Source organism: Alnus glutinosa, chromosome 7, assembly GCF_958979055.1.
Source record: "Alnus glutinosa chromosome 7, dhAlnGlut1.1, whole genome shotgun sequence".
NCBI lineage: Eukaryota > Viridiplantae > Streptophyta > Magnoliopsida > Fagales > Betulaceae > Alnus > Alnus glutinosa.
The window spans coordinates 22,831,327-22,903,175 of NC_084892.1; the positions used below are offsets into that span (position 1 = coordinate 22,831,327).

The following is a 71,849-nucleotide window of genomic DNA, read 5'->3' on the forward strand; positions in this document are numbered from 1 at the left end:
AAGAAGGGGTAACCGTCCCGATTTCTCTACTCGACTTCTAGGTTGTTAGACTGGTATCTATTCTTCGAGAAGAGAGCGGTGTCCTGCAACACATTCATTCATTTATCTATTATTATTATTATTGTTGGTACAGTTTCCGGTATGGTGACGTGTCGCCTTCTTCCTAAACTCTTTTCTTTCTCTGTATCCTCTATTTCTTCTTTTCTTCTTTTTCAATGGCTCCTAAGAGGGCTGCTTCAACCGTTCCTGTAACGTCTCGGGCTCGGACAAAGAGGTCCGACGGCTTCGTGGATCTTTCTCCCCTTGAGAGTAGGGTGGAAACCGCCCTTTTTGTGAAGCATGAGGGTGTGCTTCGCCTGAACTACGACATTCCTCCAACAGTGAGGATGTTTTACCAAGCACCTGAGTGTCGGCTTATCAACGGCGGCGACATTACCCTGTATGAGAGGATGTTTCTTGCTGGGCTACGGTTACCATTTCCGGAGATTGCTCGGGATTTCGTCCTTTTTCTGATGGTTGCACCCAGTCAGATTATTTCCAATGCCTGGAGGTATCTGTTCGCTTCGTACATCCTTTGGAGGCTCGTGTTGAAGAAGGAGATGAAGATCCTGCAATTTTTCAACATCTACAGACCGAGGCAAACTTCAGAGGGGATGATTGAACTCTGTGTTCGTCACTCGCCTGTCTTCATCAAGCTCAAGAGTGGGCTAACAAACAACAAATTCTGGAAAATGCAATTTTTCAGAATTTCTGGGGAGTGGGAATGCCCTGAAGGTACTCTTCTGCTTGAAAACCGTAGGATGCCTCGGACCTGGCAATTGCTACGACCTGACCGAAGCGATCCCCCTTCACTCAGTGTATCCGACCAGGAGGATGTCAAGAAGATAAGTGGGTGGTCTGCAGCTAGGGTCAAGGCTGACAATTTTGAGGAAGTTGATTTTGACAGTCTTGTCACCGAGGAGAACTTAAGGCAATTTCTCGAATACGACATCCCGAGAGACAAACAGCTTATTACCAAGAGATGGGCTATTCAGAAGAGGAATGATGCCCCTCCATCTCCGAGGCCTGTTACTAAGAAGAGGCCATTCAAAAGTTTCGAAGAAGTTCCCGAAGATGTCCCTTTGCGGAAGAAACAGAACATTCCTCTAGCTGCCTTGGGTGCAAGGAGAACTCCCCCTTCGGTACCGTCATCTGGAGTGAACGTTGAAGAGGGATCTGCAAGTTTTCGGGGTTTCGTTCCAGAAATTTCTCCTACACCAGAAGCTAGTGCTGCTCCTTCCTTTGTTTTAAGGGATGAGTCTGGCTCCGAGGCATCGTATCAGGGTGAACAGGGTGCAGAAACTTCTTTTGAGGAACCTCCTCTCAGAACTTCGACAGTGATTGCCCCGGAACCAGAGAGACCTGGAGAAGGAGATGAAACTGTTCCTGAGGCCCGAGACATACAAGTCACGCGCAGGGTAAAACATCCGGCCAGAAAGCGGAAGTTCACAGCCCAGGACCGAATTGCTGAAAAGATCTTGGAGGCCGAGCGGATGTGGGGCAAGGCGGTTATAAGACCTTCTGATGCCGAGGAGGTGCGTCAAGAGCCCGCTACTTCAGGTGGTGAATCTTTTGAAGAGAGGGATGAGGAAGCTGGCACCCCCCGAGATGAGCCTTTTGTTGAGGAGTTTGAAGCCGAAGGTACTCCCCGGACTCCTTCCTCGGAACGTCCAGACACTCCACCACCTCCTGAGGAAAACCGTGAAACGGGGCATGCCACCCCCCAAGCTCCATGTTCTGCACCTGTACAACTTGAAACTCATACTGGAGCACCTGAGGTTGAAAATATCGAAGAGCCTAGAACTTTTCGGGAAGCGGTTGATCAGGATATGCCGGGCGCCGCTTCTGAAGTACAGGGTGCAAGTCAACCCGAAGTAACTCCCCATCTCGGAGTGCCTAAAGAGTCTCGGATCGACTCCGAGAACATCATTCCTGAAGCAGGTGTGCTTCCCGAGTCTTCTACTAGGAGCGGGTCTCGTGTTGAGGCCAGCCCTTCCAGATTAAGATCTGATGGGTCCGAAGCGGCTCCAAGTACAGGGGTTGTACCTCCTGTGGGTCCTAGCTCCTCTTCTAGGGTCTCAGCTGGTTTTGAAGTTTTGGGCAGAGGCCTTCTGGGTCATCCAATGGAAGCTATAAAGAACCTAATTCCCGAGGGGTATCTGGGAAATGCAGGGGTGTCTTCTCCTGAGAAGATTGCTCAAGGCATTCTTATCTCTCATTATCAGGTAAGTTTCTGAAACCAGGCCTTTTCATTCTATCCGGTTTTCGGTTCTTGATTCTGACTTTGCTTACTTTCCTCTTTATAGCTTCTTGTGAAGATGACCGCCCTCTGGCAGAAGTACGAAAATCGTCCGGCGCCCCCACCTGCTCCCGCCCCCGAAGTGCAAGCTCGCATCTCGGGCTTGGAGAACGAAGTTGCGGCACTGAAGGCCCTTCTTCAATCTAAGGACGAGGAACTCGCATCTCGGGACTCGACTATATCCGAGATGCGTTCTGCCAATGCTTGTTTGAAGAAAGAAGTACTGGAGGCCAATGAGCGGTACACACGTTCTGTTGCAAGCCTTTCTACAGAGCTGGATCGTGCAGATCAGTTGTCCCTTCGTTTGTTGGCCGTGCAAAACGAATGCTCCGAAGCGTGCAAAAATGCTATGAATGCCGAAGCCGAAAAGGACAACTGAAAGATGAGGTTGAAAGACTTGAGGCCGAGAGAAATAAAGCTGTTAAGGTGCAGGATCACTCGGAGAGCCTCTTAATTAGGCTCAGGGCTAGATATGACACGGATCGGGCAAAGCTCAAGCGTTATCTGAAGCAATTGAGCTATGTACCATACCTTCGGGATCAGAGTTGGGCTCGGGGGTGCAATTGGGGTTTCGAAAATTTTCGAACCTTGGTAACGAATCCCCAATATAAATTCGACCCCAAGACGGTTGGGCCGATGCTTGTTGGTTTTCTTGAAGAAGCCATCTTAGAGATGGAAGAGTTCGGTAAGGACTTTATGCTTGATGTTCCGAGTTGGGGTGATGACACGCCAGATCCTCGAGAAGATCCACTTGATGGTGCCGCAAGCTAAAAGCTTCTCAGGCAGATGCCTGAATTTTTCTTTTTCTTTCTTTTTCTCTTTTTTATCAACCTGTAAAGGACTTCAAATATGAAATGAAATCTTTTGGATGAAGCTTTTACCTTTTAATTCTCTCTTCTCTGATCATAGCATTCGGAGGAGCCTTTTACTTTGATATTCTTTTCTGCAGTCTCTTCAAGTCATCTGAGGAATAGACTATCTTGAATGCTCTTTTCCTTTAAATCTTCTAACTTTGTCGTGGTATCCTTTCCATAACCCTTTCGGGTCGTCCGAGGAAAGGATTTGAACCAATTCATCATCTTATCCTTCGGAAACCTCCAACCAGGAGGTTTCAACCCTTTGTATCATTTCCTTGGCCCTTTCAGGCTTTTCGAGGAAAGGATTCGGGCAGATTCTAATCGGGATATCCTTAGCCTTATCCTTCGGAAACCCCCAACCAAGGGGTTTCAACCCTTTGTATCCTTTCCCTGGCCCTTTTGGGCTGTTCGAGGAAAGGATTCGGGCGGATTCTAGTCCTCATCCTTCGGAAACCTCCAACCGGGAGGTTTCAACCCTTTGTATCCTTTCCCTGACCCTTTCGGGTTGTTCGAGGAAAGGATTCGGGCGGATTTCTTTCCCGAACATTCCCACCATAACTCTTTCGAGTCGTTCGAGGTGGGGAGTCAGATGGACGCTGATGTAGCTTGATCATCTTTGGGGAAGTTTGATGAAGAAGTGTTTCCATGCTATCCCGGACTGCTGCTCATAGATTGATCGAATCTAGGAGACTCTCTGTTCTTTCTTGTTCTCGGTGTTGGACTAACCGAGAAGCTTCGGATATCCTCAGTCTTCCCGTAACCCCTAATCGAGGGATTTCTTTCTATTGCATCATTTCCATGACCCTCTCGGGTTGTTCGAGGAAAGGATGCAAGTGAATTCTTTTCTAAGTATAACTCAGATTAATTCTCAGATTTCTGCAATTGTCAATATGTACTGGAAGTAGACATTCTTTATTGAATATGAAATTGTTTGGAAAAAGCTGGAAAAAGCAATAAATTACATAAATATTTCTTCAGGTGCTCGGCGTTCCATGATCTCGGGAGTATCTTCCCTGTCTCGGTCATTAAGCGATAAGCTCCCTTCTGATGGCATCCTACTACCTTATAGGGACCTTCCCATCCGGGTCCCATTTTGCCTTCCGCTGGATCTTTCGTCATTAAGCTCACCTTCCTGAGTACCCAATCTCCGAGCTGGAACTTTCTGGGCACCACCTGTTTGTTAAAGTACCGAGCTGTTCGATTCTGATATGCTGCCCATGTGACGTGAGCACCGTCTCTTTTCTCCTGCAAAAGATCCAGGTGTACCTTAGCTTTTTCGTCGTTGAGTCCTGGATTGTAGTGAGCTACACGGAAGCTTGGAGATCCCACTTCGACTGGTATCACCGCCTCGGTTCCATACGTAAGTGAGAATGGTGTCTCGCCTGTTTTTTGGAGTTCTTCTTGTGGTTCGGTACGACCACAGCACCTCTGGAACATATTCAACCCATGCTCCTTTCTTCTTGTCAAGCTTTTTCTTCAGAGTCTTTACCAGGGTCTTATTCGTCGCCTCTACCTGACCATTTGCCTTTGGGTATAGTACTGAAGCATAATGGTTTTGGATATGGAGCTCCGAACACCACTTCCGAAATGGTGCACAGTCAAACTGCTTCCCATTATCCGTGACGAAAGCATGAGGAATCCCAAACCGGCACACCACCGATTTCCAGAGGAAAGTTATAATATTCGCTGTGGTTATAGCTGCTAATGCTTCTGCTTCCGCCCATTTAGTAAAATAGTCTACAGCTACAATCAAGAACTTCTGTCCACCTTTCCCTACCGGCATTGGGCCAACTATATCCACCCCCCATTTCGCAAATGGCCATGGAGAAGTGAGGGGGGTGAGCTTCTCGGGACTTGCTTTCATGATTCTTGAGAACCTCTGGCACTTGTCACAGGTTTTGACGAGAAGAGCCGAATCTTTCTTGATCGTAGGCCAATAGTAGCCTGCTCGGATGGTTTTTTGTGCCAGCATCCTTCCTCCTGAGTGGTCTCCGCACACACCTTCATGGATTTCCCTAAGAACATAATTCGACTCGGCCTTGGAGAGGCATTTGAGCAGGGGTTCGGAATATCCTCTTTTGTACAGTATCTCCCCGAGAAGGCAAAACCGTGCTGCTTGTATCTTCACCCTCCGAGCCGCGACCTTGTCTTCGGGCAACAACCCATTTCTGAGGAACTGGATAATGTCCCTTGCCCATTCTGGTTCATCTGGTGCTGAGTCTGCTTCCATAACCTTGGTCCTCGGGGCTATCGACGGCTCGGTTAGAACAATAATTTGCCTCCTTGATGCTTCAATCTCTTCTTCTGTTCTCGATGCAATCTTCGAGAACTCATCGGCTCGGATGTTTTCCTCCCGAGGTATCTTTGTGATGACGAACCTTTCGAAATAGGATTGGAATCGCCGTACCTCTTCCAAATACCTGGCCATTCGGTCTTCTTGTTCTTCGAATTGTCCTTGGACTTGGCCTACGACCACCTGAGAGTCACTCCGAATTTCGAAATTAGTTGCCCCCATCTCTCGGGATAAAGCCAAACCGAGAGGTCAGGTTTTTGCAACACCTTCTTCATCGGATACTCGGTTAGAACTCTGATAGCATGAGCCTGAAAGTATGGCCTCAATCTTCTGGCTGAAATAATCAAAGCGAACGCCAACTTCTCGATCCGAGGATACCTTTCTTCCGCGCCATGCAGTGCTTTACTTGTAAAGTAAACTGGTTTCTGAACTCCTGAATCTTCTCGGACTAGCACCGAGCTTACTGCTGAGGGAGATACTGCCAGATATAGATAAAGTATCTCCCCTTTGGTTGGGCGGCTCAACAGTGGTGGGTTGGCTAGGTATTCCTTCAACTTCCTGAAAGCCTCCTCACACTCCTCACTCCACATAAATGCTTTTCGTAAAATTTTAAAGAAGGGAAGGCACTTATCTGTCGACTGTGATATGAAACGGTTCAGGGCCGCAATCCTTCCTGTCAGGAGTTGGAGTTGTTTCGTTGTTCTCGGGGCCTCCATCTCGAGGATAGCTCTGACCTTCTCTGGATTAGCTTCAATGCCCCTCTGCGACACCATGAACCCCAAAAACTTGCCTGAAGAAACTCCGAAGGCACACTTCGTGGGGTTGAGCTTCATGTTGTATTTTCTTAAAGTCCGAAAAGTCTCTCGGAGGTCTTCTATGTGTCTATTTGCCCAAACACTTTTAACCAGCAGGTCATCTACGTATACTTCATCGTTTCGGCCAATTTGACTTTGAAACATCTGGTTCACAAGTCGATGATACGTGGCTCCCGCATTCTTCAGTCCGAAGGGCATCATCTTATAGCAGTAAAGTCCTCGGTCTATGATGAAAGCAGTTTTTTCCTGGTCTGCTTCTTCCATGTAGATCTGATTGTATCCTGAGAAGGCATCCATGAAGCTTAAGAGCTCGTGTCCGGCCGTCGAATCAACCAATAAATCTATCTGAGGCAGAGGAAAGCTATCCTTCGAACATGCTTTATTCAGGTCGGTGAAATCTACGCACATCCTCCACTTGCCGTTAGACTTCTTTACCAGCACCACATTGGCCAGCCACTCGGGATAATCCACCTCTCGGATGAATCCAGCTTTCAGCAACTTCTCTACTTCTTCCGCAACAACCGTGTTTCGTTCGGCGGCAAAAGCCCTCCTTCTCTGTTTCACAGGGCGATAATTTGGGTCCACATTTAGCTTATGGACAATAACCGAGGGATCAATCCCCGACATATCTTCATGGCTCCAGGCAAATACATCTTTGTTGCGCCTCAAGAACGACACCAGATCTTCCTTCATAGGTTGAGGGAGTTGTGAGCCTATATGAACTTTCTTTCCTGAGTCACCTATCTCGAACTCCTCCAAGGCTTCCACAAGCTCCCCCAACGGTGATTGCTATTTTCCATCTTCCTTAGTTTTCTCCCCCCGACTGTGCTGCCTCGGGGTGTCTTTTAAGGACAGATTGTAGCATCGCCTAGCTTCCCTCTGGTCTCCCTTCACCTCTCCAACTCCTTCTGTTGGAAACTTCATGCTGAGATGCGGTGTTGAAGTCACAGCTTTGAAGTCGTTGAGAGTTGTCCGTCCTATAATGGCATTGTAGGCCGAGACTTTGTCAACTATCAGGAACTTCACCATAATGACTTTCTGCCTCGGATAAGTCCCTGCCGTCACAAGTAGATCAATAGAACCGAGAGGCAACACTTTTTCTCCAGCAAAACCCTGTAACTGGCATAAGACCGGGACCAGCTTTTCTCGTGGAACACCCATGTAATCGAAAGCTGATTTAAACAGAATATCAGTCGAGCTCCCTGTGTCAACGAGGATCCGCCGAGTCTGATAATTTGCTATGGTCAAGGTGACCACAAGGGCGTCTGTGTGCGGAAGCGAGACCCCAGCATAATCATCATCAGAAAACCCTATAACCAGAGGGTTATATTTCCGAGACTTTGGGGGCTTCTGGACCGAGTATACTTCAAAATCGTCCAGCTGCCTGACATACGCCTTCCGAGCCGAGTTGGACTCACCTCCTCCTCCAAATCCACCCGAGATAGTGTGGATGATAGGGAGATTACCTTGCTGCGCCACCCGAGGTCTGCTCCTACTTCTCTCCCTTCCTTCATCCCTCCGAGGTCGAGGTGTTGGTTCTCGGCTTCTTCCTCTTCTGTCTTCTTGTCTCGATTGATAATTCCTCCTTTCATTCCGATCCTCTTCCCTCCTGGGCCGCGGATAATGGTCTCGCTCCTGATGATTCCTCTCATTGACGAGAAATCGGACTAGTTTCCCATTCTCGATGAATTTCTCGATCAACTGCCTCAGTGATACACACTGCTCGATCAGATGACCGTATGAATCATGGAAGGCACAATATTTGTGAGCCAAACGCGGGGGCGGATCTCCTGGAATGGGTCTCGGTCTCTGGTAATTCGGATCTCTTTTGAGTTCCATGAGCACCTTGGTGAGGGAGGCGTTCAATGGTGTCCACTTGTAATCTCCGAAATTCTTTTTTACCTTCTTGTATTCTCCGGGACCGGTGTCCTGTACAGGCTCAGGATTCTTCTTCTTCTTGGGCTTCTCGGTGGATGGCTGTTGTTGTTGCTGGGAGTTATCGAGAAGGGCTCGGAGCGTTTCTTCCTGATTGATGTACCTGTCCATCTTTACCATAAAGGTATGAAGATCTTTCGGTGGTTTCAACGCCAGTTCTGCCATCAGAGGTCCATCCTTCTTCAAGCCTTGGAAGATTGCTCCATAGATGAAATCATCTGGCGCACTCTCTGTGTCTAGCTTTTCCTGGTTGAATCTCCATAGATAGTCTTTTAGAGACTCGTTTGGCCCCTGCTGTACAGAGAGTAGGTATCCTCGGGGTTTTCTTCTAGCTCTCCCGGATACGAACTAGGCCAGGAATTTCCTTCCAAGGGCGTCGAAACAATCAATCGACCTTGGTGGGAGATTCCTGAGCCAGTCTCGAGCCTTTCCTGACAAGGTGAGAGGAAAAGCTCGGCATGCCACAGCATCTGGTGTCTTGTGCAGGGAGACATGGGATCGGAAATTGTCCAAGTGCTCCACCGGATCTTCACTGCCTGAAAAAACAGGGATGTCAGGTACCTTGAATCTTCCGAGTAGATCGAAGTTGGATACTTCTTCGGTGAATATCGACTCCTTGTGCTGAAAGAGGTTGTCCACGAGAGTCCTTCCCATCACGCTTCTGATCAATTGTTTTCGACAGCGCATCATATTTTGCGCCCAGGTCTTGAACCATCTTCTGCAACCTTCTTTCTGATTCTGTTGGTGGAGCCGGATTGGCGGGCTCTCCATGGTCTTCGTTCTGCGGCCCGGCTTTCTCTCCTGACCCTTCGGGGTTGCCACCAAGGTTTGTCCCTTCGACTGCATCATGATTGAATGGAGGCGGAGTCTGATCAGCTAGGAGCAGAGCATTCTGAGCCAGCAAATCCTCCACATTCTTCTGTGCCTAGGCCAACTGTTGACTCAGTTGGGTTATTCTGGCCTCTGGTCCAGCAGATTCTGCTTCTCCACGAACATCATCTCGGCTGGTATGCGGCACCTCTTCGCGTGCATCGTTTTGAATCGACTTGGAACGTCTCGTAGTCACCATCACGGATTTGTTTTTCGTAAGAACAACTTGTCGTTCCCACAGACGGCGCCAAACTGTTGGTACAGTTTTCGGTATGGTGACGTGTCGCCGGGTGATTCGTTGCTGGGTTCTGATCTACTACCTCAATCCTGCAAAAAGAACAAACAACTCGTCGGGGGTGCCGACTACGCCCACTCCAATGCCTAAGTCAGTTTAAATCAATTTTCTGTAGAGTATTTTCAATCTCAATCTCAAGAGCTCAGAGAATTCGTCCTCTCATACCTGGTGTGACGGTCTTATTTATAGGCCAGACTTCTTGACGCCTAGTTGGATTAGGAGTTTGAGTCCTAGCTTGGTTGAACTTTAACCATATCTTCAGGGAATTCGAATGGGATTGTAGAGTCCAAAGTTGATTGCGTTTGTACCTCTTTAAACTTGATTCCGTATCAATAACTATCTTATCCCATTAATTATGGAATCGTGGTTTATCCCTGATCTTCTGGGATTCTATCCTTATCGCATTCTAAGACAACTACGGCACACTTCAGCCAACCTCCGAGGTGATGATACCCGAGATATGTGTCGCTCCGATTTGGAGATCTCGGGGTATCGCCGCACCATAACAGGGTTGTGTAATGCCGAGATGTTGTTACTCCGACTTGATATCACACCGAGGCGTTATTACCCCGAGGCGCTATTATCCCGAGGCGTTATTACTCCGAGACTAAAATATCCGAGATATGTTCGCTTCGATCAGACTAGGAGATCTCGGAATATTTTATATACCGTAACCTGGAGTGTTAAGACCGAGACGTCGTTATACCTTCGAGATGTCTTTATACCTAGACAATCTTTTCTTCGCTGGGCGGGGTAAATGTCCGAGACTTAACTCCGAGATGTTTCTGAATCCACGTGTCTCTAGGGTTAATTTTATCCCTAACAATTATTATTATTATTATGATCAAATATATTTTTTTCTCTCTCTCTCAACAAAATTAAATATTATTTCACATTTATATTACATTATTCCATTATTATTACTATTTAAACAAAAAAAAAAAAATCACAACGAAACTCTTTATGAAATGCCTCAAACCTCTAAAATGCCACGCCATGTTCAAGCCACTCAAGGGCTTTTTTATATAGTTCAAAGAAACAATGTAAATTCAAAAAATTACAAATAAGAAATCAAGTAATTTACCAGTGGTTGACCATCATGAAGATAGTTCCCAGTTCCCACTCAACAGTGACTCGAATTTAGAAATGAGTAAATGAAATCTCCAATAAACCACGTGATGATTGTAAAAATTGACATTTCTGTGAATCTTCCTAACCTTTCAAGAAGAAGCAGTTGAAATGGAAGAGATAGAGTCTGAAATGAGGTTAGTAATTTCTCAATCTTGCGCGATAAACAATTGCCGAAGAGCCATAACCACTACTAGAGTCACATTCCACGATAGATATTAGGCAAACCACTTGTCTTATAACATACTTTTCTTGAAATACCATCCGATGGACAAAATTCTTCTAAATTATCAATGTCTTTCCAATCATAAACATACCCTTAATAATTTTTTTAAAAAAAATAATTTATACTAAATGACAATGTCCCACAACCTTCACAACATTTGTGAAAAGTTCACGTACCCTTTAAATTATACTGAATTGAAAAGTTCACAAAATTGGAGTGTCTAAAAAGATATGAATCATCTCTTTCTCGCTTTATTAATTGTTTTTCAACATTTCACAAATCAAAATTTCCATATACTAAATGAACGAGAACATGATTGGAGTGGCAATCCAAATTATAATGCTTAAGAATTAAAGTTAACTTTTATTTAATAAAAGTAGATTCGGTGTGGCTTGAGGATATCCCTCCTCTTATTTTGCATGATGTACTTAGGTAACGCTTGTGTTCGTAGATTTTCTTTCAAGGATCAGTCTTATTTCATTAATGAAGAGATTTAGCTTTGTTCAAATAAAAGTAGAGAAAAAATGTTAAACATTCGCATTTGGAAAATGTTAAATTTACAACATCATCACAACAATCACACAACAACCCTTCATATGAGGGTGGGCCCCACACACTGGGGCCCACCCTCATGTGAGGGGTTGTTGTGATGGTGTTGTGTATGAATCAAATCCCTTCGCATTTTACTCTCACTTTATATACTCCTTGACGTGGCATTGCCCGATTGCCCCTAATTTCTTTTGCCCAATATTACATCAGGAGGGGTCACAACTAGAGACAGAACGACTCTTTGAGTTGATTTTTGAAAAGTTCCCAAAATTTAAAAAAAGTTTTTCAAAAATTTTACAAGATAAATTCTTAAAATTGATTTTTTACTCCCAATTTATTTTTTGCCCCCTCAATTAAAATTCTAATTTTGCTTCAATTCATGACCACCCCAACATGTTATTTGGTGGTCCCGACCACCATTGCGTAGTGGTTAGGGTGACACCGACCATTAGATAACAGGGCAATGTTTTTTTGTTTGTTTTTCGTTGCCTCATTTGGCTATGCCAAGTTAGGCAATAGATGAAAGGAAGTGAAATGAGAGTGTCGTAGCAATTACTCAAACTAGAGACCCTTAACCTAATCAAGATTATTATTGATATAAATTAAACGATCTTTGGATTCGGTTGGAGTAGTTTGCAATATTAATTTGACAATTTCCAAAGCGAGGAGTTGTGATAAGTTTGGATTCAAAGCATAATGGTGTTGGAAAGTTCAAACTCGTGACAGAAAGGGAAACCCGAGAGTTCCTTTTCATCACTTTTTCAGACTTTGAAGAAGATGGGCATTGGGTCATTGTTCGTGTGGGGGGTTGATTTTTAGGACTTTGTTCTAACTTTACACAAAAGCAACTGCGAATTAAGATCCTCTCAAATTTTTTTGCCCGAATTTGATAGAATTCGGGCAGGTAGTTGTGAGTGAGCATTTATAGGATCCACCTGACCAAATAAAAGTTGGGCTGCCCAACTGCTTATCCGGTCAGGTGGATCCCATAAATGCTTACTCACAACTACCTGCCTGAATTTTATCAAATTCGGGCAAAGAATTTGAGGGGATCCTGATCCCTGCTTTCTCGTCGTTTTTTGAAGGCTTTCACTTTCTCTTTTCCCGTTGGACTTGGGTGTGGAATCAAACCCGCTGTTTGGTTATATATATTTTTGACCAAATAATTGCGGCCTTTACGAATTATTTTTTTTATATATTTTATTTTAAGGGGCCTTTACGAATTATTAGGATAGCAAACAAAATAGAAACTCTTTTCTTAATGTCTAAGTATATACGAAGAAGCAGCCACTTGGCTTTGTATTTTTGTGTTGAAATGACTTTTTATATTTTTTTGTCAGCATGAAATGCCAACCTTCACGTTGATAAAATGATAACCGTTGGACTTGGGCCTACTCCGGCAGAAAACAGTGTCCGTGCAATTTCTTTTTCGTGTCATAAGAATTTAACACTTCTTTCTATCCGATTATGGGCTTGAAAAAACAAAAAAAAAAAATTGGATCGCACCTTTCAAAAATGGTTATAAATATTGTTAACAGCTTAAGTGGAGGCGGTTAATCATTATTAACCGTATACCTTTAATATATATATATATATATTAAAAATTTGTTTGTATTTGATTATTTGAATTTGTAATGTTTTAGTTTTTGATTTATTTGTATTTGGATTTGTAGTGTTTTAGATTTGTATTTAGATTTGTTAATTTTGTACCAAAATATCTAAAAATTATTATTATTATAATTATTTTTAAAATTAAAAGTCATAAAAAAGAGCCCAAAGCTCAAATTAACAAAAAAAAAAAAAACTGTTTTCAAACTGTTGGTCATATACATAATAATCATCACCCATCTAGACGGAGGTGATTGTGATTATTAAAATTCAATAACCACTAACTCTAATCGCTTGTTTACCTCTCTTAGCATTATCGAGAATAAATTTAGAAGCTGCAGTAAATAATAGCCATTAGTAAAAGTTCCCTCTCTGCCCACTTGAATTGAGGACTACACATCAAATCTTGGAATCCTCGTATTCTTCATTAAATCCGGACGCCTTCACATGATGATCTTACCTAAAATTATTTTATTTTATTTTATTTTTTTAAAAAAAATAGCTACCAGATTGTTTCAAGTGAGTCAAGTGACAGATTCTGTCACTTTATTTGAAAAATATGAAGATCCTCGGTGGATTAATTTATAGTGCAATATTTAGGTGTAACAATTGGTATATTTAGGTGTAACAATTAGTATTGGGGCAGTTCATTTTAAATAAATGTTTCAGAAAATGACAACACATAAAATAAAAATATAATAGGTGACTTGTAGTGGGTAGCCGAACCACCCATTTTGACTGCTATAAAAAGGAGCTCAATCTAAAAATAATATCTCATTTTAAAAATAAGGATAGTAAGGGTTTAGAAATTAGCAACAATGTTAAATCCTTTGTTGTTAGTAAATTCAATGTCAAAACTTATTATGTTATAAATTTGATTTTAGAGTTGAAGTCAGTCTTAAGATAATGTTCAAAAACTTGGTACAAGGTGAAGAACATAATAGCTTGTTTGCAACATTGATAGTTTATGGATAAACAAAGTTTTTCTTAAAATTTAGGGTTAAATATTTTATTGGTACCTAAATTTTTAGTTTTTTTTTTTTTTTTTTTTTTTTTTAAATTTAGTACCTGAGTTTTCATTTGTTTTTCAGTGGTATCTGAATTTAGAGGTAAAAACCACTTTGATACTTTTGTTACATTTTTTCGTCCAAATATTAACAATCTGCTACGTGTCAACCGCTGAAGTTGACATGTGGCACTAGATAAAAAAAAAAAAAACTTTAAAAATTAATTAAAAATAATAAAATAATAACATTAAATAAATAAAAAAAATAAGAAAATAAGAAAAAAGTATTCAGCCACCCCCCCTTACCCAAGATTTTTATTTTTTAATTTTTTTTATATAGCGGTTGACACATGACAGATCGTTAATATTTGGATGGAAAATGTAACAGAAGTATTAAAGTGATTTTTAACCCTAAATTCAAGTACCACATATGAAATAAATGAAAACTCAAATACCAAATTTAAAAAAGTTCAAAACTTAGATACCAATAAAGTATTTAACCCTAAAATTTATAATTTTTATACGGATTTTTTTTTTTTTTTTTTTTATCAATTAATTTCCTTTCGTAGAAGTCGAAGTTCAAACTACAGTGTTTATAATTAGTATGGAAAATAATGTGCCATCCTTTCTTTTATCCCTTTTCTCTAATTGAAAAGGGGGAAAAGGATTACAAGGAAAACTGGGAAAGTGTCATCCTTAGAATTGGAATAAGATTTTTTTTTCCTTTTCATTTCTTTCTATAAACAACAAAATGCAACAATTCTAAATTTACCAACAAATATTCATAATTTTCAAAAAAAAAAAAAAAAAACAACAAATATGCATACTTTTTTTTTTCTTCCATAAATGTTTAGTTTCATTCTCCAACATATTTCTTGTCCATTTCTTTTTTAAATCAATCATTAAATTTGTAAAACATATTTAATGATAAATTTACATATTTCTCATACGAAAATAGACAAGAAATGTGTTGAACAACCACACCATACTTTCCTTTTCTTTTCTTTTATTTTTTTTTAAAAAAAAAAAAAAAAAAAAAAAAAACTTGGTTGCTAGTCTAAATTTACATTGATATTTGTCAAGACTCAATCAGGAAAATTTAGGAGGATGAATTATGAAGAAGTCCTTTTGTTCTCGACTATTTTTAGGGTGTATTTGGCCAAACAATTAACTGGGATTTAAAAAAATTGTTTTCATTAACCAAGTTTTGAAATTTATATTTTTTAAAATCGCAAATTTTGAAATTGTAAATTTAAACGAACACTAAAAAATCTCACATTTTGAAACTGCAAATCAAATTGACACTAAGAAATTTCTATTTTTTCAAACTACAAATTTTGAAAATGATAAACCAAACAGACATTAAGAGTCCGTTTGAAATTGCGGTTTCAATAATTTCAATTTTAAATATAGTGATTTCAAAACCTTTGATTTAAAAATACAGTTGATTGTTTTGGTAAAATCTTGATTTAATCTTTAAAATCATAATTAAGCCTTTAAAATCGTGAGTTTTTAAAAAGGTACTCCATTATCTTCGATTTGAAAATACATTTTTTTTAAAAAAAAAAAAAAAAAAAACCATAATTTTTAAAAAATGCACTCCCAAACTGATACAATTTTCATGATTTTGATTAAAATTACATTTTTAGCCTACAAAATTACATGGTCAAACCAACTCTAAATTTAATAACAATCAACTAACAGCAATTGTAATCAAATAATATATTTTCAATTATTTGTTTGCTCACTTTGCTGCGTTAGAGAGTGAGATATGGAGTATCGGGAGGGAATAGAAATTGAGTGAGAGGGAGAGCGACAGAACTGTGCTGGGGGCTCTTCCTTGGAGGGAAGTAGATCCTCTAAAATTCTCTAAAATATATATATATTTTTTCTTTTATGAGATAGACCTTCTAAAATTTATTTTTTACCTTAAAAATATTATTTTTGTTTCCCCTCCACTTAAAATTCTAATTTCACACCTGACGGAAAGATGTGAGCGAGTGTTTGTGTGCTATAAGTCACTCTTGTATTTTTTTTTTTTTTTTTTCCTAATTATTTGCCAAATTTGACTTGCTTTGCACTGAACTCGCCCTAATTATAATGAAACCGTTCCAATTTGCAGCCTAGTAATTCTTCCCCTTTTCTCGTTTTAGTCTGCATTGCCTCGCCTTTGTTCCCATGTATTTCATTGTCAGATTCTGGATCACAGGTCGTGCTTCCTCCTCCTTCCATTTTTTTTTTTTTAAATGGGTGAAAATAAAATAACGACAGCAAATAAAGAAATAAAAATTACAAATAACCAAAACAAAGGAAAAAAGAAGGAAAAAAAAAAAAAAAAAAAAAAAAAAAAAAAAAAAAAAAAAAAAAAAGAGAAAAGAAAGAGCCATTGAAACAATCCATTCCACAATTTCGTAAAGGATTCTCAAGTTGGAAGGAGTAAACGGAGCTCCCAGCGGTGCTTGTGGTATTTGTGAGTGGGATACCAAGGCCAATGTATAGTGAATTGTAAAAACTAAGAGATAAATGTACAATAAGATAATGAGTTCTCACCATGGATTGTGAGATAATAGCAAGACCAATGTATTCAATGATCCAGATATGAATATGAAATTTTCTTTATAATAAAAGAGTTTCACAGAAAGGGAGTCAGAGGATCAAGAGTAAAGGACCGTCAAATCTACCGAAAGAAACCAAAAATGGCATTAGCGCGTACAGTCCATGCATGCCATGGCAGCGTGTGGCGTACACGCATCCCAGCAGAAGACGTTGATGGAGAGAGAGTTGGCCGGAGTTGATAGAGGAGGGACACATGGCTTTTGTAAGTTGAGAAATAATCCTTACACTTATTTCTCACAACAGCTTCACAACAAGCTGACGTGGCTGGTAATATTTTATTATTTTTTTTGTTTTGTTTTCATTTCTTTTTGTAAAAAAATAATAAAATATTACCAGCCACGTCAGCTTGTTGTGGGGCTGTTGTGAGAAATGAGTGTAGGGATCATTTCTCTTGTAAGTTTGTATTTTTTTTTCCAACATAAAGTTTTCGAGGGGAGAGGTGTTTATGACAAGGCGCCTTGGTCTAGCTAGGTCCGGCCTACCTAAACCTCCATTGAACTTAAATCTTAACAACTAAGCCAACACGGCCCAATCCACAACGGCGTGCAGTTCAACCCATTCAAAACAAAGAGCAAGCTACAGCATTTATTCTGATGGTCAACATCTCTATTTTTTTATTTTTTTATTTTTTATTTTTTATTTTTATGAAAGAAAGCTTTATAAAACCTAACACCAAAACAATATCCCACCAACATACCAACATCTCTATGTTGGGGACTTGGGGTCGCGTCTCATAATTATTACACCAAGACACCAAATACCAAGCTTAGCTGTTTTTGCATACCAATTATATTAGAGACACTAATCACAAGATAATATGGTGTGTTTCATTCGAATATTTTTCAATATTCGAATTAGGTTTTTATTCAAAAACCCAGAACTCGGATCCATGAGGAGTAAAACCCATCTGCCTATTGAATATTGTTCTGAATGCGGTTTGAATTTCAAGGCGATGAAATCATGAATTGACAGTGAATTTCGAGGTGCATTATTTCCAACGCAGAAATCAAAGCTGGCAAAAGAATTTTTTTTTTAAAAAAAAAAAAAAAAACAAGAAAAATAGGAGAATAGGGTGGCTCGCGTCCACCCCAGGGGTCGGGGGTGGCTGCGCGCCACCCCTCGTGGATTTTCGGGGTGGCCTGAAAGCCACCCCTAGGGCCGGGGATGGCCGCGCGGCTACTCTTAGTGGCCGAGGGTGGCCGCACGCCACCCCCTGACCCCTAGGGGTGGCTTTCGGACCATCGCAAATGGATCCACGGGTGGCCCGAAGCCACCCAAAAGCCTTAGGGGTGGCCGCGCGCCACCCCAAATGGATCCACAGGTGGCCCGAAAGACACCTATAAAGCCTTAGGGGTGGCTTTCGGGCCACCCCTGGGGCTAGGGGTGGCCGCACACCACCCCCTGAGCCCTAAGGGTGGCTTTTGGGCCACCGCAAATGGATCCAGGAGTGGCCCGAAAGCCACCTGAAAGCCTTAGGGGTGGCCGCGCGGCTACCTCTTGTGGCCGGGGGTGGCCGCACACCACCCCTTGAGCCCTAAGGGTGGCTTTTGGGCCACCCCAAATGGATCCAGGGGTGGCCCGAAAGCCACCTGAAAGCCTTAGGGGTGGCTGTCGGGCCACCCCTGGGGCTGAGGGTGGCCGCGCGGCTACCTCTTGTGGTCGGGGGTGGCCGCGCGGCTACCCCGAGTGGCCTGGGGGTGGGGGGGTGGCGCTCCGCCACCCCCCTCCCAAGGGGTGGCTGCTGGTTCTCCTTTATTATTATTTTTTGTTTTATAAATAAAAATAAAAATGTTCTTTTTTTAGTTTTTAATTTCTATTTTTTTTGTTATTTTTATTATTATTAATTTTATTATTTTTTACTATACCAATCATTATACACAACTTTTCATTAAATTCAATCATTTTATACCATTATAAAACACTTTTTTTCAATCTCATAAATTCAACACCCAAACACATATTTGAAAAGAATCTGAATTATATTTAACATCCAAACACATTTTCATTACCATAAAATTCGCAATCAGATTCAGAATATTATTCATAATCGAAATATTCAATACCCATAAACCAAAGCACGCAAACTTTCAGAATAACACCAACCTCCAGACCAAACACCCGACAGCAGCCACATTTCAGTGATTTCACCTCTCCAATTCTCTATTCAGCAGCAGCAAATCTAAACAAGTGATATAAAAGCCGGTTCTCAAATTGAGGAACAAAGTTGAACATGCATAAGGCAATTTTAGGGAAAAAAAAAAGAAAAAATAACTAGGAAAAGTAAATATACTCTCTCAAATTATTACTTCTGCTCCGTTTGTTTTGGCGTAAAATGATTTTTAGAAAATAATTTCGGCATTTTTTGGTGTTTGGTAGGGGCGAAAATAATAGTCAATCGGAAAATGATTTCTGTTTGACAAAAATGCTTTGTAAATTTCGAAAAATGATTTACGTTTTTAAAAAGCGTAAATCATTTTCCGAAGATGCCAGATGCATTCGACTCCTTTTAAACGACACAGTCGACCTTCACGTTAAAGCAGTCAACTATCATGGAAATCTTGCCGGTACCGAAATCCGACAACCTCAGGTCAATGTCACCGGAATCCGGCAATAGAACCCGGCCATCTTCGCCGGAATCTGGGCTCCGGCGACCAAACTGTCGTATTCTGGCCACCTGGCCGGAATCTGTCCAGAAAGGCCAGATTCCGGCTGGCTGGCTGGATCTGGCCAGAATAGCCCTGCCAGAACGGCCGGCTGGCCGGACCTGGCCAGAAATATCCCGGCCAGAACTGTCGGCTGGCCGGGATCTGGCCGGATTCCAACGGTTCTGGCAGTTTTCGGCCAGTACGCCAGAGTCCGGCAGATCTGGGCCGGAATCCGGCCAACCTAGATTTTGACGGGACTGTCCAGATTTCGGCCTTTATCCTATAGCTAGAATCCGGTAAAAATGGTCGAAATCCTGTCGGTCAATGTTGAAATCTCATTTCCGGTGAATAAAAATATAAAAAATATTTGTGATTTTCCGTACGCACCAAACACCGAAAAATGTTTTTGGTGAAAAATTTTTTTCAGAAAAATGACTTTTCTGAAATCATTTTACAACGGAAATCATTTTACGTCGAAACAAACGGAGCATTCATTGTCAATCTCCCCACAAATTACTAATTGTGTTAATCTCTCCCATAAACTACCAAAACAATGTCAATGTCCCTCTCAAGGCCAACAAAAAAAAAAATGACCTTACAAAATTTTCAATAAGACTAAAATATCATTATAAATTTGAAAGAAAAAACTAAAAACTAATAAATAAATAAATAAAAATTAATTGTTTTAAAAATAAAAAATAAAAATTAAATAATGAAAAAAAAAAAGAAAGAAGAATCGCCTTGGTTTTTCATTTTTTTTTTCGTGTTTATTTTTTATTTTATTTTTTTAAAAAAAAAATCAGTTTTAGAAAAAAAAAATTAAAGAAACGAAAAAAAAAATTGTCTTGGTTTTTTATTTTTTATTTTTTAGTTTTTTGTTATAATTTTAAGAATTTTGTTTTAAAAAAATTTATGAATGCTATTTTTGTCATTGTGAGACATTGACGATGTTTTGGTAGTTTATGGAGAAATTGACACAATTGGTAGTTTGAAAAAACATAGACAATGGAGTGATAGTTTGAAAGGACTATATGTACTTTTCGCAAAAAAAAAAAAAAAAAAAAAAAAAAGAGGCATATTTCTCACTCACCCAAGCTCCGAGAGCTTCAAATGAGCTTCAGCATAATCGGCAAAGAAGGCGTCCTCGTCCTAAAGCATAATTGTCAGAACCAGCAATTAATTTAGATAATTGTCAAGATAATGGGGAAATTGTTTATCCAAAAACTACTTCATATGTTTATAATAAATAAGACTGTAAAACGAGAATAGAAACTCACCGCAGCATATTTTTCTACAAGAGGACGAAAGACTAGATCCTCCAGAAGAGCTTTATCTGATGGTAGCTGGATTAGACCTTCCTTCTCTCCGCTTAGGAGTTCCCTGTTTTAAAGAATTAGATTCACACCAATTAGATGGCTGCTCCCAGTCTTAGCCCCATCTTTACTGATATTTAGGGCATGTTTGGTATACGAAACGACTATTTCATTACAAAAATTAATAGAATGGAAGAAATTGGAATTGAATAGTTATTCATATTTCTTAGATTGGTTGTAACACTGGAATAGAACACTAAATATATATTCATTAGTTTACTGATATTTAGTGTAGCATTAGCATATGCAAACCACTGATGAGATGATTACACAAGAAAACGTTGTATACAATCAATTTCACCAGAGAACCATCTACAAGAAATCAATGAGAGATGTGTCTTACTTGAAGTAGGAGTTATCAAAAATAAGAGGGTTGGTGGTCCAGGGTCCCTCAAATCCAGAACGCTCCTTGTGGCATCTTCCCTGTAAAATGATTCCAAAAGCATCTTAGTTCATCAATAACTACAATACATGAATTTGTTAAAACTCTGTTTTAGTAAAAACATTCCATTATCTTAAAACAAGTAACAACCTATGAAAGGAGGCAGCAAAAGAATTTCATATATTATGAACATACCAAAGTGTGAGCACCAGATAAAGCAACTATGTCTGTATCACTAAGACCCATGTGGCCAAAAATATCTCTCAGATGATCCGAACCTTGAGTGACAACAAAATATTAGTTAAGTTATTGATGAGTGATAGATATCTGTAATGATCTAGCTTTGACTTGATTTTAAACAGATTAACTAACCTTTGGTAGCATCAGGCAAGCGACCTTCTGGGGGTGGTTCAGTTTTGTCCTGAGATAAATAAGTATTTTTTAGAATCAGCCGTTTATAATACTAGTATTTCAGAATCAAGTAATGTTATATGGTGGAGTCCAACAACATACTTAATTAACGGGAAAATAGAAAGTAACTCTCAGTCATCTAGATAGGCTTGTTTACAACTAATCATACAGTTTAAGATTAAAAAAAAAAAAATTGAAATACTTAGAATTTTCCTCCAAACGGGAAAAAAGAACACAAAAATTCCAGACTTATCGGTTCTTAAAATTGCAATATTATACTGACATTTAATTTTTCAAATTGCTAGCGTATCTTCTGCTTGAGTTTTCACCAAATTGTGAACATTCAAGCAACCCTCCAGGGAGATAGATATGTGATCTACAGAAGTGGATAAAACATTAAGAAAATAAAAAAGCTAGGTAGGATGGTCCACCCCAGACCGTACATAATGCTACTTAAGCAACTAAAATAAACAAGGAAGAGACTAGTATCCAAGCAGGTGAAAAGGGACTGTGCCCTGTCCAAATTAAACCTTAACAAACATGTATTCAAGCAGCAACAACAAATGTGGAAGGGACTATTCAAGTAGAGTGAAAGATTAGGTTCAAAATTCAAAGACTAAGATCCACTAGAGGTGGCGAAGTTGAAACCTAATGCGATCTGGCTTGAATTGACCCGCAAAGCTATACACCCCCGCCTTTATTCCCATTCAGTATGAGCACCATATATTCCTTTGTCAAAGAAGATGATCACAGAACCCAGTCTCACCCTTTCATGGATTGAGTCGTTGCTCAACTATGAATTAATCCCTTAAATGCCACTGGTTTTTGCAACTACATGAGTCACTTTGCTCCACAATTGTCCTCGGATGCAAATAGGAGCTTCTGAGCTTCACCTAATCAAATATGTAACATATTAACCCTACTTTCACCAATGCACCATTGCACTCCCCATTCAGTTTGACACACACATATATTAGCCTTTCTTTCGCATAGTTCCTATGCTTCTTTTATATTTCTAAGAAAGTCACCATTGCTCAAGGTCTAATATGTTAATTCTGCCAGAGATGATAGGGTGATTACACTATTTCTAATTAGTAGTACTAAGCAAAAAACTAATTTCATTATAAAAATGCATTCTGATGTAGGGTTAATTCTGAATTGAGTCCCAAACAAGCAACTAAAGCTATAATAAGAACATCCAGAGCTTCCCAATTCAGGACCAACAGACGCCCAAGTTTAAGACAATTCAACTTGCAAATTCCAAGGAAAAAAAAAAACTTGAACATCCCAGATACTGACAAACTCCTGACACATGAATATCAACAACTTCTCAATCAGACCAAAGAATACAATACAAGAAAATGGAAACCATCGACAATATTGAGGTTCACTGACCGGTCTCCCAGGGTGGAAAGGGATCTCAGGCCCTCCTGTAATTTCAACAGCAACAACTCCAGCCAACTTCAGCAAGTACACGTATCAAAGTCAATCAACAATTTCAAATTCAAAAGAAAGGAACAGGAAACACGAAAGTTTGATTTTATGGTAAATATCTAGCTAATTAACCAGTACCTGGTACAAGTCTGCATAAGACAATATGGGAAACTGCTCCTTGATCGGCTCCAAAAGCCTAATGGCGATATCGAGACCATTGTTTGCTTCGTGAGCAAGCTCATCTGGATGCCTTATCGTCCCAAACGGCCCTCCTGTCTTCGTTTTCACATCAAAGGTACCAGCCGAATGCCAGCTGCAACGCCAAAAAAGCCACAAACATTCACAGAGCGTTTAGTAGAGAAAAGATACTCAAAATATTTATATGCTTTCATTTAATTTAGGCTTTAATTCAGAACATATTCTCATAAAATCAATTAATTACGTTATAAGATATTCTTTTCCTTCCAGATTCTATGAACATATGCAAATAAATTGAGATGTTTTAATGTAAAAATAAAAAGACTGATTAAAATTATAAAAGAAATAATCATATAAAGTCAATAAAATTCAAAATTCATATTTTGTATTTCCAGATAATATAAAATAAGAATTAATTGAATTTGTCGAACATATATATATATATATATATATATATATACATATTAATTTTTCTTCCGAGTATAATAGTAATTACAGTTTAAAATTTGTTTTTCCTTATTTGCACTCGTCCGTCTCCTATGTCAAATAAAGGAAAATCTTTCACTTTTCATTTTTCCTATTATACGTATGTATGCATCGAGGAGGAGAGAGAGACTCTTACGCTAATCGAAGCATGATAGGAGCGCAGCGTTTCTCGGCGATGAGTCCTCTGAGCTTTTTCTTGCATTTCTCCACTGCCTTCTGGTATTCCTCACTCACAGTTGGGTAATTCTTCACCATGGCCACGATCTACTTCCATATTCGAACCAAACGAATGAACGATCAAGTCGAAAAGAATAAGATAACCATGTGACAAACAAAGCCACACCAAAAACAAAAAAAAAAAAATGGGAGAATCATTTTCGATTTTATCCCTCTGTTTAGAAACAGGATCAATATTCAAGCTCTAAATTCTATAGTTACCAGTGTATTAAACACGGTTATTAATTCATAATTCTAACTAATGAACTTGTATATGAAATAAGTTTACAAACCTATAATTTAACCAATGACTTGTAGCTACTTCTCTGATTCGGGTTCGACCAGGTGAGTGTTTGTAAAATTAATCGTAACTAATAATTATTCTTCTTTTCCTGCTATTTCTTGGCAACCGAACATAGCCAGAAAATCGGAAAAGATTAAACACATACAAACCTTCGATCACAAACTGAAAAGCACTGGATTGTGACGAGCAGAGCAGAGCAGAGCACGAGCAACAGACTACAGGGTAGACACCAAGCTGATATATAGGAGTCGTCTGGGACAATTGGACAAAGAAGGTTCTAGCATTCGTTTTCAGCCGTTGGATTATTTTAATCGTTGGGCGAGGATAGGCAGCTTGCTGAACGGCTCGGATCATGCTAGACTAACGTCGTGCGGTTGGTATGCCCTCAAAAAACACGGAGGATGGAAACGGAGCTGCCACTTGCATGCTTGCACGTGTGGAACGGAGTAATCATAGCGGCATGGCGGGGAGTAAAATCGTTGCTGCATGCCTCGTTGGCTTGTTTCCTCACATGGAATTCGATAGTAGTGGCGACTTCTCGAAACATTGTCCCTTTTTTAAGAAAATGTTTCTGCTTGTAAAACAATCATATATAATAATTATACAATTTTATTTACATGGAATGAGATCTACGTGAGTGAGACCTACCATATAAGTTTCACTTCATGTGAATAGAGTTGTGTAATTATTGTATATGGTTAGACTCATATGAGTTTCACCCCATATGAATAGAGTTTTGTAATTGTTATGTAAGAATCACCTCTCCCTTTTTTATTCTTTATTCCTTTCTCCTCTAAACGACCTGTCTCTTAGATGTTGCTTGCAACTACTTGTAGGATAGCCTTGTAGCCGGCTAAGCCTAAAAGAGAGATGGATGAATTTGAACCCAAAATTTCACATTATACATAGTTACGTATAATGTGATCTCTCTAGATTTGGGACCAAAGTAAGTTGTGCTCGAAACGACCTCTAGATGGGCTTCCTGACAAACAATTGGGTTCAAGAAACTCTCCTACTAAGAAATAGGGATAACGTACACAAACAGTACAACAAAGCTTATGGTGGCCTGGAGGTATAAAAATGAGGGCAATGATACATGCACAATAAGTGCACTATAAGTATACAACTTTAAGGCATATTAAAGGGATTCACACAACTTCAAGGTACATTAGAGGGGATTCACATGTATGGATCCCACCTCAATGTGCCTTGGAGTTGTGCACTTATAGTGCACTTATTGTAATTTGAGCATTTTCCTAAAAAAGAAAGTAAACAATTAAGGTAAGCAAGTTTTATGTTTTTGCTAGTATTTTTATGAATATCGAGATGGGACATTTTATAGCATTTTTAATAGACTCACCAATTTTTGCTAGCCAAAATAAATAAAAATCAATATTCTCTATTTTAGCTATTTACTTTTTTAAAACGCCTCCAACAATCCCACAATTTTAGCTATTCACTTTCATTAATCTATTTAAATATTAATTTTTTTAAAAAAAAAAATTATTATTTCCTTATGAAAAATATTCTAAAATCAATTTCTTTTCTTTGTCACCGTTTTCAACCAGCATCAACACACACAAACCTAGCACCACCATCATTGACTATAATTTTGAGAGAAATGCTAGGCTTACATCCAACTCTCCACACCCATTTACCTACACCCTGACGTGGTATTACCACATCATATTTTTCTTTTTTTTTTTTTTTTTTTTTTTTTTTTTTTTTTTTTTTTTTTTTCGTTTTCTTATTTGAAAACAATGATCCCAACGCTCGCTCTCTCTCTCCCCCCAAGCGTAAACTATGTGAGTCAAAGCTCCCATGGTCCAATGTCCAAATTCTCTATTCCCTCCATCTACTTATTAACTTCCACACCCTCCTTAAAGCTCTCTACTCTACCCCTTCAACTTTTTCAATGGCTTGTGTGCTCCCAATAACCGACATTTTCAGGCCTCTTGTCTTGAAGCTCAACTTGTCTCCAAGGAATTGGAAACTGTTCGAGGTTCGGTATCGCCCTTGCCACTGCAGAACAAAACCTTCACTTTCACTTCCACTCACCAAGGTTGTATACACCCAGGACCTCTTAGTCTTCGGACCCTCCAAATTTGCCAAACCAAGAGAGAAGACAGAGCCCGACTCAGATCCCTTTCGGAGCTGAACGAGAGGATTCACCGTGACTATAGCGAGCGAGATGCTTCCAGAACGGCCATGGACTCGAAGAAGGCCGAGAAGTGCATTTGGCTGGTGAAGGAGAGAGGCAAACCAGATCTGGGACGCCATAGGTCAAGGTCGGCTGGCCAGAGAGAGAGAGAGAGAGAGAGAGAGCGTTGGGGTCATTGTTTTCAAAGAAAGAAAACAAGAAAGAAAGAAAAATAAAATTGATGCGATAATGCCATGTCAGGGTGTAGGTAAATGGGTATGAGGAGTTGAGTGTAAGCCTAGCATTTCTCTAATTTTGATGTTAATTATTGTTGTTGTGTTGGTTTGTTGGGCTCGGGGCTACTTCTAAGACGACGTCAAAGAGGGGGGTGATGCATAAATTGGCGGGGAGCTCGTTCCCAAAGGAGATGTTGGAGCACGTGTTCTCATTCAAAGAGGATGGCAATGACAGAAACGTGATCTCGAAGGTTCCCGGATTGTGGGCCCTTGGATCGTCGCCATGGCTCCGCCTACTTATGGCTGGAGTAGATTCGATTCAAGCGCATGGTGGTCACAAATGAGGGCTTGGAGCTCATCTCCAAGTCCTTCAAGATCTTTAAGGTCCTCGTGCGAGGAGTTCATCACCGTGTGCTTAGCCGGTGTTGCTGCCAATTGCAGGTTTGATTTTTATGTGTTCTCTGTTTGGAAATGGGAAATATAGGTGACGAGCCTAGCACTGTTGTCACCAACTAGATCTCCTCGACGGCAAGTCTACTACGTGCAAAGCTCGCTCTGGGACTCCCATGATGGGTAGAAGAACACGAGGTGTGATTTGGTCTTTTGTTTACTAAAATATATCAATAATAAATAACCACTCGCAATAGGACGAATCATTGTAGAAGGTTATAAAGAGGTGTCGAACCTCAAGAACTGCAGGGGTATTGCTATCAAGTTTGTGAAGATTAAAAATAATTAAAGAAAAGAGTGTTGAATTTATAATTAACTAAAGTGCATAAAATAAACGTAAAAGATAATTGAAATATATGAGAGAGAGAAAGAGTAGAGTATTGACTTTACCGCTATCTACACATCAATGGTTAATCATATTTAATTAAAGAAATTCATTCTATGCATGCTATAAATAAACAAGAAGTTACTATATTAAAGAATAAGCATAATCTATCTTCGGTTGGCACAGACCGTCCACCTAACCACTAAGATGTGGTACGACCCGTCTTCCCTAAGCATGGATTAGCTACGTTTTTAATAGGATACATACAATTAATGAAAAAGTATAACCCATCTTCGGATAGTACAAATCGTTTACCTAAATTATACTAAACTAGGGTGTAGTACGATTCGTCTTCCCTAAGCATGACCTATCTAATCCTTTTGATCATATGTCAATTAAACCTGTTGTATAATCATCATTCTCATAATCACAAAAAATAAGAATGATTTGAGTTCAATAAAGGTAAAAAGCTTTCTAAGACAAGACAAGAGAATGATTTTTTTACTATCTAAAATCCTATTTTGGTGAGGCTACTAGGAATGCTCTTAGATATATAATACAATTTTTTTTATTTTTTTTTTCAAATAAAAGCCCATGTCACTTATAGAAGTAATGCAAAACACCGTTAGGTGGTGTGTGGCCTCGTGTGGCAAAGTCCATCGGGTGTTAGCCTTAAGCAAATGGGACTAGGCCGATAGGGTTCTAAAAGAGAGGTGATGTACAGATCAATCATTTTCAAAAGGGGATGTGCATGCCACATAACCTTGCTCTATGAGATATGTAGAGCTAGTTTGTATGTAGGAATGATAAAAGTATACTGCATAGTTACATAGGGTTACCCCTTAATAATTACAAAAGAAAGGTTATGAAGAAATATACACTCGCCTAAAAAAAGGATTTTTATCGATCACAATTTGATGAATATATAAACGGAAAGATAAAGGCCAATCATTAAATATTCAAAAGCGGATCCCACAAGCAAGTTGGTCATTCATTCTTTTTGTCTTGCTGAAATGGCGCGCCCATGCAAAAGGTTTGGTTAAGATATGCTAGATTCCACCAAGTATACAAATGGAACCTAACCGCGACCAAAGACTTGCATGCAAAGCAAGATTTTTTCAAAAAAAAAAAAGTGAATAGAAAAAAGACAGGCGCAAAATACGTATTAGTAATGAGGGATGGGACAACAGTTATTGAGCACAACCCTAGTCAACGCAAGTAAGATTGAAGTTGTTAAGGAGTGGGTGGTGTTCTCAAAGTCAAACATTTTGAAAGTTAGTTTTACAAAAGAATGTTACATAATATATTCTTACATTTAAGCTGTTTGGTTATAATTGCATGATAAAATGTTAACAGTTACACACTAGCATTAGTTTCTTGCTTACAAAGTCGTAGACTCATTCTTTTCATTTGTAAATATAAATTTATAGACAAAAGAATAACGACAACAAACAATGGGACCAAGGCAGCAAGGATCGAGAGGTTAAGTTAAAGTAATAGTGTAAGGTACAAGTGATGGTGTGATGATGTATAAATTATAGTTAGGAGAAAATGATATGTAATGTTTGCTCACAAGACAAGTTACGTAATCTGTTATGTTTAATGAACATTTAGAGCTCTGGTAATTTTGTAATAATGTAATAGAAAGGGTTTATTTTTTTCTCGTTGCTCTAACTTGTGGGGATCTTGCTGATGAAATTCCGCTGTGTAACTAAGGTTAAGTTAGTTAGTGCCACCTTCAATTTTATTTATAAGGTATAAAATTTGGAGGGCTATTACAAAGCCTGTTCATGGCGACATGAGTACAAAAAACTCTAACAAAGAAAAAAAGAGTAAAATCCGATGGATAGTGCAGAGAATCCATCGAAGGCAATGAGTGAGAAACAAAAACAATGGTCTGAATTCGATTCATCAAGTACAAAGGGAAACTGTGACAGGAATTAATTATGAAAGTCTTTTTTAAAGATCGTCATTGTGCCTTTTGAATTTCAAATCTAACACCTCTCAAGTCATGTCCCACACGTGGATGAAAGAAAACCAAAGAAGCACGAGAGAAGTGATGATTTGCTTCATTATCGATACATTTATTACAATTGTTACTTTTAAAGATCACAAAAAACGTCATTTCGGCTGTAATGATAAAACAAATTAATGGTACCTTTACGATTCTTGAGTGTGATGACACGAAAGACGAAAATAGATGATAAAAATTCCCATCACCTGACTTGCTTTCAAGTTAGAGCACCAGCAACAGATATCCAACAATTTTTCTTAAATTTAAAGAACCAAATTACTTTTTACTTCCCTATCCAAATAAATCTCATAATAGATTCCCTTCATCTTTCCCTATATCATTAAAAATAATATATTTTTTACTTTTACTTTTTTTTTTCTCTCTCTTTATTCTAGAAACCTTCGCCAATCTCTCTCTCGTCTCCATCTTCTTTTTCTCTTTTGGAAGGATGTGGAATGGGCCTCTATTTGGAGGCTATCAAAGGGTCTCTGTTTGGAATGACCCTCTTCTTTTTCTTAACCTTTATCTCGTTTGCGTCTTCGTCTTCTCTCTCTCCTCTCTGTCTCTCAATCTCTCTTTCTCTCTAATCTTCGTCTCTCTTGATGGATTTTGAGTTGAAGATTTTGTGGAATATTCAGTGGATTTTGGGATTAATATTTATTGGTTTATGCATTTTGAGGATGTATTTCAGTGTTTTGAGAATGGGTGTCTATTGTTATTCATTTTTTTTTTTTCGTTATTCCTCTGTTTTTTTTTTATGAAAATGGGAGAGGAGAGAGAATGTGTGTGAGAGAGAGAGAGAGAGGCATGAGAGAATTTTGGGGCTTTTGAGTTGTGGAGTTTGCGGGGGAGAGAGAGAGAGAGAGAGAGAGAGAGAGAGATGCGGGTACTGGCGCTGCAAAAAGAAGAAGAAGAGAGTAGGCGACATGAGAGGAGAGAGGAGAGAGAGCCTTGGGTTTTTTTAAGGATTATAATAATCCATACATTGCTACCCAAGGCTTTAGGAAAAATTTAAGGAAACTGATGTAGTTGGTTTTTTGTGATTTTATTTTATTTTTTATTTTAGATTTTTCCCATATATAAGGAAGGGAATAGGCTATAAGAGCATTCTCAATGGATTAAGCATATCCTCCTTTTGGCTAGAATAGCTAAGGAAATTCTTAAAAACCACATCCATTCGATTATCTACTCAGGCAAAATGCGTTTGGCTTCCATTTGTGAACAGTTACACTATTCACGGACCCATCGTTTTTTTAATCATTTCTTTCTCTCTATCAGTTCTTTCCCAATGCCACATGCTCTCCCGCATCTCTCTCTCACTTAGTGAGTTTAGTTGCCTCCAAGGAAATCGTCTTCTCAACTGCTCTCTCTCTCTCTCTCTCTCTCTCTCTATCTCAGTTTAAGGTAACCTTCTCTTCTCTCTCATTTTTGCTTATCTTCTTTTCTTTCTTATTATTTATTTATTTTTTGAAAAAAAAAAAAGAAAGAAAAATTGAAGAAATTTAAAATAGAATAATAAATGCGGAAACAAAAGAGAAAAAAGAATACAAGGATTTATGGGCAGTTCGGTATTAGATACCTACGTTCACCACTAGGAATTAGCCATAAGGACTACATTGTGTTCATTTATTTATTTGTCTACAATTCAAAGTTTCTCATTTATATGGTTTAGAGTAAATACAAAGTATGGTATGATTTGATTACAATTAACCTGTAAATAGAGAATATTATAATATCAATCAAAATATGGAATATATGAAAAATATAATATAATATTTTTCACATATTCTAACATCCCTCCTCAAACTCGAGGTGGAAGATTCTAGAAGCTTGAGTTACTTTGAGTTTGAAAATAGAAAACTGATTTAAATGCAGCCGAAGTCGATGGTTGGATCAAAACGGTGCCAGGCGAGAAAGGCTGAAAGTGACGGTCGGATAACGGAAACTATCCATTAAAAGAATCCCGTGAGGGGCCAAGCCGCAATTAACAATGATAGTCAGAAACAAAAACTAGCCGTACATCCTGTGAATGGTCAAACCATATTGTGCCAAGATTCGCCAATGAATAACAAGAAAGGCTGAGAGAGACGGCCGAAAAATGAAGACTATCCGTTAAAAGAATTTCGTGAGAGGCCAAGCCGCAATTGACAATGATGGTCGTAAATCCTGTGAAGGGCCAAACCACATTGTGCTAAGATTCGCCAATAAATTAAGTCGCAAATCATAATAAGATAGGGCCAAAAATCCAAAAGAGGGGATTTATTTTTCTTTACTTTTTTTTTTTTTTTTTTTTTTTTGAGAAACCAGAACATAACTTACATAATACAAATAATTTGGATGAATCCTTACCCAACTTAACTTGAACGTGAGGCATGGCCTTCTCAAAAATATTCTCGAATGGAAACTTTATGCATATCCAGATGAAACACAAAAGACCAAGAATTTGAGCAATTTGACCGAAGCCTTACACAAATAAATGTGAAAATTGAAGACCTTCGGCATGGTACATCTATACTTTGGCAGACTCAGTTGTGATGGAATTAGTTGAGCAAAAGCAAAGACGGCTACGACCCGTAGAAAACAACGACGATGTCGACCGACTCAACACCACCTTTTTTTTTTCTTTTTTCCAGCAGAAATTCCAGAGGGTTACACTATGTAAAAAACTAGGGGGGAAAAAAAGAAGAGAAAATAAAACAATGGAGTCCATAGAAAAATGGCTCTGATACCATGAAGAAATCTATAATAGAATAATAAATGCGAAAATAAGAGAGTGAAAAGAGCAAAAGGAATTATGGGTGGTTCGGTGGTAGACACCTATGTCCACCACTATGAATTAGCCATAAGGACTACATTGTGCTCATTGACTTATTTGTCTACAATACAAAGTTTCTTATTTATAGGTGTTGGGGAATTATCATTCCCTAAGCCCAAGTGGGCCCATGGACAAACCAGACCCGACCGGATCCTTCAACCATAGGGTGGACTGGCCAGACACACACAATTTGGATATGTACGGCCATACTCAGAAAGTGAACCTATTACCAAGATGGGAATGTATTGCCGACTGTTAAGGTGATTAAGGGTTCGGTACTAACAAAGGGTTGTGCCGAGAATGCACTGGGAAATGTGACACAGAGTACACCTGCTCTGACAGGTATGGGAGGTTTAATGATCAAAATCTCACAGGTTTATTAGGATCTCCAGCATTTATTAGCTTAGTCAAATCAAGTTAGAAATCTGATTAGGCGCCAGTATTGTGTGCCGCACTTAATATCTGCATACCCGACAGGGTGTCTGAACACCATGCCTAGTCACTGTTTACATCGTACCAGATTACTGCACACCCCACGCCAGATGGTCATCAATCTCTGAGACTTGGGAACCTCCTACACACCAACTATTTAAAATAAGGGATATAAATAGATAGTAAAGAACATGTATCACCTAGCTCTAATTGCATCTATTTACTCTTATAAAAGCACTCGTTGACTTAGCCATCGAAAGAGGTTCTGCTGGCCAACCCCCGACGTGCCTTTGTTATTTTGCAAGTCTTTGCGCCCGAACCCCTGGAGAACCAACTAGGAGCTGACACGTCACAATCCAGAAACTGTACCAACAACAAGGTTGAGATCGCGAGTAAATACAAAGTATGGTAATCAAATCACCATGATTTGATTATAATTAACCCGTAAGTAGATAATATTACAATATCAACCAAATATAGAATAATATATTTTCCATATATTCTAACAAAAAATAAATAAAAATCTTTTTCTTTTCTCAATTCTCTAGTTAGTCACGAGCAGAGATTCCCCTCCCCTGTTTCGCCTTCTTCTTCGTAACACATCTTCTCCCCATTTCCTTCCTTCACCAGACGAGATCGAGTGAGAGAGAAATGAGAAAGGTTCAACAAGAGAGAGAATGAGTATGTGAGAATTGAGATTTGATTACGGCGTTTCAGTGCAGTAGCCTTTGAATCAGAGCCTCTTCACTTTCAGCCCTGGCATTATGATTTTTGGGAGTTGCTCTTAGTCCATATGAGATAAAGGTGAGTACACCATGCTTCTAAACTCCTTGAGAAAACCCAATGATGAAATAAATGATGTTCTTTGCTTTCGATTATGCTTTTCTTTTGTAACCCCACTGTAATATATTGTTTTGTCTTTAATCCTGAGTCTGTTGTAAATGATTAACCAAGATGTGATATATTTTTTTATTTTTTCTTTAATTAAAAAAGAAAAAGAAAAGGGAGGTTCAATTCTCCACCTTAACGATAGAAAAAAAGATTAAAAGATGCTAAATTTCCTTGAAGTAGATTATACCCAAGTTCCATGTCTTCTTGCTAAGAGAAATGTTAGGAGCTTTACTTTGAAACTGGACTAAATACTTGTGACCTCCGGAGTAGCTCATATGTGGCCAAAATAGCAGTAGATCCGTAAATGAGTTTTAAAATGCCATATTTCTGGATAAAGTTTCATTATAGTTTGCTGCTGGGTTGTTTCATGTAATTGGAGTTTTAATTTCTTTATTTGAACAGAGACACAATATATTTTATTTGGTTATGTGCAGATCATAGCTTCTCTTTGTTTAAGGCAAATTACTGCTGAGCGGATTACAAACTAAGAACCTCAGATTGTCTTTGTTTTTGTATATTGAACCTCATTTACTAGCAACTGAACACTAAGCATTCATTGGATTTGTAAAGAAGTCTAGCGACTGAGAAATGTTTAGATGTTTTTTTGGTCATTTCCATGGGATGGGGCTGGGTAATTGATTCTGAGTTTTTATGACAGACTCTTGGTAATGGCATGAGCTTCATCCTTTCTCCCTTTGATCGTCCATTGATCATCAGCAAATGCACCACTGAAGAGCGCCAGGAAAAGCTCTCCAGACTTAGGAATAAGAAGACAAAGAGGAACTTCGACAGGAATATCAAGGTAATTTTATAGTTACTGTTTATATTTCATCAATTAATATTCTTTCAAATTAACAAAAAGTGAAGTAGTGTAAGTGAAATCTTTTCCACTAGCTCCATACACTGAATTCAAATTCCTTAAACTTATGATTCAGCTGTGTTTCAGTATGCTTGCAGGAAGGCTCTTGCTGACAATCAACCAAGGATTCGTGGAAGGTTTGTAAGGACTGAAGAATCTGATGTCAAGAGGCAATAACTTTTTAACCAATCTAGTACAAGTAATGTAACGACCCAGGAAAAAGCGCTAGCAACATATGCGCTATCACCTCAAAATGGCTAGTCAATTTAGAGTTTCTCTAAAATTCCTTATAAAGCCCAGCTTCGTCTACTAATTAGGCAATGTGGGACTTAGCACCCATGAATATCTTTATAAATTACTCACTCTATGTGAACTATTTATCTCTTCTCATTATGTGACCGAGCTGTTACAAACTCCTTCTCTTAAACCCTTAACGTCTTCATCAGGGCCACTTCATACAGTGTTCCAGTACCACATGACTTGGTGTTTACAAGGTGGCTCTGATACCATTCATAACGACCTAAAAAAGTGTTAGCCACATATGCGCTATCACCCCAAAATGACTAGTTAATTTGGAGCTTTCATAGAATTTCTTATTAAACCTAGTTTCACCTAATAACTAGGCAATGTGAGACTTAATACATACGAGTATTTTTATAAACTACTCACTCTATTTGAACTATTCATCTATTCCCAATATGAGACTGTGATATTACAAGGAAGCATATAGAAGAAGAAGCTAGGTTCAATGAAGTAATGAAAGAGATAGCTTAAGCTTGAAAAACAGACTTGGACTCGGTGGAAACTTTGAATAAGTATCGCTTAATAAACCAGACCCCTACTGCTTCCTAGCCTTGATCTTTTTATCTGTAGTAATTACTGCCATGTACAGTGGCAGACCTAGATAATTGTGGTTGGAGGGGCCATGGGCCGCCCATGGCCCATGGAAAATTAATATTTCCTCTATGGACTTATTTACCAAAACTTTGAGAACTTTTATGGAGAGGCTTTGCCTGGGTTTTGGATTAGGTAGAAAGCAAGGGAGGGAAAAAAAATGGTGTCGATTTGGAAAAGGGAATAAGAGAAGCCTTTCTATCAACCAGTTGGTCATACACTTACTGACTTATTACAAGAAGAAAAACAAAGAAAAGGTGCCAAGTCGGTGGGACCAGACCTTACACTAAGTAAGAAAAATGTGGTAGCCCAAGGAAAAGTGCATTACTAATTTTATTTTATTTTTTTATTGCAGGAGCCGTGGCCCCTGTTGGCCCTTCAATACGTCCGCCATTGGCCATGTAGACTGAGATGCATGAATGGAGTTGTACATAAGGTTTGCTAATAAAAGGGAAAGCAAAAATTCTACTTGTTCAAATATTTATGTCATGTAATTGGTGTTCTGTCTCCTATGTGTTTGTGTTTCCAGTTAACAAATGGTATGATCATTTCTATTATTGCTCATACCCCCCACAATCATGGATATAAGCCTCTACATTTTATTTCTCTCAATCTTATTTTCTTTTTCTTCCATTTATGGCTTGATTACAGTGTGTGTGCATGTGTTTGTGTGAGCAAAATCATATTTGATGGCTTTAATGAAAATGAGTATTCATTCTCCCATGATTACATGCCCATTTAAAATTGAATGAAAAAGAGGCTCCGGATTATAATAAAACCATAAGGCTCCCTTCATGTTTCTAAAAAATAGGACCGTTAGAGAAATGACCGTTTGAAAAAAAAAAAAAAAAAAGACCGTTCGAAAAAATGACCGTTGAAATATTACAATCCTCATAAAAGAAATAAAAAAAGAATAAACAAAGATAGATAAAGAATATTTAAATTATATAAGATATAATAGATAATTCGGTATATTTTAAAATTCATTAACTAAAATATATAAAATAGATTTTAATTAGCCATTACGAGTGCTTGAAGGTGCTTATTACCGGTGCTCTTAGCTGTGGTAATGTGGGATAACTAGTGAACCATTTAGAGAGGGTCCATCATATTAGGTTCGTTGGATCAAAAACCTCGAGGCCAATACACGAGACACCAGATCCGAAGAGCCCAAAAAAGAAGGGTTAACCCCCACGCTTGACAAACTCTACGTACATCAATAACCATCCCTTAATTCCCAACATGAGGTAAGGCACCCCAAAAGTGTGCATGAGAGATTGTGAGTATATCATTGCTACATAGAGAATGCCAATACTGAGATGACACGTGGCAGACGGACATCATGAAAAATGTTATAAAAAGCAAGCTACAATACGGCTCCTTTTCTTTCCCTTCATCCTCCATTTTCATAGCTTGATAAACCTTTAAAGATTTTCGTATTAACTCCAGCATCAAAATTATCTTCTAACATTGGTACATCCAATATGCTCCTTAGTAGGTATCAAACATACACAAAAGGCTTTATTGGTCTACCGCGTACATGAGAAGCAAAAACAAAAGGGAAAAACCTTTGTTTCATTTGATAGGTTATACCACTGCCGTATCAGTCAATATCATGGGTATTTTTTATTTATTTATTTATATTTGTATTTTTGCAACAGAGGGAAGGGAGAGTCGCGAATTTCGTTGATTGGGTCTACCACGTGACCTTCCCTAGTTTCAGTTTTTATTAATACAAGTTACGATTAAAATATAAAACCTTGTAACTTTTTATTTGCGAAAAAGAACAAAACTCCTATTTTCGTAAATTGTAATAAAAATGGGGTTGGGCACGTCCTTGACTCTTGAGCTTTGAGTAGGGTCCAGTGAAATGCCGGACTGGGAGCTTTCCCATCGCGACCAAGGGTCGGTCTTAGCATTACACGTCACTACTTCAATGACACTGGTGAGATAATAAAGTAAGAGCGCACCAATCAATCGTCCACAAGACCACCCATAAAAAGCGAGCTGTCTGCCACCCGTGGCTTGCAAGTAACCCATCCATAGGTACACACTCTCTCTCGGGTCTTCGTCTACTTCTAGCCTTGTCCTCTCCAGAGCTCAGAGATTCCTCTGCCTGCTTTTTTCTTTCTTGCTTCCGATCCTACTCTGTAAGTCATTTTCCCTCTTAGCTCGAACCCCCAAAAACCCTAACCCTGTGTCGCCCATTTTATGTAGTGTGATCGTAGCGTTTGCATCCTGGCTGAACATGCTCTGATTATGTGGATTAGGTTTTTCATTCACGGCACCGATTTCTGTTACTTTTATGTGTTATATCGTTTTGTTTGTTTTCTTATTGTTTTTTTTCGCATATATTTGGGGAACTTTTTGCTGGCCTATAAAAATGAGGTAAATTTCATTATGAATATCAGGTTTGTCCTTGACGATTGGGGCCTGAGAGACGTGTGAGCTAATTCTACTACTTGACTGTGCTGAGGATAGTTCTGCATTTCCGCCAAACCAAAATAAAATCAATTTCGATTTTTTCCTTTATTCTCTAAATTTTTCCTGGCAATCTAGATGTCTGTCCCTGTCAAATGTGCAAATTAGTTTGCGCAAGTTGTGGGTATAAGCATGCGATACACGGGGGAAAAAGAACAAAAGAAAAATGTATGAGAAATTTGACTCTATTGGTGCTGACTGCCACTTATAGAGATAGAAATGATTCTCATACCTACTTAAAGGGGTATGTTGGAGAGCTGTTGGTTGCAATGCATCTTTTGCTAAGCGGGCGTTGGCAATGTGGTTGAGTAGGTGACATGTAAAGCAGTCTAGTCTTGATAGTAGGTGCTCCTTGGCTGTGGAGTTGTGTGGGCTAGATGTTGTTACTATTCGATGAACTTATAATATTTGGATTTGCAGGAGTTGGAGCAAGATCTTGAGTACAAATTTATTTTGATTATTTCAATAAGGTCTGAACTTTTGCAGTTTTATGTTGTTGATAGTAATGTACATCTATTTAGGATGGTGAGTGATTATTAGAAGACTATTTATGAGTATGACCGCATGAGTCACGTTTGTGCTGCTGAAGAAAATAAAGTATTGCACCAATACCAACCATTTCTATATTTTTTATCTCTAAGATGCTTATTTCAAATGTGAGATTTACCGTAGTTCTGTACTCATTAAAAAAAAATAAAATGCGACCAGGCATGTTTCCTCCCGGAATTTTGGTTGTTTTGAGGAATTGTTAAGACTTTGCATATTTTGAATTTTGTTCTAACACCAAGGTCATATGTCTGAACATCAAGAAACTAGACTGTGCATCAAAAGTAAGGTGTGTTTGTAAATTTATATTTTTGTAATATTGCTGAATTTTAGGAAGATCATGGGTGAAAAGGGTGAAAAAACATGCCCTATATGCACTGAGGAAATGGATTTTACAGACCAGCACTTGAAGCCATGCAAATGCGGTTATGAGGTTAGAACTACAATCTACATATAATATATTAAGCCACCGGCATTCAATAAATTCTTTGTTTTGCTAGCTATGTTTCATGTGTTTTTTTTTCATATGTTATTGTCAACTGAACGTGGTTTACTTGTGCTACTTCTAGTGAATTTGCATAGGTCCAACTGCAACATAACAGGAAAAAAGAAGCATGATAGAAATAGATGTAAATGTGTATGATGTGTATTGCAATTAAAACATTTTGATGTGAATGAATTCATGTTTTTTATTCTTTTGATACTCTTATTTACTGCCCTCTCCTCCTTTTCTTTATCTTCAAAGATGTGTGTTTGGTGTTGGCATCACATCATGGAAATGGCTGAAAAAGATGGAACTGAGGGTCGTTGTCCAGCATGCCGTACCCCTTATGACAAAGAAAAGATTGTGGGGATGGCAACAGACTGTGAAAGGTTGTTCTAGTAACTGTGCAGTTTCTTGTTTTATATTATTTGATGAATTGTTGAGTGATGTCACCACTTTCTTTGCTGAACAGGTTAGTAGTTGAAAGAAATTTGGAGCGTAAACAAAAATTACAAAAGTCGAAGCCCAAAGCACCTGAAGGAAGGAAACATCTTAGTGATGTTAGAATTATTCAACGGACTCTAGTGTATATAATTGGATTGCCTCTTAATCTTACAGATGAAGATGTGAGTGGCTTCATACCATTGTACCTTCCCTTTTTCCTAGACTGCAACTTAGCGGAACATGGTGCCTGCTTTATCTTCTGTTTCATTTGCTGTTTTATATTTGTTTTTAGTTATATGTAGTACCTAACCCAAGCTTTTCTGGGTTTAACAGCTTCTTCAGCGAAGGGAGTATTTTGGCCAGTACGGGAAGGTTTTGAAAGTGTCCATATCTCGTACAGCAAATGGGGTTATCCAACATTCATCAAACAATAGTTTTTGTGTGTAAGATCATTTGCCATTTTGTACAATTAATTGATTTGTGTCCCCTTCATTCAATCATCTTTGTTCCCTTAATTTGAAATTTTGGTTGGAAATATTGTACTCTCTCTCTCTCTCTCTCTCTCTCTCTCTCTCTCTCTCTCTCACTCTCTCTAGAACGCTATTTGTTTATTTTCTACTTTTATTTGTTTATTCTTTACATTTCTTGTGGTTCCATCTTTTATAGGTATATAACATACTCAAAAGAGGAGGAAGCGGCTCGGTGTATTCAATCAGTGCATGGTTTCGTTTTAGATGGTAGATCCTTGAGGTAAGCACGTATTGTTTTTGTTTGAAGGTTATGATACTATAAATTCCATATGATTATTGATAGGAGTTTGCTTTTGCAGGGCATGCTTTGGGACCACAAAATACTGCCATGCATGGTTAAAACATTTGGTAAATAACTAAGAGAATTTGTATCTTGCAAATTGTTGATGCAAACTAAAGAAATAAATTTAGTTCATGGGATTAATTTGTTTCCTTGTCCAGCCTTGCAGCAATCCAGATTGTTTATATTTGCATGATTATGGCTCTCAGGATGATAGTTTTGCCAAAGATGACCTAATTTCAGCCTTTGCAAGGTATTATCTCTTCTCTGCGCTTTGTTTCACTTGATTTTTTTACAAGGAGATTGATTATTCAGCTAGACTTTTCCAATACTGAAGGGTTTTTTTTTTCCTACTGCAATATGTGTTTACCTTTGTATTTCCTTTGCTTCTACTCTCTCCCTTATCTCCTTGTCTCTCTCCTCAATTTCTGACTTGCATTGTTTTTAGGAGACTTCTCTTTCTGTTTGGTGCTTGTCTGCTCTTTAGATATAGCTTTATCATATTGTAATTTGACCCATTTGGTTTTAAAGGAGTAGAGTTCAACAAATTATTGGTGCTACAAATAATATGAATGGGCGTTCAGGGAATGTTTTACCTCCCCCAGCAGATGAGTGTAGCAATTCCAGCATATCAATGGCCAAACCAGTTGTGAAAAGTCTTTCAAATGTAAGGCTCCATGCACGTTTGTTATTGGCATGGACTGTTGGATAATTTAATGTTAATGATAAATAACTATATTATATCACAACGTATAAGGGATGAGTATCAGCAATGATCAAGTTGTAAAGCATTTCTAAATTTTGTCAATAGAATGCATTACATGTATCTGGTGAGATGTTTGTCACAATGTGCTCACAATTTATTGGACTTTGTTGACTCTTCCTAACAGTATAATGATGATGAGGTTTGGGGATCTCACACAGATAATGGCACCGGAAGATATAGTGTACCTCCTTCCACTGGCTCATGGTATATGATCTCTTGATCTTTGGCATCTTTCATTTCATTCTGTGAGATGGAATCTAATTTTCTACTATTTTTTTTCCTCTCAGGGTGATGCGTGTTTCCACTGGTCTGCCACCAGTGACTAGTTCTGTTTCCGGTGGCCCTACCAATCGAAATCCTGATATATCTGATAATACCCAAGTCTTTGTATCAGATGTTGTAAGCAATGAAAGATATACCCATGATGTAAACAGTTCTATGATAGACGAAGAAAGCTGGGAAGTGTATTCTTATGCTAAATTGGAGCCAACAGAATGGACTGAACAGTTTGTTGATGGAAATTGTCCAGTAGCAGTATCAAATACTAATGCAGAGATTATTCTAGATACAACTCCCACCCCTGTGACTTCCAGCAGACTACTAGCTAAGGGCATCAATCGGAATATTGCAGCATCATCCACTGGCGCAAGTTCTATAGAACTCACCCAACCATCCTATAGTCCTGGTTTCATTAAAGATAGAACTCCTCATGCAGATGGGATTGTTCAGGGCTCATGCTCTGGATTATCATCAATTAGCATTCATAATCATTTTAAAGACAGGTACTCTGGTCCAGTTGGTCCGCAAAGTGACCTTACTCAAATGAAAGGTTCACAGCAAGATTATAATGAGCATTCTGGTGAAGCTTCAATGTCAACAGCTTTTATGGAAGCTGCACGCATGGAGGAGGATTTACTAGGTTTAGATGATCAGCGGCTGAAAGGTGTCGAGGGCATGCATCGGCTGCCATCCATCTCTTGTTCACCTTGTCCATTACAGGATTTGAATCAGTCAAGCTGTCAATTTTGGCAGCATGGTGAGGCATCCAATCAAGGTAATGTTGATGTGGATCCTAGAATTGTATGCATGAAACACGAGGAAGTTGATTACCCATTGACATCCAAGAGTACCATATCGTCATATGGCTTCAATGATAATAAAACTAAGATTCTTGCTGATTTGGGTGGGACGTTTGGTTCATCAAGTGTGTTCTCTCAGAAGGGATTAGGGCATGTGGGCGTTTATGAGGGACATGTACCCAGTGCTGACTATAGCGTTACTTCTGATATGGGAGAGAGCAGCATAATCTCAAATATTTTGTCTTTGGATATCAATGCATGGGAAGATTCATTAACGTCGCCTCACACTCTGGTGAAGTTATTGAGTGAGAATGGTAAACAACATGGTTACAATAAAGTACCAAATTCACAAAAAGCACAAGATAAAAATCAGTCCAGGTTCTCATTTGCAAGACAGGAGGATGTCCTTAATCAAGTACCTGATTTGGAGAATTTGTTGGGTAGTACCAGGCATGTGCCTGATGAATATGTTGCCTCACATGCTTTTATGGAAAAGAAAGATCCTTGTGTAGACACATATCAGCATATCATTTCATCCGGTAATTCTTTGGAGTCTAATAAATTTCTCAGCAGTGATCCTTTTACGACTTCTAAACTTCCTCGTGAGTATCATCTTCTACGGTGTTAATGTTCCTGTATTATGTTTACTGTAGAACTGTTTATTCTTTTCTTGTTAGTGAAATTTCCTGGTTTATGATAATTCTAGTGCTATTGATTTTTGTTTAGATTTATGATTCGCCTGGTAATAAGTATTTGTTTCTGTTCTTCCACATTAGAATGTTTTGATTCTATCATTTGCATTGCATCATGAAATTATGTGGTGGTCTTGTATAACAGCGTGATTATATTATGTGTGTTTATCAGAACCATTCTGGGATTTGGTAAGGTAATTATGTTTATATGAATAATTGTTTGAATCCCTCAGTAAATTCAATGTTGGTATTGGAGATGTTGTGGGTAGTATAGTTTTCAGTGTAGTATAGTTTTCGGTGTTGTATCTGCTGAGTCTTTGGTCTTCCAGTGATCAGCATCGTGATTCTGAGTCTCTGGAAAAGGATCATGTTAGTTTAAGAAGATTTTAGGTGTTGTACACAATTTTCAGCTGGCACCGGAGATGACTAGGTTTTGATCTACTTGGTGATATGGGGAGGCTTGTTTTAGAGTTACTTCCCTTACTTTATGCGAGGGCTGAAGATAAGGATGTGTAGCTTCTTACAGGCATAGTGTACTGGATTTTAGGCTGTTGGTTTCTGAGTGAGTAGGAACTTAACTTTCTTGAATATTCTATATATTGGTGAAATGTACAAGATCCTTTGTAGTAGCTAGAAATCCACTAATTAGTGAACAGCAGTGTAGTTAAAATAGTTTTCTTGGTTTTAGGGCACACATGGAATAATTTGTTGGGCCAAACTACTGTCTATATGTGAATTAAATTAATAACCCAAGCAACAAGTAGAAGAAACACCTCTCCAAGCAATTAATCAAGCACCAAGAGAGTAACACACAGGAACACACCAAATTTATGTGGAAAACCCTCTAGTGTAGAGGGAAAAAACCACAGGGCAAATCCGATCATTCTCCTATAATGAAATAGAGATTACAACACTCAATTTTATGACTAGTACTTAAGTTCACAAAAAAAATGGGAAATACAACAATATCAACTGTCTAGGAAAAAAATATAATCTCACAACCAGGCGAAACCAATATTGCAACGAGATCCCTACTCTGAATACTACAATTCTTTGTAGTTGCAGCGCCCAAAGACGCCTCCTACAGAAACCCCAAATTTTTTCTTGAACAAAGAAAAAATTGGGGACTGTTGAGAAGTACGGGATCCATAGAGGGGGCTGGTGTTTTTGAGGAAACTTGAGCGCGATATGGGGTTTGTCTTTTGAAAAACATTAGGAATGGCTGGGGTGTTTCTCAAACTTGGTATCCTGTAGAGTAGGGGATGGTTTTCGCCTTCGTTTCTGGCATGATGTGTGGTGCGGAGAAGCAAATCTCAAGTCCTTATTCCCAGAACTCTTTTCTATAGCTTGGGACAAAGAGGTTTTAGTGTCTAATTACTTGGACTCTTCTGGCTCTTATGCTCATTAGAACCCGAGTTTTCTCAGGAAGGTCCAAGATTGGAAGCTTGAGTCTCTGGTTGGACTCATTGATCTTTCATACTCTTCGAAAACCTCTTCGAGAGAGATTAGATGCAATGTTATGGTCCTCAACTTGTAACCACATGTTTGAAGTGGAGATGTTACAATACATTACAATATGGAGAGTTTTCCCATTTTCTTTGGAAGAGTGTTTGGAAGGTGAAGGCTCCAACTCATATTACTTTCTTCAATTGGACAACTTTGGGTAAAATCCTTACGATTGACAACCTAAGGAGATGAGGACTTACCCTTGTCAATTGGTGTTGTCTTTGTAAGAAGAGCGAAGAGATCGTAAGCCACCTTTTCATCCATTATGAGTTTACTAGTGAGATATTTCACTTGGTTCTCATTTTAATTGGAGTCTTGTGGGTCATTCTAGGCAATATTCTAGAGTTACTTCAATGTTGGAAGTCGCAAGGGCAGAGATATCCTAAAGAGGCCATATGGAAAGTCATCCCTTGTTTACTTAAAAGCCTCATCCTTGAGCTCCCTTTTAGATTGGACTGTTTCTTTTGTTCCTAATTTCTCCTCTTCCAATCTTGTAGATTTTGTTAACTTTTTAGATTCTCGACCCCAATAGTGAGGATACTTCTCTTGTATGCTTTTCGTGTAAATGAGCTTTTCTTCTTCTTCTTCAATAAATCGCAGAGAAGCTTTATTGTGATTTCTTATGGGGTGGTCTTGGTGAAGAATTCAAATTTCACTTTAGTCAGCTGGTCCAAGGTTTGCTCTCCGATCTCTAAGGGAGGTTGGGCATTCAAAATTTATGAATTTCAACCATGCTCTTTTGGGAAATATCTTTGGCGCTATGGGCTTGAGAGAGCGGCGTGGTGGATGCCAAATTTGGCAGCTTATGGGGTGGATGGTGTTCTAACGAGCCAGCTGGTTTGTATGGGGTAGGGGTTTGGAAGAATATCATAAGGGGTTTGGGGATTTATTCTAGTCACACTAGGTTTGATGTGGGAGATGGCGTCAATGCTAAATTTTGGCATGATCAGTGATGTGGGGACAAGGCCCTTATAGAAGCCTTTCTAGACTTATATGGTATATTGCCTTTGTTTAAGATGCTGCAGTAGCGGCTCTCTTGGAGTATTTTGGTGACTCACTTCAATGGAACGTAACCTTTATTAGAGCGGCACATGATTGGGAGGTGGATGTTTTTGCCTCGTTCTTCAATTTGTTGTACTCAGTTAGAATGAGACGGGATGGTGTAGACAAGCTTTGGTGGTCCTCCTCCAAAAAAGGGTTGTTCGGCGTTAGTTCCTACTATAGTGTTCTTGTTGGTAACAACGTCTCTCTTTTCCCTTGGAAGAGTATTTGGAAGACGAAGGTTCTCTTGATGGTGGCCTTCTTTGCTTGGTCAATGGTTCTAGGGAAGATTCTTAGTATGGACAATATCAGAAACCGGCATGTCATTGTAATTGATAGGTGTTGTATGTGCAAGAGGAATGTGGAGTTCGTGGATAATCTTCTCCTTCATTGTGAGGTCTCTTGCGCCTTATGGAATGCCATTTTCAGTCGTTTTGGGCTTTCTTGGGTATGCCTAGCAGTGTTGTCGCCTTGTTTGCTTGTTGGCGGACTGGTGGAAAAACTAAAGAGTGCCGTTGTTTGGAAGATGGTACCTTCCTGTCTCTTGTGGTGTCTTTGGAGGGAAAGAAATGACAAAAGTTTTGAGGACCGTGAGAGATCGTCAATGGAGCATGAGTCTTTCTTCTTGGACAACTGCATTTGTAGCTCCTTGGGAGCTTAGTTTTCATAATTTTCTTGCTCTTTTCTTCCCTTCTACCTAAGTGTTTTCTTTTGTAGACTCCCTATATATTTGAGTAGCGCTTTTCGTTTTTAATGATATTTCGATTACTTATAAAAAAATAATAATTTATTGTTCGTAAGAAAAGAAGAATAAATCTTTGTTCTTGCCGCGAGGGGAAAAAAAAAAAAGAAACTCTTTTTTCACTCTCTCTCTGCACTACTGCACGCAAACGCTGTTTTCTCTCTCTCTTTGCACCGCTCTCATGTTTCACGCTCCTCCTCTCTTGTTTTTTCTTTTGCTTTAGTGTGTTGTGTGGCGTGACCATATTGTTGGCTTTTTAAACAACTTGAATCCTACTTGGGGTAGGCTTTCGCTTTACCAAGTGGGCTGGACCCATGTGGGCTTCCACAACAATTTTCTCCTCCAGCCCACTAAGGAAGGAGATTGTGATTTGACTCATCGGTTAGAATCTATGCCGGCCAGTCTAACACAAACCTCAAGCTTTTCTCTAGTAACAGCCTTCGTCAACATGTCAGCTGGAATCTTCTCAGTGAACTTTTTTTCAATTGCATCAACTGTTCTACTGCTACTTGTCCTAGCCAATTGTGTCTCACATCAATATGCTTCAATAGCTTTTAACCATCTTTCTTAAGCTTGAACACCCATTTAGGAAGCTTTACCATCTAATAATTGTTCTTTTGACCTTCATGCAACTTTGCTTGTTCTTATGAGACTCTACTTCCTGAAAGCTCTCTGGCTTCCTCGTATCAGTAAACAAAATATACTCAGAATCGGGGTATCTGGTTGATGGACGATGCTCCCTAGCAGACCTTCTAACCTGAGGCTTTGGTGGAGTAGACTCCTCCCCCTGCCTGCTCAATACCCTCGTGTTCGTTGTATCACCTCATCAACAACTGCTGGCTCATCACCTTGGTTTTCAACTCGTGTCTCTCCCCCATGAGTGGCACTATCTGAAGACGAAGAGACAGGTGTAAGCTCAGCTGCTCAGGAACAACTTTAACGGCATGTACTAACTTTTCAGATTTCTCAAAGCATGCCAAAGTCCGATCTCATGAAAAACCACATCTCTGCTTCTGATTATCTTATTCTTTTTTGGATCCCATAGCTTGTATCCAAATTCTGCATCTCCATAGCCAACAAATGTGCAAGGAAAGGCCTTATCATTAAGTTTCAATTATTGTTCCTTAGGCACATGTGCAAAATGCTTTGCAGTTTGCACCCACCTTCAAGTGAGAGTATGAAATGTGCTTTCCTGTCCACACTTTTTGTAGAATATGAAAGCCTAAAAGGAACTGATGGAGACCGATTGATTAGGTAGCACGCAGTACAAACAGCTTCACCCTAGAATGGCTTAAGCATTTCAACCATCCTTAACATACTTCTGACCTTTTCCAAAATAGTGTGGGGCTAATTCTCTCTGCCACACCGTTGTGATGTGGAGTTCCAGGAAATGTCTTCTCATGTCTAATGTCGTGCTCTGCAGTAATCTTCAAATTCATTAGACGTGTATTTAGCTCTGTTATTAGTATGGAGGCACTTTAAAGGCTTCCCAGTTTCCCTTTCCACCATGGTATGAAACTTCATGAAGTGCTGAAATACCTGGTCTTTTGTTCACATATCTTTCGTGAAGCATCATCAATAGAAGTAGCAAAATACTTATTGCCACCTAAGGACTCCACTTCAGTGGGACCACATATATCAAAATAAACCAAATCTAACGCATTGGGGTTTCTACTAGAGGATTTTTGAAAAGACACTCAATGATGCTTGCCAAATAAACAATAATCACATTTATTTAGTGATGTACCTTTGGCAAAAGGAATGATGGACTTCTATGCCAAAATTTGCAATCCTTTTTCACTCATGTGAGCCAGTCGCCTGTGTCACGAGTCTGGTGAATAATCATCTGCAGTTGCATTTACTGCATCACCACACACCTTTACTTGTGTCTTGTATAGTGTGCAACAAATCTTTCCTCTAGCAAACACCATTGACCCCTTCTTGAGTTTTCATTTCCCACCGCCATGATAGCTATCATACCTGCTTTATCAAAAGCATGTATGGAGAACAGATTCAGGTGCATATCTAAACGCTTCGCACATCCTTCAATGTCAAGATGCATCCTGCATTTGTTTCAACACAAATGTCGCCAATTCCCACAAGGTCGGTATAGCTATCATTGCCCATATTCACCCTGCCAAAGTTACCCCCTTTATACAAAGTAAAGAGCTCCTTCCTGAGAGTGTCATGTTAGGAAGCTGCTAAGTCAATTACCCACTCTACATATGGATCTGCAACGTGAAAACACTCTTCCTCTCCTACAGAGAATACTACCACATCCTCATCTGAAGCGCTACCTGTGGTATTCTGATCATCCGCCTCCTGATCTTTCTCCTCTTTCTGTTTTTTTTTTTTTTCCAAGCCTTGGAGTGCTTCTTTATGTGACCCTTTATTGCAGTAGAAACATATGATTTTTCCTTTCGCCTGTGATTGACTTCTGGATTTACCATGCCCCTTAGTATCTCTACTCTTACATCTTCCTATGTCCTTTGTAACAAGAGCATGTGGATTATCTCTGCCCATATCTCTTCTTGTTTCTTCATGAAACAAACGGTCTTTAACCATTCGGAGCAGAGTTACCAAGTGACACCACCATCTCCCAACTATCAGGCAAAAAACTCAAAAAGCAATAGTGCTTTCAACTCATCATCTAGCACTATTTTCATCATGATCAACTGATTCACCAAGTTTTGGAAGACCTTGCCTCTTTAAGCTTCAAATTCAAAAGCATTCTAATCGCAACAACTTTATTTTGAGTTGTCTTCCTCTCATACAGACTCTCCAACTTTTATCATAGATTGTAAGCATTTGTCTCTTGAAATACAGGATGGAACAGACTGAGGTCAACCCACTGTCTGATATATCCAATGATTTTTCTGTGCATCTTCTCCCACACTTTCTTAGTTATATTGCTTGGCTTGGCACTATCACCTTCAATTGGGTCATGTAAATCCTTACAATAAAGGATGTCCTCCATCATTGGCTTTCAAATTGAATAATTGAATGTTGTAAGTTTAATCATAGTACCCAAAGAATTCTCTGTTTAATCCACACAAGACAACCACATCCAAATAACTTGGTTCTGTTACCACTTTGTTGGGCCAAACTACTGTATGCGTGAATTAAATTAATAACCCAAGCAACAAGTAGAAGAAAAATCACACAAGCAATTAATCAAGCACCAAGAGAGCAACACGCGAGAACACACCAAATTTACGTGGAAAACTCTCCAGTATAGAGGGAAAAAACCACGGGGCAAATCCGATCAATCCACAATAATAAAATAGAGATCACAACACTCAAGTTTATGCCCAGAGCTTGAGTTTGCAACAAATTGGGAAATACAACAATACCAACTTTCTAGGAAAAAATATAATCTCACCACAAACCACCATAATCTGGCAAAACCAATACTGTGGCGAGATTCCCACTCTGAATACTACGACTCCTTGCAGCACCAAAGACAGCTCCTAGAGAAACCCCCAATTTGTTCTTGAACACCATGAGGAAAAAAAAAACTCTTTTTTCTTTGTCACTCTCGCTGCACACTGCCGCAATTCTCTTCTCTTTCTTCTCTCTCTCTCTGCTGCTCTCTCATGTTTCACTTTCCTTCTCTTGTTTTTTCTTTTGCTTCAGTGTGTTGTGTGGCATGACCACATTGTTGGCTTTTTAAACAACCTGAATCCCACTTAGGTTAGGCTGCTTTACCAAGTGGGCTGGTCCCATGTGGGCCCCCACAGCATGATGTTCATCCTTGCATCTGGTGTGGTTTCCATTTGGTCTTCATGTAGATAGTGTCACAGGCCAGAAATGGAGTTAGGGTAAAGATGGGATTTTGAGAATTGAAGAATCAAGAAGAAGGAAGTTAGAGTGGAAGTGAGTTGTTCGGGAGAGTATGTGGCAGTTGGAGAAGTGAAGGCTGAAGGGTGCGTTCCAGCTGGTTCTAAAGCTGTGCGTTTCGGTATTCCTAGGCTAGCCGGGCTAAGTAAATAAGGACCGGTTATATGGGCTGAGTTAATGGGTTATAGTTGGGCTTCGTCCCTTTATGTTATGTTTTAATGGGCTGTCTTGTAAGGGGGTTATATATAGCCTCTAGGGTTGATAGAAGGGTATCTTTTGGCATTGATTACTTTTGTAGTGGAGGTTGGCTTCCTCGAATATGCCATTACTGTTATTCCCTTATTTCATTCCACCCCATTAATGATACTACCAGAAATTCACCTCCATTACTGATCTTTGTCAGTCTCTTCCATTAAATTCACCAAGAAACCCACATTATATAATTCACTTGTTCAGATAGTGATATAGCGAGATCAGTCTGTTTTATGGTTCACGCATTTGTGATTTCTCTTGGACCTAATCTCATAATTTCTTGAATTCTGGGATTTAGTACACATGTCATAGCCTTCTATGGTAACTAATAGAGACTATTAAACTGAGTTTTTGAACAGTATCGTTTTTAGTTTCGAATTTTCCAGGTTTATCAGTACCTGTTTTAGATTTATTACTTTAAGTAATGGACAAAAAAAAGAAAAAAAAGAAAAAAAAAGGAGGTAAATGTATTTGCTATCCACTTTTTCTTAACGGTCACTGTTTCTAGTGACTGTTATATGAATATTTGCTTTTCCTGTTATATTGCTTTGTTACACTGTTTCTAGTGACTGTTATATAAATGTTTTCTGTTCACTGATTTTCTTTTATATATTTTTTGAGGTTCCTTGCTCCAATATCCCCCAACGGTTTCAAGAGCTCCATCTATGATCCCACCAGGATTTTCAGTGCCAAGCAAGGCACTGCCTCCAGGATTTCCTTCTCGTGAGAGAACAGATCAGGCTTTTGACAGTTCTGGTTTGTCATTTATTACTTTTATTTTATAGATTTCTTTTAGATAGATTCTAATCTTCCTTTTACCTTCCAGCGAATCATATGTTCCGATCTGCAACAACTGGAAATGTTGGCATCACTGGAGATGTTGAATTTATTGATCCAGCAATAATGGAAGTTGGCAAAGGGATTCTGACAAGAGGGCTGAATAAGGCAGGCTTTGATGTGAGACCAACTCTACGTCCACAGTATAGTCCTTTTGAACATGATACAAGCCTTAAACTTTTGATGCAGCAATCCATTTCCACACAGCAGAATATAGGATTCCCAGATCACTTCGGGAATAGATTTTCTCCCCCAAATGATGCATATCGATTTCAACCGATGCTTTTAGATCAAGTTCAACCCAACAATCCATCTGCCTTTCCGCCATTGACTGCTCAACAGATTAGTAATATGCAAATGCCGAATGACCGTTGGGGTGGATGGAATGAGGTCAGGGGAATCGGTGGTCTGAGTAATATCAGAACTACTGCCAAATGAGAGGCTGGGATGTAACAAGTTTTTTCGTAGCCACATGGATATAAGTTTCCAGTGCCTGCTTTCAGCGATCTACCCAACATTTGGAATGTGAAATTTAATTGTAATTTCTCTTTTTAAACTTGATTGGGTGGTCAAATGTGAACTGGCCCTGCTTTTTAGTAGTTAGTTTGTTAATAACACCTGGTAAGGAGCAACTTATGTCTTTGTTTTTTTTGTGAAGCTATTTTGTGTCCCTGAAAAAAGTAATGGGATTAGGTTGTTTGCATTGGCAGAGTTGAAAATGAAGCTGGCAATGGATTTTGTGCCTTAGAATGACGGGCCTAGAGGGGACTGACATGGCTCCCACACATCCTGGTTAGTTTCTACCTGATGAGTCCATCACTTTGCAGCGTGTCATTTCTTTCGATTGTGAGAGCGATGTTTTTAAACATGATAGAAAACTTCAATTGCGCATGCAGAACTTTCTGTTATCCAACATAGTATGTTAGATTTTTTAGACTTTCTAGATTTTTTTATTTTTTTTTTAGTGGTCAGACAAAATTGTACGTAAAAGATTGTAAGTTGTTTCGAGTGTTTTGTATTTGTAGGTAAGGTGGCTTAAGAACACTGGTATTGGTTGTGTGTACATGTAAAAGTTCTGTCAACGTAATCGAATGATTCTGTTACCAAGTTATGTAAAGAAGGAGAAGATGAAGTTTTCCTTGTCGGAGACTTAGGTTCAAACCCCCTTGACCCAGAGATAAGGTTTTACTAATTTAAAAAAAAAAAAAAAAAAGGTTTTATCTTTTACAACTCATAATTTTTAACATACCAAAAAAGAAAGAGTAAAATTGTTCTTACAGCTGTAACTAGCAACTAAATTCATATGTTGTGTCTTGCTTGTGTTTGGTGGCTGGAAGAACTTAAGGTTGATAAGTTGTTCCTAATTTAATGCCCTCTGTTGGATGTCTCTTGAGGTGATCGAATCAGCTTATTTTGTAATTTATTTAGAACATAAATTGTAGAAAAATGAGATTGCCTCTTTGTGTATAGTTGATTAGTTGGAAAGGAAGATGACAAACACACAATGGAGAGACCAGGGGTCTTGTTAACACGCAAATCACAAGATTGAAGTGGAGGCTCTATTTTCCCTTGGGGCTGATGCATTGGCGTAATTTCCTCATCGGTAATTATGCAGAGTCCTCTACCAAAGGTTTGATGAGACCTATGCATTTTATATGCTTACATTGGGAGCATCCTAGTGCCAATAGTTGGTATCAACCCATGCCTTCTCGCTACAAGTTCGTGGATAATTTCCTCCCATTAGGATGGGGGACTTCTTTTGTTTACTTTCGTGTACGTTCGTGCATTAAATTGCATAGCAGTGACATTAGTTGTGCGAGGATGCAATGAATTTAGTTTCTTCTTCTTGTTAGGGGACGAATTCAATTCATTTTAGACATTCGTAGGGTTGGGCTGGCCCCCAATTTCTTAAGTGTGTGTGTGTGTGTCGTTGCATACAGATGGCTGTTTCCATCCAGAGTAATGATAAAAAAAAACCACCCACATTACACCTCACATGGGGTTGGGCTCTTGTGATGGTGGGTTCCATCCCATGTGAGGGGAGAGTGTGTAATTGGTGTTTAATAAGTGTTTTTGTATTATCCCCCATCCTAGCATCCTCTCTACTCACCACAAGGCAAAGGTTCTGTTTATGGCCTGAGGATGGCTGTTATCCAAAGGCAAAGGCTCTGCTTGTGTTTATTAAAATTTAAAACCCACCAAAAGTTGTAAACCATTGAATCTAAGAAGTCGCAAAAGAATCTGACAGCTCGTGATGGTGCGTTTGCCTTCCATCGATTGATTTTTTATGACCTTTGTTAGGATTCCAATAGGGTTTATTATTTCACCTTCTTCCATTTGAGTAGAAGTTAATTATTATTATTTTTTTAATAAAATAACCATTTCGTGTACTAAACATGCCCCAAGACGTTTGAGTCCTCTACAAAGGAGGTGAAGAAAAGACTTTGAAAGTTACTATTTAAGCAATTATACCAATCTCTGCCACCCTATTAGAAAGTCATTGTTCATCGTCGATTATTAGAAAATCCATATAGAGTTGCGTCTTCTGCAGATGGTTGTGGAAGGGTGAAGAATTTAGCGTTAATGTCATTGATCATGAGCCAGGTGGACCTAAGTTTTTTTGTTTGCAATTAATTTCTTCTCATTTAAGCTGTTCCTACAAAACTATTTGAAATACTTCCCGAGTTTTGTTTTCCTCAAAGGTTTATTGGTACTCTCAAAGTCTTAATACAATCAAAGTACTCTCAAAATCTCCTAAATGGATTCTGATCGGGTGCAATGAACTGTTTAGATGAGAGGGCATCTGAGTCTCACCTACTCGAACAAGGAGCTCAAGCACCTACTCGAATTGCCCGAACACCTGTTTAGGTGAGAGGGTACCTGAGTCTCACCTATTCGAACAGGGAGCTCAAGCACCTGCTCGAATTGCCTGAACACCTGTTTGAACAGGCAGGTGGAGGTTCGAGTATCCTCTCACATAAATTACTCATATTGCATGTAATACAGACAGCTCATTGCACCCGTTCCCATCCCACCTAGACAAACTCAGAGACTCGATCCCATCTCACCTAGACAAACTCAGAGAACGAGAAAAGAGTTTGCTATGTGGTAAAGCATTTGTGAAAAATCATCTTAATTTCAAGTCCCATGCACTTGGTCAAAACATACATGTTATACATGACACACCATTGTGAGTATCCAATGTTGGTAGATAGTTTGGAAGAACATAAGCAGATTTATGATGTTGTTATTGTAATTTTTGTTCTAAAAGGTTACATCTAGGTTTACTCTGGTGCACTAGACAAAAACCAAATTAACCATCGTTCTTACCTATTGGTAGATCGAGGTGGATTTAATGTTATGAAAACCTATTTTATTTGAAGTGATTTAAACTTTATTCTTAATTAGATTGGTCTTGGCTTTAACTAATAAGAAGATGCAATCAGGGTTACGACTCCTAAATAGGATTAGGTTGGAAGGAAGCTTTTGTTGATGCTGAGGGATTGGCATAAGGTTTAACATTTCCGTCTTTATAATGTCTACCGGTGGGTTTATGATGTTGGAATTTATTTATTTATTTATTTTTCATTATTTTTTCTAGTAATATCAGGATTCATTAATTTTTTAAACTTTAGGATTTTTTTTTTTTTTTTTTTTAATGAATTCTAGTAACCTTAGGATTAGGATTTAACGAAAAACATAATGCTATTTTTGAAAGAGAAATGTTATTTCTCTATTGAGCGACAAGGACGATTAGTCCCCTATTTACGATGTCGTTTAGGAGCCAAGTTTTCTTTTCCTTAATCTTCTTTTGGAGAGAACTTGTTGGGGGGTTTGTGGCGGAAGCGACGGTACTATAGGTTCGGATGTTTCGGAATCCGATCAATTCTAAACTGTTTATGGAAAATTAAACGACTTTTTATGCCTTTTGGTTCCAATTTGATTCAATTTGTGTTGTCTGAATCTATAACATTATTGATGAACTTGATGTGCTTAGATTGCACATTTTTGTTTTTCATTAATTTCCAAGCGGACAGAAAGGCTGCTGCTCTTTTCTATTTCATTGCCGTTCATTGAACATACTATAGAGTATAGAGAATAGAGATCATGTTTGTTATGGCTTTCATTGTAATATTGGCCACAGCAACCATTGTTGAGTTAACGTTTTGTCCAGCTTGCAAGATTATTATATTAGTTATAAAATTCATTCATTTAAAAAAAAAAAAAAAAAAAAAACTTATAAAAAAAATCTTATCCCACTCATGCCGGTCTCTGTATACATGGGCTCCACAGAAGTCTTCTGCAAATTTCCTTTTGAAAAGTGCGCATGCTGTATACTTGGACGGTATCATCATATTTGTTGGACTGTACAACCAATGTTTTATTATTATAGCTAGACTCAGCCTAGACTTTATAATTCAGACAGCTCATTGTACCCGATTCCATCCCACCTAGACAAACTTAGAGACTCGATCCCATCTCACCTAAACAAATTCAGAGACCGAGAAAGGAGTTTGCTATGTGGTCAAGCATTTGTGAAAAATCATCTTAATTTCAAGTCCCATGCACTTGGTCAAAACATACATGAGACACCATTGTGAGTATCCAATGTTGGTAGATAGTTTGGAAGAACACAAGCAGATTTATGATGTTGTTATTGTAATTTTTATTCTAAAAGGTTACATCTAGGTTTACTCTGGTGCACTAGACAAAAACCAAATTAACCATAGTTCTTACCTATTGGCAGATCGAGGTGGATTTAATGTAATGAAAACCTATTTTATTTGAAGTGATTTAAACTTTATTCTTAATTAGATTGGGCTTGGCTCTAACTAATAAGAAGATGCAATCAAGGTTACGACTCCTAAAGAGGATTAGGTTGGAAGGAAGCTTTTGTTGATGATGAGGAATTGGCATAAGGTTTAACATTTCCGTCTTTATAATGTCTACCGGTGAGTTTATGATCTCGAAATTTATTTATTTATTTATTTTTCATTATTTTTTCTAGTAATATCAGGATTCATTAATTTTTTAAACTTTAGGATTTTTTTTTTTTTAATGAATTCTAGTAACCTTAGGATTAGGATTTAACGAAAACATAATGCTATTTTTGAAAGAGAAATGTTATTTCTCTATTGAGGGTGGCCATACGACCACGCTCTGCATTTTTATTTTTTTAAATAATAAATTAGCTCATAATCTATAAAAGTAAAGCAGGAATACAATTTGAAAAATATTTTATATATGTTTTGCATTGTTTGTTAATGTATTTATTTTGAATGGATAAGTAGACCAAAACAAATACATAGGCAAACATTCTTAAAATAAAAAAAATAAAAAAATAAAAAAAAAAATAAAAAAAATTGGAATGCGTTTGGTTGTTTCATTATATTCTAGCTAGCACCAAGCATGGGGATAAAGATTTTTTTCAAATTGGGTTCGAGAAAGTTCCTCCATTTCCGTCTATAAAAATGCCACGTGTTCTTTTGCATATGAGAATGACATGCTTATTTTAATTGCAATAACAAAATCGGAAGAACAAATGTTTGAAGGCTCAAAAACCATTTTTTTTTTCTCTTATTGGGTGGCCATATATATATATATATATATTTATTTATTTATTTATTTATTTCTCAGACACCATTGTTAGTGTTGTCTTGGGTGTATTATAGTGCGGATGTTTGCGCGGAGAAGAAGTTTAATTGAGGAGACTTCAAACGAAAAATGTTTAATGCCATAAAAAAAAAAAAAAAAAAAAAAAATGTAAACTATTTTATAGAAAAAAATGAGGTGTTTTATAATTGACCAATTAATTTTTTCAAGTGCCTGCCGACCACGGAAAATTTTTTTTACCAAAAAGGTTTTAAAATAAATAGAGCCATGAAACTAATGAAATAAATAATAATAATAATAATAAATCTAATTTATAAGGCTTTTGAAAAGAGGGACAGAAATTTCCTAATTGTATAAACCAGTATCTAAAAGCGACATGCACTCTTTAAGCTATTAAAAAAGCATGTGATCGAGAAGTGCATCTAATTAAAAAAAATATGTGATTCTTACATGCAAGAGCTAGACGTATACAGGGACGGATCTAAGGGGGGGCTGGCAGGGGCCATGGCCCCCCTCAATTCCAAAAAAACAACAAAAAAATATTAGGTAAAAAAATATTTATAAGGGAAAAAAATAAAATTTAGTCTACTGCATGGCTCCAACCAATAATATTTTTTTGGCTCTTGGCCCCTGCCCATAAGTATTTCTGGCTCCGTCCCTGGACTTATATCACTATTAGAAGTTAGTTTGTAAAAAAATTATGTTTTTTTTAAAGGAACAAAAGGTTCTAAACTTACCTTAGATAAGAAAAAATGAGAAAATAAAATTTGAGTAGAAATAGAGGTAATGGGGAATGAGGAATGTTAAAACATCTCCTTGTGTTCTCCTGGTGTCCTCCTGGAATGGCATAGATGTAATTTTTTTGATTAAAAAATTACATATATGCCATCCAAAAGGACATAGATGTAATTTTTTAATTACATCTATGCCATTGCAGAGAACACTAGGAGAACACCAGGAGATGTTCTAGCATTTTTCAATAGGGAATATCCCATCATTTAAAATAAGAAATTATTAAGTGTCGTGAAAAAATTGTTGAACAATATAAGTCGATCATGAGGTCTTTGTCACTATTTTTTTTTTTTTTTTTTTTTCACAATACAGTAATATTTTTATAATTCAATCAAAAAAATAGAACAGATTATTCTAGTAAAACAAAATCACAAATGCATTCAAAAATTTCTTCCATCCGAACTGTCTGTCTTCATGCATGTAACATGCAGAATCCTCGGTGCCAAACGAGATAATTGATTGTCCATGCTATTTCTGTTTTGCTATTTATATCATTTCATTATACTTTCCATTTTAATCGAAACATTCGATTTATGTTTGGGATGTCTCATCATTACCTGAGATTAGATAATAATTAACACCCTCTCTTTACGAGACAAAAAGGATGTTATGTTCCCCTAAATTAATTGTCTGATTCCCAAACAAGTTGTACTTGATTAATTGTGAAAGTATGTTTGAAGCACATTGCATTGTCAAATGAATGTTGTTAGAAAGTATTCTAATTTTTAGGAAAAATTATATTATTGGTTTTTATGATTGGCTTAAATTACAAATCATTTCTTGTGGTATAAAAAATAATTATAAGGTTCTTGTAGTAAGTAAAAATTACAAATTACTTCCTGAAGTCGTTTTCCGTCCACAAATATAATATAAACTATTAGGTTGCCATGCCAGAATAATAAAAATGCGACACTTGTTACTCTTAATAAAAAAAATATATTAATATATTAAAAATTAAAAACTTCAAATTTTATTTTATTTTTTTATTTTTAAAAAAAAAATTGAAAAATGGAATTTGGTGTTGGCCTGCGAGCCACCCCTATAGGTGGTTGGTGCCACCTTTGGGGTGGCTTGCCGCCTCCCCAATGGGCTAGGGGTGGCCGCGGCCCACCCCAACCAACCCCCAAATGATTCCCAAACGATTTATTTTTTGTGATTTAGTTTAAAATCGCACTATTTATCTATGAAATCGCAATCTCAAACACATCATACAACCTTATGTGAGTCGTTCAAGTATAAATTGAGATTCTCATCAATTTTGCTATTCGTATTGCTAACAATCGAGATAGTAAATGTAAATGCGCTTTTATATGTTAAGCAAATCTCCACGTCAGATAATGCAACAAATATTCAAACACAGTCAATAATAATGATTCTCCCTTGATTGATCCTATTGAATATCGAAGCATTGTTGGAGGGCTACAATATTGCCCACTTACTCGGCCTGATATTTCATTTTTGATAAATCAATTATGTCAATTCATATATTCTCCTACAGATAAGCATTGGACAGCTACAAAGGGAGTACTTCGACATCTTAAAGTTACTATTGATCATTGTCTTCATTATTCTAAGTCTTCTCTTCAATTAAATGTATATTGTGACTCGGACCGAGCTGGTTCTCCCTGTGATCGGTGATCTACAAGTGGTTTTGCGGTGTTTCTTGGAGTGCAAAGAAACATGTGGTTGGCTGTATTTGAATATCTGTTGCATTATCTGACATGGAGATTTGCTTAACATTATAGGCCTATTTGTCCAAGTAGATCTTGGGCATCTTGTCTCTCTACCAAGACAAGTGAACCATATAAAAACTCTATCATATTAACTATATATCTAAATTACTAACAATTTGAGATCCATGCGGATCCTCCCAGAGTCCTCCCACTATGAGGGCTCACTGATCACAAGCCTTTTTATTTATTTTAACATGAAGTTAAGGCTGGGTTCACAGGCCAGCCCAGGCGATGTTAGCCACAGCTAACATACTAAGCAATTAAGAACGTCGTCCTTGGCTAGCTATACGTTTGTTTCGGTACGGTCATTGTGTATGGTTGGGCGGAGACCGAGAAGGATGATGCGTCAATATCAAGGCGGACAGCACTAGCAGCTTCCAGCATTCTCCATTTTAAGCCAAACAAGGTTTCTAAAACTAGCCCTGTTCAAAGCTCACCCTCCAAAATGCATGCGTGCATGGAACTTGACAATTTCCCTGAAAACGATCGACTGCTTCTTCTTTTCTAATTGGAGCCAAACAATCTTCGTGTACATTTATTTTTAGAGCGTTAAAAGGTTATGAAACAGATCGACCAATTATATGAAAACTCATTACTAGGCGTCACCAATTTTAAAGAGATGACCTCCTTTTAGCAGAGTACGTACGTTGTCACAGACGACTCGCAGTCAATTAACATGAGTCGGCCTTCTTTTCTCGACTTCTCTTTTCATGTCTCACTCATTAATGTTTAGACAGGCCATGCCAGTTGATCGAAGTTTTGGAATTTTTTTTTTTTTTTTGGATGAATAAGTTTTGGACTTAATAACAACAAGAATTCTCTCCGGTCTCCATTTCAAAGTCAATTAAATTGATTCTTGCCTTCATTGAATTGAGAGTAAATAGAAGAAGAAGAAGAAGAAGAAGAAGAAGAAGAAGAAAGAGTGAGTTTTTGTTCCTTTTTGTAGGTCAAGCACATCATATATAATATATATACATAGTCTTTTGGTACATAAATCATGTAGCAATAGTTGATATTTATCCCATCTAATTGATTCTGTCATCCTCTTTTGCCTCTTTCATTTTGAGAAATGTTATTTAGTAGGTTAGTATATGAATGTTAGACAATTTTGATAACATGACAATAAAAATTAATTTTTATTAAAAAAATAAAATAAAAAGAGTTGATTTTTCAGTATTATCGCATCCCAGTTATATAACTGCATACTAAATAATATTACTATTTTTAAATAAATTGAAATTGTAGATTTTCAAATTATAAAACTTGGGTTTCTTTACAATGAAACACTTGGAAAATGCTATTTATTAAAAATGTGACATATTAAAGTTGAGAATTAAATATATTTTAACCAGATTCTTTTTCTATGTTGTAAAAAAAAAAGCTTTGAGCAAAAAAAAAAAAATATCTTTGATTTTCAGAAGAAAAAAGGTCTTTGTAATTTTAAAGAAGTTTTTTTGAATAATTTTTTTTTTTTTATTGTCTCAATAACGAAGAGTGATAAAAAAAAAATAAAAAATAAAAAACTCTCACTCTTCATTATTGAGACAAGCATTAAAAAAAAAAAAAAAAAGATAATGAAGAGTGATTCATGCACAACTATTTTTGTATAATTTTTATGCATGTAAGTCCCATCTAACGGGTTTGAATTATGTGAAAATTGTGCATAATTTGAGAATTTTTTATTTTTTAATTGTATTGATACAGTGAAAGTACATGGCAAAGACCAATTAGGAGGGGGTCCTGTGACCCTAGATAGAGAGAGAGAGAGAAAAGCATCCCAAAAATCAGAGACAGGATGGAGGGAGTTGATTATTCACGAGGCATGGCGCACCCTTTAATAGAGTCATGTTGAATACCCATCGTGGAAACTCCAGAACGCCATCGATCGACAGCAAGGACGCAGCTATGCTTGCTGCTGTTGCCCTGAAAGTATCGTCAGCTTTGTACAAGATTCCTAGCCATGGCAAAATAGGGCGCAATAGCCATAGCATGGAGCCCAACAAAGCAAAAAAGAAGATGAACAAGTCATAGGGTCGTCGTCGTAGGCCGTAGCCATGAAGTTGGGGAAGAGAGTCTGACTCTGAGTTAAAGGAAGAGATATAATGCAAAGTACAGAAACCAGAAGCAGGCTTTTCACGCTGCCCGGTTGTACGAAGCTCATGCAAAGCCGAGGAACGCGGGAATTACTTTAAGCTAAGCTGTGGGACGGGCCGGGGAGCTACCCCAAGTCATACACGTGGCGTTCAGTTAGAGATACAAGGACGAAGAAAAGGAGGAAAAGAAGGAAAAAGGAACAAGACAATTACCATTCTGATCAACTCAAACTTCGAGGAAAATACGATTGATATGATTTATTTTATTTATTTATTTATTTTCAAGTACAATTTATAAAGTTTTATGGATGTTTGACAGACAAGCAAATCTTCCCGCTTAAACAGAGTTTTGATTACTCTATCTATTACTCCTTTTACCAGCGTTAAAAATTTAATGAATATTTGTTGGGTTAAACCCCTCCCTCTCCCTCTCCTTCTACCTCTCCCTCAACTAACATTTGCAAAGAGGTGCTCGTTATAGCCGCTAATAGTGATATTTGTGAGTGTAGAAAGCATTCAAAATATTCTTAATTTTAGATTAATTGTAAAACGATCTTTGAAAACTAATAGATAAATGAGTTTTTACCATGTATCATGAGTTGTGATTTGTGAAACAAATAACAGCAAGGTCAGTGTATTATGAGGTCTAAATTTGGATCTAAGATCATCGTTGTAGTAAAAGAGTTCAATGGGTAGGAACCTCAATGAAGAATTACTCCCCCGGTATCATTGTTGTTTTCCATAGAAGTACGACGTAGTTGTAACCTCTTAAGTTGGGCCAATTTTGTGTCTTTTGAGATAGATTTTTAGCAATTTTATTTTAAATAGTTAGCAATTCAAGTAATAAATATAATAGAGTTCTTATGAGGTTACTTGTCAGAATAAGTCTGAAGCAATTCATTGTCCTATTAGAGTTGGTGAGCTCATAAAAATTCTCTCACATTTACTGTTCGAATTGCTAGACAACAAATTGCTGGTATGCGAGAGATTTGTGGTAGACGGCGTTATATGCGTTTGGGTTATTGTAGGTGAGTTTCCATTAAATATATTAGTGTAGCCGTAGGTATATAGGTTGCATTAAAGCAAGGCCATTTTGCGTTGGATGTCCCTACCTAGATAATGATGGCACAATTCATAACTGCTTGGGCATTGGAGATAGGATAAGGCATCGAACAAATGTATTAGTGTAGCCGTAGGTTCATAGGTTGCATTAAAGCAAGGGCATTTTGCAAGGGATGTCCCTAACTAGATAATGATGGCAAAATTCATAACTGCTTGGGCATTGGAGATAGGATAAGGCATCGAACAAATTAAGTGAAACTGTGACCTAAAAAGCCTATGAGAAGAGATCTTAACAGGCACGCATAAACAAACCTCAAACATGACCAATATTTTGAAGTGAAACCATTTTCTCCTCAAATCATTTCACAGGACATTCATTCAGAGCCGCCTTGCGCAGATCGTTTATGCACCACAAGACTAGGCATATATATCCATGTGGAGGCAAAAAAAAATCCAAATATACCCATGCGACCAGGCTAAGGTCCTTAAGTTTGATAAGCTTTACATGGAAGAAAAGATTATCAACCTATTGAATCATATATTCATATAAAAAAAAAAAAAAAAACCCAGAATTAACAAACAAATTCATTTACAACTCCTTTTTTGTTTTCCTAGTTTGCCTACGTACCCATCTTCTGCTTTCAAAACAAAATAGAAGATTTCCAGGTTGTTCCCATGTTCTTCCTGGCACTGGTTTCAGCTCCTACAGTGGAAATGGGGGATACTTTGGTGGTGCGGGTGATCACTGATGGCAAAAAATGGTGGTTGATGGATAGTTATATTTGGAAAGGGGTGTTGACCAACAGCAGCTGGTGGCAAAGTGGTGCTTGTTGAAGGGAATCCTGATGATGCTGCAGCAGAGAAGAAAGGTACTTGAGTCGCCCCACCATAAGGATTGCAGATTTGCCATGGCCAATTTGGTGAGGTATCAACTTCCATCCTCTTCTCCGTTGCTCTTTCCTGTAAACAACAATGTAGTGGCATCATAAATTAGAGAAATGGGAAAGGGACCGATGTGGTTTTATTGACATCTAGCATGCAGGAAATTTATACTTGTAACGGTAGACTGAATGAAAATTACCTTATAGCTAGTAAAGAAACTAGAATCCACGCCACTCCAGATTGGAGGGTGCTCAGATGCCTTTACAGGTCCATGAAGCCGTTGAGCCCTTACCGATGCCGAGGCAGAATTCTCAATCTGCAAAAGAGCAATGACGGTTCACTAAGGAAGCTAACGAAAGACCTAACCCCACTTGTGAAGCAAACAAAGATACAAAATCAAAAGGACCTATTCGAAAAATACAAACGCAGAAACTTGAGAGAGGAATTTTACAAATTGATTGCAGCATTACCATTGGTGACATTCCATGGATAGCCATGTCCTCGCAGCCATGCTGAAAATGAAGACCCCCCGCATTGATATTCTCCTTTGCCCCATTAGAAAAAGAAGGGGGAGCAATTCCCAACTGAAGATCAAGGTTTTGATTGCCTTCTGTGGCAAATGAGGTAAGGATTTATTTAGGAAGGGTAAGCAATGTTTCTACACAACACAAGTAGTCCAGAAGACAAAGATAAGAACCAAACAAAATGAGTTCTGAACAACAAAAAGTACCTCCATTTTCGGCCTCAGCCATAATCTCCCCTTCATATGAGCTTGGTTCAAAGTTGGTGACTGCTTCCCTTCCATTGCATTTAATGGCAGCCTTGTCATATGCCCTGATATCCCGATAACAAAAGATCGTATCAAGTTAAATGCAAAACAGGTTAAATATTTTTGATACCCAGTACAATAGAGATTCCATATACAATCGGTAAGACCTTGCAGCCTCCATCTCACTATCGAATAGCCCGAGATAGATATACCTGCAGGGAAGCAATCAATGAAAACCAAGTTCCCAACTGTTCCCATAAACCTATTCAATCAACACTCTCAGTTTCTCCCTACACTATATAGTGGGAGATAATAATTTAAGATGAAATTTAACATAACAAGAAAGTACTGAAAGCCACATTCAGGAATGCAAAATTCAGCTGACTCACTTCTTGCCCAGAAACTGCCCCATTCGAGCTTCCCATCGCCCACATTTGTGAAGTGTCACTCCCCTATACTTGGAGCTTCCCCTCGAAAACCCAGTGCTCTGTCGCCGCAGGATATGCACGAATTCTTCCTTGGTAAAATTACTCATCTGCAGAGAAAATCATTGCTATATGACTAACAATCTCAATAAACAATTTCTGTTTCAAACAATAGGCTAAATTCATTCACCAACATGCTTAATATCTTCATCATATTCACTGATATTGAAATTGATATCTGCATCCATTCCACGAAACTTGATAGCAGCCCGATCATACGCCCTGAGATCAATAACCCAATTGCCATAAAACTCCCATTAGATTATCCCCGAGATACTTTCACATCAAACAATGAAACTACCATCACAATGTGAGTTCACAAACACAATTGTTTATACCTAGCCGCAGCATGAGCAGTGTCAAATCCTCCTAAAAAAATCAAGAAAACCCAATTAATAATCAAACACCGAGATTATTGTTACCGACTTTCTTTCTAACTTAATCAACAACCAAAACTGAAACAAAGAAAATAATTACTACGTGGCAAACTTTTCCTTACCCAAGTACACTTGCTTCCCACAATCCCTACACAGAAAAAAAGCACAATCAAGGCCCTCTTAAAACCAAACGAAAGTAAAACCACAGCGAAAACGATCGGAGTATACATAGCAAAACATTAATTAATCAGAGCTTTATAGTAAGAATGATTAAAATAACAATAAAATTACGGTTGTGAATCACTGACCAAATATGCGATTCCCATCTTCCAGTTCTTCGGTAAAACGTAACACCGCGATACTGCGAGCTCCGAGACCGGGGCCCCCGCCGACTCTTCCTCACCTGCTGTATCTGTGGCTGTGGCTGTTCCTCCGGTTGCTGGGCCACGATCCTCTCCTCCGCGCCCACTCCGCCGTAACTCGAGGTGAGATCCAGCCACTCCTTCCGCAAGGACTGACCGAACCCGAGCCCGGACCCGACCACGTATGACTCTTCCTCTCCGGCTCCGGTCGCCGGAAACAACTGAATGGTACGGTTGCACTTGTCGAGCTCTTCGGCGCTGCTATTCTTGAGAATGCTGAAGCTGTAGGCGAAAGCGGCGTCGTAGTTGGAGGTGGAGCCCTCGTCGCCGGCACTGACTGTGGAGGAATTGAAGCTTCCGGAGCTCTCCTTTGGGCTTCCGGGGAGTTGTCGGAGCTTCTCCGTCACCATTCCCTTGGAATCCGAGCCCGAATTCGATGAACCTACGCTCAGATTAAGATCCAGCATATTTTTTTTTCCTACTAAATTCACCTCCAAACAAATCGTCCCTTAAGAAAACAAAATTCTTAGCGTTACCGCAAACGAGAACTTGTAAAATAATGAAATTAATATCGGTGAGCGAGAGATTGTGTGTGTGTTTTTTTTTTTTTTCCAATTCCTTTCTCTCCGTTTTTGGTTTAGGTGAAGAGTGGCCGGCGAATTGGAATCATAGCCGGCTGTGTGATTTTCATGCAGAGAGAAAATCCTGTTGGAGAGAGAGAGAGAGAGAGAGAGAGAAAGAGAGCGAGAGTTGGTTTTGTGTTGTTGGTGGTGCTCAGCGAAGGAGCAAAGTACAAAGAGACAGACGGGAGGGCCACTGCTTTTTTTGGCGCGTGCTTTTACGGCACTCACTCACTCTAATCACTTTTTTTTTTTTTTTTTTTTTTTTTGTTACTTTGAAAACTCCACACTCTTGTACAGTAAGAGTAATTAAAAGCGAGGAGGGGGCCAGTTGGCCAAAAATTGTAAAAACATTTATTTTATAATAAGATTTAAAGGTTTTTTTATTTATTTTTTTTGTGAGAGGAATCAAGATTTAAAGTAAATGTCACTTGAAAAAAAAATTTAAAGTTGATGTTTATATAATTTTAATTTTTTAAAAGGCATATCAATATTAACTTCATATATTTCGCTAAATGTATCAGTTTTAAACTCTAGTATAAAATTGATATTATTAATTTTCAAATGAAATGAAAGATGATTTAGGGCATGTTTAAGATTGGGTTTAAAAATATAGCTTTTATAGTCAAAAACAGCTTTTGAAAAAAAAAAACTTCATTTTCAAGCTTTTCTTGAAGGTGCGTGTTTGCCTTTTCTTAGAAAAAATAAAAATAAAAATCAAAGAATTACTTTGTGAGGTTTTTATCAACCAAACCAATTTTTGTTTTACATAGCTTTCTGTGTAATTTTTAAGCTTCTTAACGCAATCGTAATCAGGCTTTTAGTCACACGAGTTCTCCTGCCTCATTTCTCTCCAAAATAAAACTATACGAAACCGATCCCAAACTCTCTCACGGAGGACTCGCACCTCGCCACCTCCTATACCCAAATAACCATTCCCCAACTTCTTTTTGGTTCTTCTTCTCTCTTTATTATTCAATTTCAACCACATTTTTTTTTTTGGAGTCTTGATCTTAAATCTACTGCAAGATCTCTATGCACTCACACCCCACACCCCTCCTCCATCTTAGACCAACTCTCTCTCCATCGATGATCCTTGATGCCATGTGAGTTTGCCATGCGTCGCCAAGGCGCATGGCCGGGCTACACTCTTCGATGCACATTTTGGTTCCTTCCAGTAGATCTCACGGTTCTTTATCCCTACTTATTTTTGGGATACAAGCGATTACGGTTAGTGATTATTGCTTTTAATTGTACAATCTAAAGCGGTTAGCGGTTTTGAAATAAGTTAAATAACCGCCAACCCAAAACCGCACCACATAACCACTATTTAGGTATGAGCATACCTTGGGCCTCTTTTTATGACTTATTTTAAATGATTTTTGAACTCTTTAGAGCCTATTTTAAATGGTATTTTTTTTTGTAAGAAAAAAAAAAAAATACGAAGTCGTTTTGGTATATTATTATTTTTTAAAATACATATAATATATTATATATAAGGGAATATAGTTAGCGGTTATCAACCTCCTACGCCTACCTTTAAAACTGCTAACCGCACCATCATAGACGGTTAACAGTTTTTTTCAACTACCTACAAAAACAGTTATACAATATTGGTTATTAGACGGTTAATAACCGCTCAACGCCCGCTTTTACAACCCTAACTCATTCGGCTCTCTCCCTTTGGAACTCTTTTGCTTTAAAGAAAATTGCAGATCTAAATTTGGACCTCATAATACACTAGCCTTGTTATTTGTTTCACAACTCATGTTATTTCTATGTACATTTTCTCTTTAATTTTCATCGTTCATTCTGTAGCTGATCTAAAATTAAAAAGCTTTTGAGTGTCTTGTTCACTCGCAACTTTCACCATGAATCTTTTCTACCAGCACCGCCAACAGCTTTTTGACTCTCACCTTTCATCTCGAAGATCCTCAAGAGCTGTGAAATGGGCTGCTCCAATTAGTCCAATGGATAGTATTAATTTTTATTTTTATTTTTTTTTTTTTTTTTTTTTTTTTTTCTTCCTTTGTACTGGTGTATTGGGTTGCTGTTGTAATATTAGTTTATTTTCTCTCTTTTTTTTTGTTGGGGGGGGGGGGGGGGGGGGGGGGGGGGTGTCTGAGTCAGACTTGTGGGAATCGAGTGATTGCGACTTGACTTTTCCCATTCTTCATTTTTCCTTCTTTCTTTAATTTAAGGAAAAAAAATAAAAGAAATGGAGGCATCTAATAAGAATAAGCGAGATCGAGTAGCACGCGTGTTGAAATATAATTTAAATTTGTGCTTCTATAAATTATAAATAATTATATAGTTTTTTGTCAAACAGTGTTAAAAATTAAAGGAAAATGTGGGGAGGATTATTAAATTTAATTAAAAAAAGAAAAAGAAAAAGGACTGATATGGCCATTTTTATGGTGACGTAGTCCCACTCGGCATATGCCATATCAAGGATAAACAAAAAAGTGTAACGTACAATTTGTACTACATCACGTTAATTTTTTATTATCAAAATCAAACTGGCAGAGTTATTTATTTATTAAATCCTTATTTTGTAATTCTTTTAATTGACAGAAGGAAATACAATATTGAGAGAGAGTAGGAGTCTTGTCTATTTTTTTGTTGTACTCTTAAAACCTAAAAGTGCGTGTGTGAGAGAGGAGAGTTTATCCGTGTATAAAGGAAGAGTAAAAGACAAAAAGAAAAAGAAGATAAAAAACACAATTATGGACATAATTATTAATTTTATTTTTTTAAAAAAAAAAAAAAACACAAAACTATACTGTAACCTATTTATATGGTTTTGTGATTTTTTATTTAATAATAATAATAAAAATTAATAATTATGTCAATATTTACATTATGAGGTGACAAGATATGATATCTCTCTAGAAATAACGTAGGTTAAGATTTGAAATTTTTGACATTTTATCATGTAGATTTGGGTAAGGTGCATAAAAAAATTTAAAATTAAATATGAACAGTTAAAAAAGAAAAAAAAAAGTACAAGTAATTTTTTTTTTTTTTTAACAGCTGTTGAAATAAATTGAGTAATGGAAAATTTGAAAATAACTCTATATTTCTATGCGTCTAAACTGGGTATAGAAAATGAATAAAGCTAGTTAACATAAGAAATACAATCAAGAAAACAATGAACAATATTACGCAAGGAAAATATTATAATATATTCTAACATCTCCCTTCAAACTTAAGGTTGTAATGTAAATGTCAACTTGAGTTTGAAAACAATATCAAGGAAACGTCCAGATGTATGTGCTTTGGTGAATACATCAGTCAACTAATCGATCAATAGATGCAATTGGACAAAGGTCGAAAGTTTCCTACAAAAAATGATGCACAAAATGATAGTTGATGCATTGGTAAAATACATAATTATGTGCAATCTGAACCACACTTTGATTGTCGGACAATATATGAGGGTAGATTTTTCAGGAACACCAATATCTTGTAGTAGCCAGAGTAGCTCAAATGTGGTGTCAGCGAGAGCACGGTACTCAACTTCAGTACTAGACCAGGGAACAACAGACTATTTCTTGCTATGCCAAGATATGAGAGAATCACCCAGTAAAAACACAATAACTCATTGTGGAACGACAGTCAGTTGGATCACTTGTCGAATCAGCATCTGAAAACGCATGTAAGTCTAATGATGAGTGAGAAGAGAAATGCACACCGTGAAACAATGTACCCTTCAAGTGAGGAAGGAATCAAAGAAAAACAACATAGTGAACTGAGTGTGGTGCGATCGTGAACTGACTGACAAGCTAGATGAACCTCATAAGCAAGATCCGATCTTCTGACAGTAAAATAGATACGACTCCCAACTAACTGTCTATAGAGAGCGGCATCTGGAAGTAACTTCCCATTGCTCGAAGTTTGACATTCGTCTCTAAAAGATGATCAACAATTTTACAATGAGTTAGTCCAACCTGTGAGAGGAGATCATACGCATATTTAGCTTGAAAGATATAGTAACCATTGGAATCAAAAGACACTTTCAATCTGAGCAAGTAGCTTAGGGAGCCCAAATCCTTCATCTTAAATTGTTGTCAAAAAAATATTGAAGATTACGAATGTCGACCGTATCATCTCCAATAATAATTATATCATCAACATATGGCAAAAGAAGAATAAGACCAGTATCATAACGCTAAATAAAAAAGTGCAGAATATAGGAGTTATAGACAAGCCTAATATGTACGATAGTGTAGTTGAATTTGGCAAACCAAGCATGTGGGGCATGTTTTAATCCATACAACGCCCGGCAGAGCCAACAAACTTTGTGTTGCGGATGAGTGTATCCAAGAGGAGACTGCATATAAACCTCTTCATGATCACCATTGAGAAATGCATTTTTCATATCCATCTAAAAAAGATCTCAATGACATACGAAGGCAACTGTAAGGAGAGGGATAGAGGTAAGTCAAGTCACTAGCACAAACATTTCCTCATAATCAATACCATATTACTGATTGAACTCCTTAGCCACAAGACGGGTTTCTTATATCGCTCAAAAGACCCATCAAATTTAGTCTTCATCTTATATACCCACTTATACACATACCAGCACCGTTTTTCTTAGAGGTAAATCAACAAAGTCCCAAATGTGAGTTTTGGTAAGAGCGGTAGGTTCTTCAGACACAGCTTTATGTTAAAGAGGCCCAGTACGTAGGTGCCTCACATAAGGAGTGAGGTTTGTGTAGACTCTAGAGTAGCAATGGAAAAATTACAATGATAATTATGAAGATGAGTAGAAAGAGCTTTTACCCGAATTAAATGAAGTGGTACTAGATGGATCAAGTTAGGTGCATTAGAGCTCGTCGTCTCTGCATCAAGATTAGTAGGTTTGGAGAGCCAATCAAAAGATACAGTTGCGAAGATACGTGAGGAACCATAGGGATCAAAAGAAAGACTCTATATCACTAAAGAACCTATGCTCTCAAAATGTGAATAAATCAATAAAATCAACCTATAGACTCTATATCACTAAAGAACCTATGCTCTCAGAATGTGAATAAAATCAACCTATAAAAGAAAATATAATTGATGTAGACAAGGAAATAAATTAGTCAGACAAATAAGGTAAATATAAGAATATATTCGGAAAATATTATAACAACAACAACTAAGCTAAATCCTTTGTCACTTTTTTCACATTTTTCAAAAGGGAGAATTTTGAAATACAAGAATATATGTTAAAGAGAATTGTTCTATTAAATGGATATGGTTAGAATAAAAATGGCTATAACAATAAATGATCAGATTGTTAATTGTTCGATCTATTCAAGTGAACTAGAGAGTCGATCTAGTGATTCCTTAAGTATATGATTTTTCATGCAATCTTACGTTTGACCCCTTTAATAATACCCCAGATTCCCTTCAACGTACTCCAGGCCATTTTCAAGAAATTATGCGGATAATTATTATCCTTAGTGAAAAGTTTTTCTGAAGAAAATTCCCATTCAATTAAATTGATATTTATTCTTAAAATATGTAATTTTTTACATATATTTTTAAAATGTATGGAAGAATCACATATTTGATAAACGTCGGCTTATATCCTTAAATTAGTCAAATGTTAAAACATTTAAATATTGGTTCGGGGGAAAAAACAAACTCACCAGTGGGTCCAAATTTTACACGCCGTCAACTACACAAAAAAAAACCCACCAGATATCAAAAAATTAATAGCACGCTTGATTCGCACGCATAAAATATACTTGTGTTGCATGTGATCCTTGAGGCTCAAAGATGATTTTGATTTGGCCTCTATTAATTTAAAATTTGAAAAAGAATAAAAATACAGTTTAGTTTTTTAAATAGTTATGATATGGTGCCTTTTTGTCAAACAGTTTTAAAAATTCATAACAAAAAATTAATAATTTTGCTACTTCTTGCTGATGTATTCCCACACTTGAATAAAAAAAAAAAAAAAAAAAAAAAGGAATTTTAATGAGAATTTACTAAATTAAGGTTAGTCTGGGACGGAAATTAATCTGGGCATTTTATCTAGTCACAAAATCATAAAAAAAAATAATTATAAGATGATAGTATTTTATAGAGAATTAATTACTGGTCAGGTGCTGTATTATATATGATTTTTTCTGTACAATTTTTTTTTTTTTTTAATAGGTGGATTTTGAACATTTGTTTGTAATTCAAATTTGGCTTCTATTCTACTCTAGCTAGCTAGTAACTTTCGTGGAACACAACAAAATTTTTCTTCTTAAAAAAAACATTAATAATTAACTCAAACATAGAACTATTAAAAACACAAAAATATTTTTCAATTTTATGTCGCATCTTAACACTATTTTCAAACAAAAAAAAATTAAAAAACGCTCCCCAAAATAAAAAACTAAGAAAACCCAATTTATTTATTTATTTTAAATAAGGCGGGCCGAGAAGACCAATTGTATGTAGTTATTCTAACCGGACGTGATCATAGTACGTAACACCTGCTTATTGAGAGCCACATA

General features: G+C 37.8%; 3 protein-coding genes and 1 pseudogene across 7 annotated transcripts; 2 read left to right on the plus strand and 2 right to left on the minus strand.

Moving 5' to 3' along the window:
- Positions 1–18,494: 18,494 nt before the first annotated feature.
- On the minus strand, positions 18,495–24,290 carry LOC133872888 (L-ascorbate peroxidase 2, cytosolic). Of its 2 annotated transcripts, none has more exons than XM_062310530.1 (10): positions 24,135–24,290; positions 23,602–23,729; positions 22,920–23,094; positions 22,743–22,808; positions 21,309–21,357; positions 21,132–21,214; positions 20,898–20,977; positions 20,459–20,561; positions 20,272–20,330; positions 18,495–18,715 (listed from the first exon to the last, which is right to left on the minus strand). In XM_062310530.1, exons 2-10 carry the CDS (start codon positions 23,718–23,720, stop codon positions 18,697–18,699), a joined length of 753 nt encoding a protein of 250 aa, XP_062166514.1. In that variant the 5' UTR covers positions 23,721–23,729; positions 24,135–24,290; the 3' UTR covers positions 18,495–18,696. The 2 variants fall into 2 exon arrangements, with proteins under 2 accessions (XP_062166514.1, XP_062166513.1); XM_062310529.1 differs by lacking the exon at positions 24,135–24,290 and adding an exon at positions 23,975–24,128.
- A 2,354-nt stretch (positions 24,291–26,644) lies between these two features.
- Positions 26,645–34,324, plus strand: LOC133873330 (zinc finger protein CONSTANS-LIKE 8-like). The gene is made up of 4 exons (XM_062311051.1): positions 26,645–26,802; positions 33,186–33,201; positions 33,947–34,090; positions 34,235–34,324. Exons 1-4 carry the CDS (start codon positions 26,645–26,647, stop codon positions 34,322–34,324), a joined length of 408 nt encoding a protein of 135 aa, XP_062167035.1.
- Positions 32,966–51,203, plus strand: LOC133874157 (uncharacterized; annotated as a pseudogene).
- Positions 51,204–62,255: 11,052 nt separating this feature from the next.
- Positions 62,256–65,510, minus strand: LOC133872243 (APETALA2-like protein 3). Of its 4 annotated transcripts, none has more exons than XM_062309701.1 (10): positions 64,676–65,510; positions 64,490–64,515; positions 64,329–64,359; positions 64,125–64,212; positions 63,895–64,040; positions 63,673–63,717; positions 63,467–63,570; positions 63,207–63,343; positions 62,936–63,052; positions 62,256–62,814 (listed from the first exon to the last, which is right to left on the minus strand). In XM_062309701.1, exons 1-10 carry the CDS (start codon positions 65,194–65,196, stop codon positions 62,551–62,553), a joined length of 1,479 nt encoding a protein of 492 aa, XP_062165685.1. In that variant the 5' UTR covers positions 65,197–65,510; the 3' UTR covers positions 62,256–62,550. The 4 variants fall into 4 exon arrangements, with proteins under 4 accessions (XP_062165685.1, XP_062165683.1, XP_062165687.1 ...); XM_062309699.1 differs by having other exon boundaries at positions 63,207–63,346; positions 64,676–65,508; XM_062309703.1 differs by lacking the exon at positions 63,673–63,717.
- Between the last annotated feature and the right edge of the window lie 6,339 nt (positions 65,511–71,849).

What these genes read in the sequence shown, in the direction of transcription:
- LOC133872888 (XM_062310530.1), bottom strand. Translation starts at nt 23,720, where the DNA reads ATGGTGAAGAATTACCCAACTGTGAGTGAGGAATACCAGAAGGCAGTG. An exon ending in CTTTCCACCCTGGGAGACCG is followed by an intron (nt 21,358 to 22,742) that starts GTCAGTGAACCT and finishes TATTTATCTCAG; the next exon opens with GACAAAACTGAACCACCCCC. An exon ending in TATCTGGTGCTCACACTTTG is followed by an intron (nt 20,978 to 21,131) that starts GTATGTTCATAA and finishes ATCATTTTACAG; the next exon opens with GGAAGATGCCACAAGGAGCG.
- LOC133872243 (XM_062309699.1), bottom strand. Translation starts at nt 65,196, where the DNA reads ATGCTGGATCTTAATCTGAGCGTAGGTTCATCGAATTCGGGCTCGGAT. An exon ending in AGATGGGAATCGCATATTTG is followed by an intron (nt 64,516 to 64,675) that starts GTCAGTGATTCA and finishes TTTTCTGTGTAG; the next exon opens with GGATTGTGGGAAGCAAGTGT. An exon ending in TGGGAAGCAAGTGTACTTGG is followed by an intron (nt 64,360 to 64,489) that starts GTAAGGAAAAGT and finishes TGATTTTTTTAG; the next exon opens with GAGGATTTGACACTGCTCAT.
- LOC133873330 (XM_062311051.1), top strand. Translation starts at nt 26,645, where the DNA reads ATGGCTCCGCCTACTTATGGCTGGAGTAGATTCGATTCAAGCGCATGG. An exon ending in ACTTCGACAGGAATATCAAG is followed by an intron (nt 34,091 to 34,234) that starts GTAATTTTATAG and finishes GCTGTGTTTCAG; the next exon opens with TATGCTTGCAGGAAGGCTCT.